The 56,898-nt window shown below is 44.2% G+C and overlaps 4 protein-coding genes across 4 annotated transcripts; 2 read left to right on the top strand and 2 right to left on the bottom strand.

Moving 5' to 3' along the window:
* The first annotated feature begins 10,627 nt into the window (after positions 1–10,627).
* On the top strand, positions 10,628–19,058 carry TMEM221 (transmembrane protein 221). Its single transcript, XM_063290811.1, has 3 exons — positions 10,628–10,994; positions 16,088–16,173; positions 17,696–19,058. Exons 1-3 carry the CDS (start codon positions 10,705–10,707, stop codon positions 18,217–18,219), a joined length of 900 nt encoding a protein of 299 aa, XP_063146881.1. The 5' UTR covers positions 10,628–10,704; the 3' UTR covers positions 18,220–19,058.
* An 85-nt stretch (positions 19,059–19,143) lies between these two features.
* Positions 19,144–25,250, bottom strand: BORCS8 (BLOC-1 related complex subunit 8). Its single transcript, XM_063290813.1, has 4 exons — positions 25,101–25,250; positions 23,408–23,520; positions 22,180–22,244; positions 19,144–21,195 (listed from the first exon to the last, which is right to left on the bottom strand). Exons 1-4 carry the CDS (start codon positions 25,135–25,137, stop codon positions 21,090–21,092), a joined length of 321 nt encoding a protein of 106 aa, XP_063146883.1. The 5' UTR covers positions 25,138–25,250; the 3' UTR covers positions 19,144–21,089.
* A 1,748-nt stretch (positions 25,251–26,998) lies between these two features.
* Positions 26,999–36,723, top strand: RFXANK (regulatory factor X associated ankyrin containing protein). Its single transcript, XM_063290810.1, has 8 exons — positions 26,999–27,399; positions 29,334–29,417; positions 30,809–30,874; positions 32,130–32,230; positions 32,319–32,444; positions 33,875–33,941; positions 34,384–34,464; positions 36,128–36,723. The coding sequence occupies exons 1-8, from the start codon at positions 27,270–27,272 to the stop codon at positions 36,205–36,207; spliced, it is 735 nt and encodes a 244-aa protein (XP_063146880.1). The 5' UTR covers positions 26,999–27,269; the 3' UTR covers positions 36,208–36,723.
* A 3,053-nt stretch (positions 36,724–39,776) lies between these two features.
* Positions 39,777–47,964, bottom strand: NR2C2AP (nuclear receptor 2C2 associated protein). Its single transcript, XM_063290809.1, has 6 exons — positions 47,858–47,964; positions 45,234–45,383; positions 44,270–44,360; positions 43,675–43,780; positions 41,493–41,560; positions 39,777–40,058 (listed from the first exon to the last, which is right to left on the bottom strand). The coding sequence occupies exons 2-6, from the start codon at positions 45,272–45,274 to the stop codon at positions 39,942–39,944; spliced, it is 423 nt and encodes a 140-aa protein (XP_063146879.1). The 5' UTR covers positions 45,275–45,383; positions 47,858–47,964; the 3' UTR covers positions 39,777–39,941.
* Between the last annotated feature and the right edge of the window lie 8,934 nt (positions 47,965–56,898).

Raw genomic sequence — 56,898 nt, 5'->3', positions numbered from 1 at the left:
CACTGTCCCTAGCAGGTTGCGTGAAACAGGTCATTGTGAACTGTCCTAAGCGGAGGAGAATTGGAACCCAGCCTTCTCCTGCGGTCTTCTGAATCTCTGCCCCAGAGATGACCTGTGGCCCTTCAGAACAACAACTCCACATCAAGATATTCCAACAACTTCTGATGAGCCAATTTTTTTCAAACAATTTACTAGGATTTCTGTTAGACTGCAGTGTTTCTCACCCTTGGCAACTTTAAGCTGTGTGGACTTCAACTCCCAGAATTCCCCAGCCAGCCATGCATGGCTGGCTGGGGAATTCTGGGAGCTCAAGTCCACACAGCTTAAAGTTGCCAAGGGTGAGAAACACTGTTAGAATATAGGCATTTATTTGTTAGATTTATATCCCATTCAGGAGCTCAAAGTGGCAAACATAGTGATTCCTTCTCCTATTTTTCCCCACAACAGCCCTGTGAGGTAGGTTGGGTTAAGAAAGTGATTGGCCCAAAGCCACACAGGGTGCTTCGTGAGACCACAGGGAAACAATACACTTGAGTGGGGCTACATTTGCACAACATGGTAAGCTTGTGTATTTTTAAGTTATTTTTTGTGGCTGATTACATTGCCTGAATCTGGGCCACTAGATTGGTTCCTGCTTCGGCACACCGTACAAATGCAGGAAATGGATCAATTCACTAATCTGTATGTTGCCAGAATGACATCCTGAATGCATAGGAGGGTGGAAGTGTTAACAAGCATTGGAAAATATAGAAATGCTGAGGATACTTAGATCTTGGAAAAAATGTTTAAAAGGAAGAGAAACTTTTGAAACACAGCTATAATAATAATACTAATAATAATAGTGAACGTGCAGAGAGATCATAGAATGCTGGGTATTTGTACAGTGTGGGAATGGAATACCCTTGAAAAGGGCATTTCTTGTTGGCCGGCACACTGGAAAAAAATACAACTCTAACATCACCAATTTTTAAAAAGTACCTTTAGAGCATAATCCTCTGGGTGTGGCAACCCAATTGTGCTTTATTTTATCCCATTTTTTTAATGTAAACTTGCTAAAGTCTTTTACACTATTTTAAATAATCTTGGGCCATTCAGTTTGCCATCTGTTGTTTGAGTTATTTATCTTTTAATTCTTTGTTGTAAAGTATATTGGGAATAACTGATTAAAGCATGATAAATAACTAAAATAAAATTCAAGGACTGCGCTATCTATATAGGTCTTTAAATAGCCATAAAGACAAAGTAAGGTTTAGCATGCATGAAATTTACAATCTAGGACATACAACTACAGCATATTATACATGCTTGTTGAAAAGTTTATTCTAATGTTTACCATCCCCAGTTACTGAAGCACTCTGCATGTTCTCAGGGGCATCAACTTGAGTCACCGGAAATGAATGTCCTAGACCCGTACTCTCTGTCTTCACTTAGTGCCCCAAAAATGAATTATTTCCCTGTCACAAATTTTGCATATTAAAGATTTCACAATCCAGCCCAATTTAAAAACTTTTGAAAAATCTAGATGACTTCTTTAAAAGTTTCAGCATGCATTTAAATATTTCAGGGTAAAATCAATGGGGGTGTAAATTGCTTGACCATAACAAGATGGTATCTCAGAGTGCTAAGTTTTATCTTGGTATACTACTCTGTTATTGATCGCTAGACTTTTTTTTAATGACCCCTCTGATTAAAAACAAAACAAAACACTCTAATGCAGTATTTCTCAAACTTGGCAACTTTAAGACATGTGGATTTCTGGGGGTTGAAGTCCACATGTCTTAAAGTTGCCAAATTTGAAAAATACTAGCCTAATCCAAATCAACAATAGTACTTGCTCCATTTGCAATCATTTCAATAGCTTGTTCTATTTAAATTTAAATTAATAACTTTTAAAATCAGTGCATTTCTCCCCTCTGGTGCAACAATAACGCTTATTAATAAAGCAAAATAGATTTTGCTTCTTTCCCACAAAACTAGGAAAAAAAGATAACAGACACCTAGGCTTTTGTTCAAAGGTAGACTGCTCCTATTGAGAGAACATCCATTTAGCTACAGTAGCTAATAATTTATTAGCTTTAATAAGGAACATAAGAAAGAGGTTTTATGCAATGTGCAAATGTACAAACCCACACCCAGTCTGCATTCTTATAGAAATGGAGCAGCATAGAAATAGTAATAAACAAATACATACACAACATTTAGGCAATATACTCATTTTGGTCAATTGTCCCATTTTCTGAGTTTGTAAAATACGCTAACCCATGAACTAACAAAATAGTCAGGGCTCAACAACACTATATACCATAAAAAAATTAACCAAGGTAAATATTAACTTTACATGTTGTGGGAATGTATCTGCTCAGTCTTTTCCTGACCTGCCTAATTGTGTTGTGTGAACATAGCCAGTTTGGTCTAGCGGTTAAGGCAACGGGTTAGAAACCAGGACACTGTGAGTTCAAGTTCCGCCTTAGGCATGAAAGCCGGCTGGGTGACCTTGGGCCAGTCCTTCCCTCTCAGCCCAACCCACCTCACAGGGTTGTTGTTGTGGGGAAAGGAGGAGGAGGAAGGAGTATTAGGTATGTTTGCCGCCCTGAGTTATTTATAAAAATAATAAAGGTGGGATAGAAAACAAATAAATAGCCCCGCATATTCATATCAGTGTGGGTGGAACCAATTTTTTTCCACATATTCTTTGAACCTCTACTTCTCCATATTTGTGGTACATAATGGGCTGAATTTGTACAGTCCAGACTAAAATGAGGTTGGGCTGTTTGCAGTTCAAGGTGTGCTCAGGAACCAGGAGGTTGTGTGAACCAGGCCACTGCATTAAGTCATATGGATTTGGGTTTTGTTACAATAGAGGAATTGCATTTTGTGAACCTGCATTTAGCATGTTGCGAAGGCTGAGCCACTGGGGTCACATATCATGCGAACCCATAAATCATGGTTTGTAAAATCACAGTAGTGGGGTTCATATAACATACTAAGTCAAACTCAAAACAGATACTCCTGGCTTCAAGTGATGTTTGAAAGCAGCTGTTTTGCGAGGCAGCTGTATTCATGATGGCTGGGATAACCTTATAAGAAACTGTTTGGCAAGGCCCTTTCATTGCCCAGAATTGCTCTCTAAACATATCAGAGCTTTTTAATGTATGTGTTTTCATTTTTTAATATTTAGGCATGCTCTTTAATTTTTCAAAATGCACTGTGCACACACTAGTAATGGTGCAGCACTTAAGTTCCAGAGCTGCCAAGAAGTATGGTATAGTTTGCTTGTTTTGACTTTTAGCCAGCCACATAGCCAAGTCCTTTTGAATGATGTGCTGTTTTAAATACTCCCTCCCCATATATCTTGACAAGTAACCTGTGGAATATAGAGAGAGAAAAGGAGGGCCTTAGACAGCTGTCCAAATCATCTTACTGTTGCTGATTTAAGATTTATAAACCACCTCACTCCAGAGGCTCTAGCTCAGGTGTCGGCAACCTACGGCCCATGGGCTGGATGTGGCCCACCACATGAAATCATCTGGCCCGTGGCCCCAAAAAGAAATATATTTACCTGGCACACAAGAGAGAGGGAGAGAGCACTCACTGCTTCACCAGCCAGCTCTGGTACCAAGAAATGGTGGTGGCACAGCCTCTGGCCCCTGCGCAGAAAGTTGCCGACCCTGCTCTAGGCAGTACACAAGAAATAGTATAATACAGTGTTTCTCAACCTTAGCAACGTTAAGATATGTGGACTTCAACTCCCAGAATTCCCCAGCCTGGATGGGGAATTCTGGGAGTTGAAGTCCACATATCTTAACGTTGCTAAGGTTGAGAAACACTGGTATAATACAAAGCACTAAAATTGTAAATAATAGCTTTTTTTTTTACGTCTGCAAACCTTGTATCTGGTATCTATTGATTCCTCCCTCTCGAGCATGGATGTGAAATGTGGGAGCACATAAAGCATGATGCGTGGCTCTATGTTTGGATATGTGCACATTCCCAATTGACATCCAGACTTCCTTAAGCTTTTCTCTTACGTGCTTTAAGTTTTGCAATTTGCAGTAATGAACAACGTCAAGGAGGTGTTTTCTCTCTCCTCTCCTCTCTGCTTTCGGTCACACGTACGCACGGCCGCCTGCTCTCCCTGATAGATTCCTGAGTGGCTGACGGATCCACTATCCTTGGAGAGCCAGAAAGCCAGATTCCCTGGAGAAAAGCCTGTGTTTACAAGAGCTGGAAAGGAAACTGATGCAACCAACAGCCTCTGGTTACATGTGAGCTGATGGCAAAGCACCAGAATGGCTAGCAGAGGCCAGCACACTCTCCTATCTTGGCCCAGGAAGGGTAAGAGGTCCCAGTCTGCTTCTCCTGTTCCTATATCCAGCAAGACTTCCTTGCGTAGGAATAAAAGCCTGGTTAACGCCAAGACTTTGTTCTGATTATGGAACTCGGTTGTTTTTATAGGTGGTCCCGAACATAAAAATACAAGCCTCATTTTTCCAGCCTCTTGCTGGGGAAAACCAGGGGTGTCCAAATTATCTAAGCTTTAGCTTCCTGATTACCAATTCCAGCAAGCAATCTGAATTTCCTTCATCTAGTGGTGAATGGCATGTGACCTAGCATATTGTACGAAGCCTGCCAATTACTCCACTGAGTGGTCCTGTAGGATGTACAAATCCCAGGAGGCTGATTGGCATGAAGAGCCCAGACAGAATAATGTGCCAAAGACAACTATATTTTCAGAATTAGCTTCTCAGTCATGATTTCCCTGGGGTGGAAGAAACCAAACTTATACCACTGACACAAGAGACAGACTGGGCATCTCCTGGCCCTTTTGTGTTGGCTGAAGGGTCTGGTTTCTCCCCTGTGCTGGGGTCGAAGGGGGCGCTGGAAAGGGCAAGCATGATGGGAGGTCAACTGAATGGTGAAGTATTCAGACCTCAGGTTATCCACATTCAAAAAGAGGATGCAAACTGGGGCATCTTGGCCAGGCTGGACTGCTGCAAATTTAGGAATAATATAATTGAAGTAGAAAAGCAGTACAGGAATCTCACTCTAGTGGGAAAAAGTGTTTTCTGCATCAGCTTTGTGCCTGCTTTTTCGTTGCCTTCCCAGGGACAGAACGTAGGGATTCCCGGTGCTTGATTTTTAAGCAGAAGATTTCCCATTTCATCACCACCTTAGTAATGATCAATGAACTCCAACTATAAATACGGGATTAACTGTCTGTTTCTAAATTGAGTTGATGTCTTCTAGCCAATTATCCCTAGCAAGTTTTGTTGTTTATTCATCCAGTCGCTTCCGAATCTTCGTGACTTCATGGACCAGCCCACGCCAGAGCTTCCTGTCAGTCGTCAACACCCCCAGCTCCCCCAGTACTGGAGAGGAATATATAAGTTGTTGATTACAAAATTTCCCTGTGCAAATTGAAGCCGTCCTCTTCCACTGCAGACCTATCCAGTTGTTAAGATCTGTGGCAGGGTGTCCTTTAAAAGTTGTGCCAGATGTTAGATCCCCTGGTCTTCCTGGCATACAAGAGAGATGAGGTGAGAAAATCCAGGAGTTGCATTTGATCCCAGCAGTCGAAGCATCTAGGAAACCATTAAGGATGCATCACTTTCACTAGATTTTTGCCTCTTTTGATTATGTGCCATCAAGTCGTTTTTGACTCCTAACAACCACATAGATTTTCTCCATGACAATTTATTCCTAACCTGGCCTTTCAGGACTCCCAACGGTGCCCCCATCACCTCCTGTAACGGAGTCCCTCCCCCTGGCTGCTGGTCCTCCTCTTCTTCTCTTTCCCTCCACCTTCCCCAGCATCAGAGCCTCCTCCAGAGAGCCGGGTCTTTGCATAATGGGTCAAAAGTAGGATGATTTGAGCCTGGTCCTTTGTGCCTGGAGTGAGAACTCTGGGCTGACTGGTTCGATGATCCATCGGTTTGTTTTTTTGGCTGTCCACAGTATTCCCAGGAGTCTTCTCCAACACCAAAGTGCAAAAGCATCAATACTCTTAGTATTCATTTTAATCTATGCTTTTAACTTTCTAGGTGTTGGTTTTGTTTTTAAGATTTTGCTGGCTGCCTTAAGCACTTGCCAGAGGATAAAAGCAAGATATAAATCAAATGAATAAATAACACATCTGTGCAATTCAGGGAATTTCCCTTTGAGTTGAGCTCAATTCTGGCAATGGCACAGACCCAGATGTGCAGTTTTATTGGCAACAGCATGGAAGTAGCATGCAGTTGCCTCTTTTCAGGGTATTTTTGGACTTGCTACGGTACAGTACTGGGATCTCCTGGAGGTGTCCCATCTCCAGTTCTGCTCAGTTCTCCAGCCCAGTCGAGGTTGCCTCGGTGCTGCTATTTGCAATTTGTCTCTACAAATTCCCTGAATTTGCAAAGACATTTTCCAGAAAACTCACACTACTGGGGGTGACTAACAGTTACAGGCAGTCCTTGCTTAACAACCATTCATTTAGGGACAAGGACAGTTCAGACTTACGACTGTATTGGAAAAAACACACAACTGGCCCTCAAACCTACAACTGTTGCAGTGTCCCCTTGGTCATCACGGTTTGGGTGCTTGGCAATCAGTTCGCATTTATGACCATCGCAGTGTCCTGTAGTCATGTGATCGCCATTTTTGACCTCCTTGGCTGGCTTCGGGCAAGCAAAATAAGTGGGGAGCCATGTGATTTGCTTAACAACCACATGACTTGCTTAACACCCATGGTGATTTGCTTAACGACCGCTGCAAAAAAAGTCATGAAATCAGGTTGGATTTGCTTACTGACCACTTTACTTGGCAACCAAAATTCCAGTCCCAATTATGGTCATTAAGTGAGGACTACCTGTAACATTCAAGGCTCCTGCTGTTTCCTTTTGAGGGGCTGGACTCTTACATTAGAATCTGGCAGCCCTTCTAATCTTGCTCCAAACAGGGCTGCTCAGAGCACCTGCTTCCAAAGTCCTCTTCATTTACAAAAATGTTCCCTGAATAGGCCCACCGGGCATTTGCAGATAATGAAAATGCTGGAAGGTGGTGGTTTTTGCATACAGAACAGGTGCTCTGTCGCTAAGCTACTCCTTATGCCCGTGGTCTCCAAAGTGGGGGGTGCACAATACAATCCATTGGGATGCAGGAGAAAAAAAACATTAGAATGTCTCTATTTCTTTAGCTCATCTTTTACTTCCTCCTCATTTACTATTTTATACAGTATATTTTAGAATAGTATACTAGCGCACACACATCCTTTATAAATGAATGAATGAATGAATGAATGTATGTATGTATTGGCAGGGCATGCTTTTTTTTCTTTTTAACTGATTAGGATGGTTTGTTGGAAGGTACTCCTCAAAACCAGAAGCAAACAGTAGTGTTCGAGATAAGGAACACACTTGGACTCCCGGGAGACTCCGGCCCCCCACTGGAACAGCCAAACCGATGCGGCCCCAAAGAGAAACCAGATATTTGGTTTTGCACATGCTTCACTGGAATGTGAAAACAGTACCTCTCCTTCCTTCCTGGGGAAAGTTGCCCATTAAAACATTCTGTGGCTGAGAAAACAATGCACTGACTTCTTTGACACATACTCCCTGGACACCCCTGCTTCATTGCCTTTGCCTTCCTCTTCCCACTGGATGTTCCACGCCAACAGCATCCAGGCTAACCCTCACTCTGAGCCTTTTACGTCTTGTCTTTCCAACGTTCTGCTAGGTTGGAAAAAATAAAAAGCAGAGAGTTTGATTGCCACTCAAAATATCCGCTTCCTCCCTCTCCTTTGGGTGAGAGACAAAGAAAGGTAGGTTGGGGGTCACAAAAAATGCAACACTACAAGAATAGGATGGTGGTGGTTCGTTGTCTTAAGGGATGTTTCAGATGGTGATGTAGTCACTTCATCTAAGGCTGTGTTTTTTAAACTCGGCCACTTTAAGATGTGTGGACTTCAACTCCCAGAATTCCCCAGCCAGCCATGAGAGTTGAAGTCCACACATCTCAAAGTGGCTGAGTTTGAAAAACACTAATCTCATTAAACTAGGCTTACTCCTAAGTAAACCTGTCTAGCAAATGGCACAGCATGGCTGTCATAGTACATTCAGTTACAGAGAATATACCCTACTGAACTCATAGCGCTGCAGAATAGATATGAATAGGATTGTGGTCTTAAGCTGCTGCTTCGGTGCTGAAAGCACGGGGTTTCCTGTTCTCTAGATCAGTAGCATCTATATTTATCCAAAGTAGCAATGCCCATTTTTCTTTCTGTTCTTCTGCTCAGAAGTTTGCCAAAGGTAGCAAAAATGGGTGGATATGCACTTCTCTGCTTTGTTGCACAGAAACAAAAACTGGCCATATCAAGAGAAACATAAAAGTAAGTTGACTGAAGTGTGTGTGATAAGGCAAGAATGGAAAGAGAGCCAGTTTAGTCTAGTGGTTAAGGCACCAGGCTAGAAACCAGGAGTCTGTGAGTTCTAGTCCCGCCTGAGGCATGAAAGCTGGCTGTGTGACCTTGGGCCAGTCCCTCCCTCTCAGCCCAAGAGCCAATCAGGTGTGGTAGGAGAGTTCTAGTCTTGCCTTAGGCATGAAAGCCGGCTGGGTGACTCTGGGCCAGTCCCTCTCTCTGAGCCCATAGGGTGGTTGTGGGGAAAATAGGGGGAGGAAGGAGTATTGGGTATGTTCCCTGCCTTGAGTTATTTATAAAAATAATACAGGTGGGATAGAAAATTTAAAAGAAAATAAGTAGCAAGAATGAAGGGTGCTGCATGAATGTGGATTATATGCAAAGAGGGACCGGTACAAATAAAGTCCATTAAGGGGTTTGGGTCATAAAGAGGGCATGAATAACTGCAGAACTGCAGAAGTCAAAAGGAAGAATGCATCGGTCGAGACCAAGGAAGTTGTGGTTAGACAAAGTTGACGAAGTTGTGGTTAGGCGAAGTTGAGATCCTCCAAAGAAGAGAGGTGAGAAGAACAACAGGAAACGCATGGAAGCATGGAGAGAGAGAGCTGCAGCAAATGAATTGTGTTGGTGCACACTTGATTAGCTACGTTTCCTTTCCTAATGCCATGTTTTATCATTTGTCCAGCTTGCCATTGCTGTGCTTTGCACAACGGTTTAAAGCGTTCTGAAAAAGAAATGAATACAACTCTAGGCAAGAAAAGAGGACCGTGTTTGCAGGTGTGTGTGCCGTATATGGACGTGCCCTTTGAAGTAGTTCATGGCAGTGCTTTTCACCCTCAGCCACTTTAAGATCTGTGGACTTCAACTCCCAGAATTCCCCAGCCAGCCATGGGAGTCGAAGTCCACACATCATAAAATGGCTGAGGGTGAGAAACACTGGTTTATGATATAAACCCCAGTTAAAAGCTTCATTACCATATAGTATTAAAGGCCTGGAAGAACAAATTCAAACAAATTTCCTGGCATAAAAAAAATAAGTGCTAGGTGAGCTTCATTGGAAAGAGCAGCTCCAGTACAGGATCAGGCCAAGGATTCATTCAGTGCCTTTGTGCCAACTCCATGCATTTGGGAAGCTGAAGGAATGCAAAGGAGGGCAAGTTTCCTCCTCTATTATTGCCCCTCAGGGGCTGGTATTCGAAATGTACCCCTGTGGTTCCAGAGATTGTTAAAAGCCTAAGAGCCATTTAGAGTTTGAGCCATTTTTAAAGTTATTAGATTTCATCCCATCTTTAATTCAGTCAGACCAAGGTGGTGTACATAGCTAATGCCCTCACCTCTTATTTTCCCCACAACCACCACCCTGTGAGACGGTTTGAACTGAGAAAGGCTGGCCTAAAGTCACTTAGCCAGATTTCATGTCTAGGAGAGGATTAGAACTCACAACCTCTGGGTTTCTGGTCCAGCACCTTAACCACTGGTGGTCATATCTGGTGGCAGGGATTTCCACCTGCTAATTCTGTGCTGTGTCAAGAATTTTCCTTTGACTGGTCCTGGATCTTCCTGTGTTTAATTTTTGTGGGTAGTCTGGACTTTTGACATTGTGAAGAGGGAGAACAAGTTCTCTGTCCAGATGATTGACCCCAGACTCTGGAGCCAGAGTCCACACTCCTTCCTCCCCCCAATCGCAGGATAGCTTAAACATCAGTAAGGGTGAAATCCAAATTTCCATCTACATGGAGGTCACTGACCGCGATCAAAAAGGCTTAGGTTACTCCTGACCTAGTTAAGTTTATGGAACACCTATTCTGCTAAACTGGATCCCCAGATTCGGCTAAACCACAACCGACCTAATCTAGGTTAATGGTAACCAAACTTCGCTTCCTCAAATGTATCCGTTGGGTTTTCAACTGTCCTGGTTAAACCTGCTTGGTAAACAGCCTAAGATCGTGGGAACCCAGCCACCGTCTCGGCCTGTTGCCCGAAGCGGCCCCCGCGCCACGCCGCGATCCGATTGGTTTCCGCGCGGCAGGTGAGCACCGCGGCTGAGTTTTGTCAAGCCGGGTTTAGCGCGGAGAACCACTTGGTCAAGAGTTACGAGACGAACCAGCCCAAATCGGAATGGCGGCCTCGGGAGCAGGCGGTCAGCGGCGAGAAGGGCACCCGCGCCCCTCGCCCCCCCGCGCCGCCCCCCCCTCGGCCTCGCCCCCTTCCCTCTCCAAAGCGCCGCCTCGACGCAACTTCGGGGAAAAGGCTCGGCCGACTTTCCGCCGCGGCTCCGCCGTTCCCTCTCGGCTGGGACCGTCCGCGCCTCCATGCTCTCCCAGTACGGGCACCGCGCCCTGGGCGCGCTGATGCTGTTGGGCACCGCGGCGGGCTTGACGGCCGTGCTGGCGTCGATGCTCCTCTTCCAGATCCAGGAGGGCAACGCCCAAGGCCACTCTGCCCTGTTCGAGCGAGAACGCGCGGTGCTGCGGCCGCTCTCCGCCGCCCTGGCCTCGCTCTGCCTGGTGCTCAGCCTCAGCTGCCTGCTCTTGAGCCTCCTGCACGGCTACTGCGGCGCGGAGCTTTGCGCGACCTCGCGGGGCGCGCTGGGGAGCGAGAGGTGCGTTTGCGGGGAGGCCTCGAACGGCCCTTGCCGGACCCTGCGCTTATCTCCGAGGGACCCGAAGCGGCAGAAGGTCCTCTCGAAACGAGGGGGGGGGGGGTCTTTTCTTGAAAGGCATTTTCAGAGTTGGTTTTTAAGGGGAGGGGAGGCACTTAGGTGGCGGAGAGTATGTACATGGGTTAATTTATTGTGCTAAGCTATGATGTGTTGACCTCTGCTTTGCTGAAGAGGTCCCCATTGGCTGTGCTTACTTACCACACCAAACCATAAACCGTGGTTTACATACTAGAGTAGCCTGGTTCAGCACCATGCTAATCCACCCAACCTGCCAATCTGATGGAATGTCACCTATATATGTATTCATCCAATGGGGACTTACTTGACAGATTCTAGTTATGGAAACCAGTACGAAAACCAGTTCACACAACATGCTAAACCCAAGTCAAGCAAGCTACATTAAGGCATAGAGCTGCATTTGAACAGGCTCAAATGCATCGACCTGTTGGACTCTCCCTTCTGTCAGCCCCAGCCAGCCTGGCCAAAGATGAGCAATGCTGGGAGCTGTAGTTTAGCCACATCTGGAGAGCCATCAGTCCCCTGAACTGCAATAGAAATTTGTAAAATGATGTGCATAGAATGGGAGGAGAGAAACAAATGATGTTTATTCCTGTTCTGAATGAGGAGGTATTCAGAATAATTAAAGGAAGGACTTCTCCCCGCATCATATACTGAATGCAATTAGTTTATTGGCACAAGATTTTTTTTGCTTGTGTGCTTTCGAGTCACTGTAACTCCTGGTAACTTCCTGAACAAGTGGCTGCAGTCTTCTTGGCAATGTTTTTGGAATTGGTTTGCCCTTCCTTGCTTCCTAGGGCTGAGAGAGGGTGACTGGCCCAAAGTTGCCCAGCTGGCTTCATGCCTAAGGCAGGACTAGAACACACAATCTCCTGATTTCTAGCCTGGTGCCTTAACCACTACCACAAAATCTAGCAAGTGTTTCTCAACCTTGGGAACTTTAAGATGTGTGGACTTCAACTCCCAGAATTCCCCATGCTGGTTGGGGGATTCTGGGAATCCCCATGTTCTGGGAGTTGAAGAACACATCTTAAAGTTCCCAAGGTTGAGAAACACTGATCTAGCACCTAGAAATATAATAGGTTTGGGGTCCCTTATATACCGCTTGCCTGTTTTCTCCATTGGGCCTCTTCAGATTGGCAGCATCTCTCTGTGCCTTGGACCGAAAAGAAACTTCCTCATCACGTGATTCTTTTAATAGGACATGCTGGGGGTTGAACCCAGGGACTTCTGGGTGCAAAGGGGCCAGAGACTCCCCCAACCACCCAAAAGAGATTCTTTTCCCATTGCCTGCTTCCCATCTTTTTATCTATCTTTATCCTATCTTTCCTCTAGAAAAGTTACCACGTCCTGTGTAAGTTGGCTTATATAGAATGCCTGCCTCCAACTTTTCCCTGTGACAATAACCCTTTGAGGTAGGCTAGGCAGAGAAACAGTGATTGGCACAGAGCCGATCAGGGAGATTCCATGGTTGAGGAAGGATCTGCATCTGGGACTCCCTGCTTTTAGTTCTTAACTATCATTCCAGGAATTGTTCACCTGATCACCCTCTGAATGCAGAGGAGAGACCTGGTGCCCAGGCCAAAAAAATGTTTCAGGGCAGCTCTGCTGGATTAGACTGAATTCCATCTGGTGCAGGATCCGGTTTTCCTCTGGGCCAATCCGAGGAATTCCAGAAATCTTCCCAGAATATATTTTAAGTGAGTGCAAGACTGGACTCCCACAGCACAATGTATCACCCTGTGGCTTGCAGATTTGAAGCTTAGCAAGTGGTGTGTGATCTCAATCCTTACAGCTTGTCAGCCATAGTTTACAGCTTAATATATTTGGTGAATCCAGCCACTTGTGGGTGATTCAGTGTTACAGTAATGCCTGTAAGCAAACCATAACTTAGTGTAGTGGATAAACACAGCCTAAATAATGAATGAAGACAGATTCACAGAGCAAAGCTGAATGAATGACTAGTTTGCCAGGGTAGCAAATTGATAGCAAACCCCATATCAGTGCAAAGCTAATTTGGGAGGAGATGGGTGGGGGCAAATTTACTAAATAAATAAAAATAAATAAAATAAAATAATTCTGGAAATTCTCCTAGTTAAAACAGAAATAAGGGGAATTTTGAGATTGCTGGAACACAAGAAGGAAGGGAATGAAGGGTAGTGGAAAATCTGCTGAGCAATATCCCTAAGCAAATCGTTTTGTCGTTTTTCCTTTCGGATAACCTAGCATTCACTTCTCCACACAGCTTTACAAATGTGACTGTGAGTTAATTTTTGCAGGCTGCCACTTTAAGAGTTCACTATTAGTCCTTGCAGATGTTCATGGACTTCACTGTTTGGAGAAACCAGTACTCCAAATGATTAACAAAAGGCCACACTATATTCAATTCATCCCAAACAAGAACACCTCTGTTTTTTTCATGCATTAGCACAACTTAGAAATACCAGATTCCCACATGACAAAGGTCAAGATTGACTTGCTTAGAGGAGATTGGTAGCTATGGGTCTCATAATCTTGGGTTAAGATAATTTCATCTCCAGTCTCTGAGTCAGCTGTTCCCAACTCTGTGCCTGCTGTAAAAGTGAGAGTTACAACTTACCTTAAAAATACGGGGACATCTGTGGAAGGTATAAGGCTGTGATTACAAGACTTGAAACAATTACATAATGACATAGATACTTTTTTAAAAAATCAAGGTCTCTCAATGACCTCATGCCCGTGAATGTCAACCAACATTTACTATTTATTATAACTTTGAGTATTCCCTGAGCTTCATATGCATCAGGACCATGGACAACAACTCTTATAGGTAGCACTGTTAAGATAATAGATGGAACCTTCAAAGTCTGAGAAAGTTGGCTGTTGGGTTGACTTGCTTGTGACATTCTCAGAGACTGCCTTTCTTTTGGGAACAATATACTACATTAAATCAGGGTTTCTCAACCAGGGTTCCATGGAACTCTAGGGTTCCTCGAGAGGTCACTAGGGGTTTCCTGGGAGATCATGATTTATTTAACAATTTATTTCAAATTCAGGCAACGTCACATTTAAGAGGTAAGTTTCATTCTTTATTTTTAGTTTAAGAACACTGTGAATGCATATATACAGGCCTACACATGAAACAAATATAAGTTTGTAACTTGTGGCCTATATTTGAGCCTGAATGTGCAGGGGTTCCCCAAGACCTGAAAAATATTTCAAGGGCTCCTCCAGGGTCAATAGGTTGAGAAAGGCTGGATTAGATGGACTCTTGATCTAGTCCAGCAGAGAGAATAGGTAAACTTGAATTTCCATGTTCAAAGGCAGCTTTTCTCTGAAAAACTGATCCAGAGCTGCTAGGGAATTCTGGGAGTTGAAGTCCATACATCTTAAAGTTGCTGAGGTTGGGAAACTCTGCTATAGGGAATCAATCCAAAGGTGACAGAATTAAGTAGAAATCTTATTCTGTTACCATTTGGGCTTTATAAAATTTCAGGTCTTTCTTCTGGTCTTGATCTTGATAAAACTTAATTGAGCTAAGCCACACAATGGCTGGGTTCACATCATGTCCTAACAGTCAGGAACCACGCTGAGACGAGGAATAGGTCTCTAGTGTTTTATTACTGCTACATTAGACAGAAAATCCTAACAAACTGAAGGAGCGTGGGAAAACCCAGACAGATAGACCCCAAAAGTCAAGGCGGGTCTGTTCTGTGTCTCTTTGAATGGCTGCTCAACTCCTCCCTACTACGCATGCGTTTTCCCCCCTGGATAAGGGCCCCCTCCTGCTCACCATCAGTGCTCATGACACATCATACCCTAAACCACGGTTAAGAAAACAGAGTCGCTGTGTTCACATTACATGCTATACCCAAACAAAGGAAACTGGGTATGATTTACTCTAATGGCCTGATTCACAAAACATACTGAACCACAATCCCAGTTTGGCGAGTCTAACGTGTGCAAACCCAGCCAGTCTCTAGGATGCTTGTAGCTAATATTCACATACTTCCAGGGTCTAAAAAATTCATTAGAAGGGCAACAGAATCAGAGGGAGATAAATTTTGTACCAGGTCTTGTGCTGTGGAGTTTTGCTCCAGGATCACATCAGCCTTGCGGCATTGCTCACATTATTGTGCAAAGTGCAATACGCACCAACCACATGTGTGTGTTGGTCTTAGTCTTTATAATGTGAAATTCCATTTTAATGAGCAGTTTTGGAATCCAGCCTACTGGCATTCACTCTGCTCATTATGCTTTCATTTGATCCGCCATCTTTCCCAAGCTGCTGTGGTCATTCTGAATCAACACTTCACATTTTCTTTCTGGATTCCATCTCATCTCCTCCTTCCCCTCCCCTCCCTTTTTTCCCCTGTCCCATCATCTGCATTAACTCCCCTCCCTCCCTCCCAGCCAAGGGGGTGGGGGGAATTCCTTCTGCAATTGGCAAAATAAGCGCTGATTCCATTCCCGCCCCCGTTCCTTGGACTAAGGCTTCCTGCGAAGATGGAGTTTCAGAAACTGGTCACCAGCTGCTCCTTTCCCACCAAAAGCTCCACATTCTTGCTCCCCAGTGACTGCTTGAATTCCTGCACATTGAAGAGAGCTGTAGAGACTCCCAACAAAACAGCAGCTCTGGCCCAAGTAACATTTTAGAAGAGATGTTTGGAGCCGTTTTATTAAAAGAAGTGGGTCAGTTGTTAATAAAAAGAGGGGCCTGCCTTTGTGTTTGAGCTGACCTCCCCCTTCCCGGCATGGAGGGGCTACTTCTCCCAGGGATAGAGTTAATGGCTCAGCTCTTCAAATCTGTGGCAGCTTCAGCACATTGCTTTTCCCCCCATTTGTGTTTTGCTGCTGCTGATCAAATCTACAGCATTTTAGGGTGAAATGCTCTCAAGGCAGCTGAAAAGAAAGGTTTTTTTAACAAAAATCTAAGTTCATCAACATGAAAGTAGGTTTGTATGTAAACAGCAGAGATTTGTCTACTTTGCTTAGCAAACAAAATGTAATCAAAATACACTGTTCTTATGTCACAGAGGTAACTGGTTCCTGCTGGAGAGCCGAAAAGTGAGACATGTGGCTGTTGGTGTGTTTTGCTGCACTGTTTCACTCTACTTAGCAGGTGAGCGGCTTCTCCCTTTCCTTTCTGGCTTCCCTGGCCTGTACTTTCCTAGAAGAAATGTCCAGAAAGTGGTTTGAACGTTAAGTTTGGGTTTAGGGAACAAAATTTCCCATCTGCGTAACTTCTGGAGGGCTGAACAGTATTGAGAACCAGCCTTAAAAAACAAATTGGAAACAGAGGAAAGAGATGAAGAGAAGTTACAAAAGCATCCGATCTATTTTTTTAAATTGATAATGTATTTTCAACCCAACTGATTATTTTTGGCAAACTGTTCTCTTTAAGTGATCACCTTCTTGACTTTTTTGATCCCTCCGTGGACCTTGTTTTGAATAGTGTAGTGCAAAATAAACATTCTGAAAACAACCAGTAGCACCTATAATCTGCAGGACATGCTTTCTAGCCACCCTAAGTCTACCTCTTTGGGCCTTAATTGAATTTGGATATATTCTTGAGTAAGCACGCTAAGAAAATCTGTAAATGTAGTGGCTTTTCTCATAGTTTCTTCAGGTTTCTCCATTTTATGTATTTTTGTTGTTGCTGTTGTTAAACCTTTGGCATTTGAAATCACTCCCTGAGAAATGAAAAGGCACTTTGTAAGCTTAGCCTGTTTTCCTCTGACAGCATCTTTCTCTCCCTCTTATACCGAAGAAAGTCAAGCTGTGACAATCTTGAGTTTCTTTCTCATGCTTTCTTGTTTTCCCTGACTAAGTTCATGTTTTCTAATGGCTGCTGCATATTTTCTTCAAGGCTATCTCCAGGGCACCCATGGCAGCCAGATACACACAGAAAAGGCAGGATTTCAACTGTGTAGTTACAGCCACAATCTTGACTTTTTTGACCCCTGTGGATATATTCCTGCCCATATCAAGCTGCTCACACCCAGTGATCTTCCCAGCCCATTAGATGTTCATTTGAAAACTACGGCACTGTTTTCAAACCACTGATAATTTCTTTAAATGTTTCACAGCCTTGCCTCCACGTTTGAGTACTACTATTTTAGATCCTTCTTTTGTGGCACCCCGTTTATGGAGTGCCCTCCCCAGGGAGGCTTGACTGGCACCCCCATTAGCATCATTTTAGCGCCTGCTTGAGACCTTTCTATTCTTCTAGGCTTTTAAATCATATCTTTAATTGTATTTTAATCATATTTTAATTTGTATCATCTTAGATTTTCACAACCATCTTTGAGCTGTCTAGTTTGTATGGCGGCTTACGTTTTCATTCAAATTGTATTTTTTGGAGTGTTTTACTGTAAACTGCATAGAGAGCTCTGGCTATTGGGTGGTTTAATTTCAGATAAATAAATTGCAGAAAAGTGTGTAGGCCAAACCTCCTTCAGCATGCTAACTAGGAATAAAACCTGGTGGGGCAAGTGTGTTGAGGGAATCCAGCTCTTGTCTTAGCATCTTGCATGAACACACCACTTACAAACCTAGTTTATAGTTCTGGGGGAACCTTTGTAGGCTGTTTTAAGCTTTGGTCATGGCTAGAAATGTCATTTTTCCTCTCTGCCACCCTCCAGCCCTCTCGATGTATGCGCTGCTGCTGTTAGAGAGACAAACAGGAATCACCTGTGCCTGCATCTTCTCCTCTGGGGTCATCGTCCTGATCATCACGGTGATCCATGTGCTCGTCCGGGCTTCCAAAGCCAGCCAGCGCAGCCCAGGAGAGCTGTCGCACACTCTTTATGAGAACGACTCGGCCCACAGTGGCGAACCCCCCGCCGTTCATCTCAGCGATGCCCCAAATATGGCCTCTCCTCGGCCACGTCTGGAAATCCAGCAAGAGGTTTCATACCTGCCCTGTGTGGAACAGAAGTCCTACCAGACCACCGCAGCGAGCAGCACCAACGTCACATCCTCGGACAGCGTTGCGCTGACCCTGGAGAAGGAGGGCTGTAGCGTCCCCAGGATGCACCGGATGCTTTCGGCAGAGTCTGGCCTTCTGCTGAGCCGTGGAAAGCCCTGGCACGGGGTGAGGCAGGAAGTGAGGAAAGCCCTGTCTCGCAAACCAGCGGGGTCAGGCAAAGATTCGACCTTGGTGTGAAATCTCAGAAAGTGGGGACATCCTTATCCCCCAGAGATCTTCAACATGCAGACAACCCTTGCTTATTTTCGTATGAAGGAACCCTCGTGATCCCTTTATGGCTTCACATGCTGCCTCATTGACTCACCGGAAGTCGGGTGACAGCCACATTGAGATTCCTTTAAAAGGAGATTAAGGTCAGCCCACGAGGTAGACCAGGCCAGAAAATCAACTCCACAGGAAGGCCAGAACGACACTTTATTGAGATAGGCTATAACCACAGAATCTTGCAAGCCTGATTTTGCTGTACCCACCCGCCCTTGGATCAGGGCGGGATTGGCCTGAGCCGCTTTCGAATATTACCTTGATTCCCAGGATTTAAAGAGTGTTTCTGACTTCTTTACCTAGGCAATGGCTCTTGCATAGTTCTGTCAAGGTTACCTCCCTTACTCTCAACAATTAGAAGAATTCACATAATATGGACGGTTTGATTCTCGTAAGGATGTCTACGCAGATCGTCCACCTTCAAAGGAGAACTTTGCCATACAGAAATCTGTAGCGATTAGGACTCAGGAAAGCCAAAGTCTGTAATGCAGACTTCCCCCCCAAGCCATGAATGAATTACGTGCCTTTAGTGATTTAGCGAGAACCATTATCCAGCGCTCCATGCTTTTACTTGAGCAAGAAATGGAATGTAGGCATGGCCAAGGAGAAAAGTGAGCCGGCATATGCAAATGACACTCAGAATTCCAACAGAATTCTCCACTTCAGCCCAACAAGAGAAAAAATCCACATTTCTCCAGCCTCATAATAATGGTGGGAGACCATAATTCGGACCTACCCTGGAGAGCTACTGCAAAGATTCCTAAAGGTAAAGTGTCCGCAGAATGTTTTGAAAAACCTCCCTGACCCAAACAGTAAAAAAAAAACAGGGAGTGCACAGTATAAATGAAGAGGACTACATGGAGTCCTCGCTTAACAACCATTCGTTTAGTGATGGTTCAGACTTAATGACAGTACTGAAAAAACGACTTACAACTGGTCCTCGCACTTACAACCGTCACAGCATCCCTGCAGTTACAAGATCACGATTTGGGCACTTGGCAACCAGTTCGCATTTATGACCATTGCAGTATCATGTAGTCACATGATCGCCATTTTCAACCTTCCCAGCTGGTGTCTGGCAAGCAAAATCAATGGGGAACGTGATTCGCTTAACGACCGCCGCAAAAGTGATAAAATCAGGTTGGATTTGCTTACGACTGCTTTGCTTAGCAAACGAAACTCTGGTCCCAATTGTGGTCATTAAGCAAGGACTACCTATATATACCATGCTTAACTTGAATTCCTTGTGCAGTTACTGAAACAGGAACATCACCTCTATCCCATGATTCCAAATTCTGGGAGCTCAGCTGACCTGGAGGGACACTAACTCCTTGACCAGGGCTTGCATTTGTTCTTTTTGTGGGGAGGAAGGCAAGAACTGGAGTGAGCAGGGAGCTGCCTGCATATGGATGTTTTTTCCCCTTAGATTTGGGGTGGGAAAAGTTAGCAGTTTTTTTCTTACATTCATCCAACTTCAGGGATTCCTACAGTTTCCATACGTTGCATTCCCCACTTCAAAATGGTAAGAAAGGTACCTCTGATTTTCATTCCTTGGGGTGAGAGGATGCTCTAGAGACCATGAACATTTGATGGGCAGGGGGGCAGGGTTGATGCAGCCCTTGGATAGCTGGGCTTTGACCAGAAACGCAAGTGAGGTCTGGCAAACTCTCTCCCTTTATAAAGTACCAGAAGCCCACCAGATCCGAGTGGGCGAGAGCAGAGTTGTGGGTAAAATGGAATGTCTCTGAGCGTGCTAAGGATCGAGCAGAAGGCAACTACGAGGCTGTTGGTCTCTGCAGCGGAAATGATTGGCTGCGTTCCCAGTTAACATTTTTACCATTCCAAAATCTATGATACGTATTTATCTGAGAGAAGAACTAGGCCTTCTTCCAAATAACTCAGCTTTAACTGGGAGGGCTGTATGAGATGGCTAAGAATAAAGCAGTGGAAGCCTTTGCGGTTTTCTCTCTCTCACCTTCCTTGTGTAGGGAAGGGTGGGGGTCATCTTAAATCTAAGATTGCCTTCCTTTTTGACAAATGCAGGAGATGGCAAAATCGAGCTTGACTGTGAGGGCAGAAGGAAAGGCACAGCCATATCCTGAAAAGGGAGGTGGAGAGAATAAGGTGGAGCAGGTGGAACTGGGAGAAGAATGGGCACCTGGTAGGTAGGGATGCCGCTTGTTTTGGCAAGCAGCAGAGGTCCTGGGTTCAAAATCCACGATTTTCAAATGCAGTTGGCACACACGAGGCTCTGGAGTAGTGTTTCTCACCCTTGGCAACTTTAAGATATGTGGACTTCAACTCCCAGAATTCATGGCTGGCTGGCTGGGGAATTCTGGGAGTTGAAGTCCACATATCTTAAAGTTGTTAAGGTTGACAAACACTGCTCTGGAGAGTTGTGACCAGCCTGCTATCAATCATGAGCTACACAGGTCAACAGTTTGGCTTGATATAATGCGCTTCCATGTATTCTTTCCCCACTGACTTCCTCTACCAAGTAAATCCTGCCCCCCATGTACAGGCACACTGCACAGCAGAAAAGGTCTTGCCTGCAGGGTTTCTTCCTTGGAAACTAAGTATTGCTAACATATGTTCTTTGCTTGCAGTATTTTTTTTAAATTAACAATAATTACTAACGTTAGAAAATGATTAAACCTGGAGACTGGTTAATATAAACTTGTCTTGGTTGTGCTGGTGTGCAGAGTGGCTTCCCCTCAGCATCCGAAGCTCCTCTCCATGAACGGGGAGGGTGGCTCTGAAGTTTTCCTGCATCCGGATCTCCAGAGCTACCTCCGTGCAGAATTCAGCCGATTCTTTACAGTAATGGTGTGTTGAAGGAGCCCTTCAATGTTCTTGAAATACATGCTACTGTCCTTCATATTCTTGATGGCACTGGAGCAAGAGAGAGAGCACCTGGTTAGAATTACAAGGGTTGGGGAAAGAGGGCCTCAAGAGGGTTCAGCCTCAGAAATCCAGGGATGGGAGTTGGACAGAGAGAAGGGACTTTATTTGGATCCCTGCCTGCAGGCACAAAGGCAAATACTTTCCTTTCAGCAAATTAAAACGCTTTCAAGCCCAGACTTCTGGTCATGAGGGCTAGAAACTTAGAAACTTCTAATCACCCTTCCCAGCACTTTTTTCTATTTGCTGGGCTAAATGATGCACATCTGCCTGTGTTATGCTGAACTGGCACATTAATTAAAAGCAGAGAGAGAGAGATTCCTAGGAAACAGAACATGAACTGAGGGATCAGGACTATATATGAGTCTCTGGATGCCCTCCAAATCTTATCATGAAACCGTGATGTTTGTAATGTGGTAGAAAGGGGATGTTATTAAATATAGGCAGAGTAATCATACTGACTGCACAGTGTTACTTTCATTCAATTTTATCTTAGTTATCTTTATACCCAGTTGAAATGCATCTCCCAGCACATACTCGATATCCAAGGATGGTTCTTGGCGTGAAGAGGATTACACACCTTTGCTTTAGAATCAAACACTAATTTAACTTTATAAATAGTTCCTTCGCAAGTGCTCTTCTACTGAACAATCACTATATTTCAATAAACGGGAACCACACAGGTTGGGCTGCACAGAGTCTACAGGAAAAGCCCTGGAATGTGGAATCAGGCTTCCATTTTGAAAAGCAGCCAACAAATAACCGCACAGAGTCCCTCCTTTGTGGGGGGAGATGGGCGGTAATAAAATTCAACAAATAAATAAATAAATATGCTCTTAGTTGTCTTTGATGGAAAAACAGGTTTGAACATATTAATGTCAAGTCCTTTAAAAAGAAATACACTCATACTGAAAAAGAAATACGCTTAGACTCTTTGTTGTTTTCTATACCCAATGAGTTTCTAAGGACAGTCACCTGCAGGCATACTCTACAGTGTAAATGGCCCCTTGACTCTGTTCTTCCCAGCTCTGCATGTCAGCCTGCAAAGAGAAAGGACAGCTAATCTTTGCTAGATACAGAGAAGCAGAAAACTTTCCTGCAGTTTCTATTGCCCTTTGTGCCTTGTACAGAAATGCAAAGCAAAAAACAAAAATGGGAGTCACCTTTGATCACTTTTCCCCAAGCTTTTGACTCCATAATGTGTACAGGCCTATAACCTTTCAAGGTAAACAACATTATGCAAAGCACAGAAGAGGAGATACAATGGCTTTGGTCAATCAAGGAATTCACTTTTCTTTTTTTTAAGTATTACTTAGCCACTTTTTCTTAGTTCACACAATGCTTTTCCCATTTCTTTGAAGGATGTGAGAACAAGTTCTCCCATCCCTGTTCAGCTAATGCTGAATGATAAGAGAATTAATAATGCAGTTAAGTAACAAGGGCGTACTCAAAAGAGAGCAAAGGAAAACCCAGAGGCCGAGAGGAAGAAGTGAGGATAGAGGCAGCTTTCTCTAACATGAGAACATGGGATGATTATTCCCTTCTTCCCATTATGCAGCTTCTTAAGGTCTGATATTTTTGGGTTTCTCCCAAAGAAGGCCCTGAAACTAGAAGGAGCGGATAAAGAAAATCAGTTGCATCCCAAAGAATCCTGAATTGATCAACAACCACTTAACCAAGTAAGGTGTGAAAGGGGGATCTGTTGCTTCTCAATCTGGCTTGATTTTTTTTTTCAGGAGTAGCCTGATTATTGACTCTTTCAAAGAGGCTGGTACTGCCCCCTCTCTGAGAGAGGCATTTAACCACCCTCTTCTTAGTAAATGTAACAAGGACTAATTGGTGAAGGTCAGACCTATATCCTCAGGCCTTAAGAACCAGTGCTTTCCATGACAGAAAATGCTCTGGAGAATTCCATTATCAGATGTGCATAAACATACCCACTTCTCACAGCTGCCTCCACATTGGTCTGATTCTCTGCACACAGAAAACTAACACACCATGGAGAAATTTCCAATTTCTCTTTCCCCAATATGTTACTTTTCTGCCTGCAAGGAATTGAAGTATGGAGGATTAGTTAAACATCTGAGCCCCTATGTCCTGTCTGAAACCAAATAGGTTTATTAGATTATATATTGTTATATAATCTTATATACTAAGAATGACACTACATCCATTCTCATTTACAGTTAAGACCACAGCTTACTTTATGTTCAGCCAGTTCTGGGAGAGACCGCCTGACATGCTCTTGAAGTCGATACAACGCAACAGAAGGTTCGTTGGCCAGGACATACATGCTCTCTGTAAACTTGTCTGTCACTATCAAAAGAAAAGGAAGCATCATTTTTCTCACAGCTTCACTTCTACACCAGGAGAAAAAAAATGCCTTCACATTTTTCTTTCTCATTATTTCCAGTGTTCAGATAGTACATGTCATGACTTCATGCCACCAATGCAAGAAAAAGATGTACAGGTTTGGAGAAAATTCCAAAATATGAAAACTAACCAGTAGGAGGGGAAAAGTCAGGGTAGGTGGGCAGTCTAAAATAGGCACAAAGGGCAGAAGGAGAGGAGTAAAATTGGAAAACAGGATAAGAATCCAGGAGAATGGCGGGGAACGTGAATCACACTTCAGTTGTTGTTATATTTTTATCCCACCTTTTATATATGTAACTCAAGACAGCAAACAAACTTAATGCTATTATATTTTTATCTTGCTTTTTTATAAGTAACTCAAGGCAGCAAACATACCTAATGCTCCTGCCGCCTCCTATTTTCCCCACAACAACCACCCTGTGAGGTGAGTTGGGCTGAGAAAGAGTGACTGGCCCTAAGGCACCCAGCTGGCTTCTGATTTAGCTGGAATTCTCAATACTACTGTGATTAAAATGTCTCTTCCCCTCTTCTAAAAGCTTAGGTCAACTTAATCTGGCCCAATCACTTTATTTTTATTTATTTAATTTTTATCCCGCCTTTATTATTTTTATAAATAACTCAAGGCGGCGAACATACCTAATACTCCTTCTTCCTCCTATTTTCCCCACAACAACAACCCTGTGAGGTGGGTTGGGCTGAGAGAGAGGGACTGGCCCAAGGTCTCCAGGCCAGCTTTCATGCTTAAGGCGGGACTAGAACTCACAGACTCCTGGTTTCTAGCCCAGCACCTTAACCACTAGACAATGAGCCTCTGAGGTAAGTTAGGTGCAGAGACTGCAACTGAGCAATTGGGAGCTAAGTCTCCAACATGCTCCTTTCTAAGGTTAAAAAACTCACCTGGGAGTAAATCCCACTAATTCTAGTGGGTTTTACTTTTGAAGAGACATGCAGACTTTCAAGCTGCATCCTCAGCATTAAAACAAAAAGTCTTTGAGTCAAGCTCAACTTCTGGGAACTTATGGGCAACAATACAAAAGTGGCTTGCCATTGCCATTCTCCACTCTCAGCTTAGCCTACTCTCCTGGAATTACTTAGTGGTCTCCCATCCAGGCATTAACCGGCTGCAACTATGGTTAGCTTGTTTGAGATCAGCCCAGGTCGGCTACAGACAGGTGCACAGGGCCAGACCAGAACAATAAAAAAGAAAGATCTCTTTCCATGCAACAGAACTGCCCTCTCCTATTTCTAGCTTGGGGGAAGATGCCCGGGACTGTTCAGTCCATGCTGAAACAGAGACAACTTCTCAGTATTAAAGCGAAAAGGGCTGGGATTCCAACCGATCGGCAGAAACTGTCCAGGCATGGATCCCACAGGCCAATTCTACAGCCGCGACCAGTTTTACTTTTGCTCCAGAACACCCCAATCTCAGCCAGAGACGCAGGGAGAGTATAGGCGCCCCTTTCCCCATTCTTCCCCGGACTTCTTTTAGTGTAACACAACCCGGAAGTAGCCGTCACTGTTACCTTTTTTCACTTTTAGCTGCACCTCAGGCTCCTCCATGATCCCGAACAGAGCCCGACCCGGCGTGAGAGAAAGTGGACTGCGGAGCCGGGGCGGAACTCCAGCCTATCAGCAACTTCCGGAAGGCTGGGTGCATCGTCAGAAACGTACCTGCGTGGAAACACCGTCTGAGGAGAAAGGTTCTTACTGGGGTTTTTTCCATCGGTGATGTCAAAACCGTGCAGAAAATGTACCGCTTCTTCCACTTTGTTTCCGCGTTCCGTCAGGATTTATTGATTTATTTGAATGCCGGATTTCCCATGCAGGGATTCAGGCCTGAAAAGATGCTGAGGCTTATGAGAGAGCGTTTCCCTTTCCAAATGAATGGATCTCACCAGTCCCCAACTTAAGATACTCTTTTTTTCTGTTGCGTTCGGTAAGGCTTCCTCCCTAAGATGGTCCATGGAAATAAATCCCGCTGCGCTCAGTGGGATTGTGTGTTGTGTTTTAATTAACAAAACCAAACACAAAAGCCAGAGCAATTTTTTATCTTAACTAAGGAAACAACAGAAAAACACACAATCTCTTGAACGCAGAGGGACCTTCCAGGAAACATGGAGTATTCTTTTGAAGTTTTTAATTTTTCTGTTATTTTTTCCCTGTGTTCTCAGTTTTTGTATTTACAGTATTGTTTTTTGCCATATTGGTTTTATTGCTGTGGTTTTATTTAAGATACTTTCCCCTTTCTCATATGCTGGCTGGGGAATTCTGGGAGTTGAAGTCCACCCATCTTAAAGTTACAAGGTTGAGAAACATTGTTTACCATATAGGACTGGTTGTTATGTAAAGTTTTGTCCGGCCTAGAAATGGGAACATTTAGGCTGTGTTTGCACATGTTAAGCACGGAGAATTGAAGCCTTGTTTAGGCTTCGTTCTGGTTTAGCATGTCGTGGAAATTTAGCCCGTTTGGTTACCTTAGCGTTGGATCATCCACACCCAGAAAATGGATTAAAACCGGTAGCCAAGTTAAACGTGTTGTGTGAACGCAACCTTATAGAGACAGTAATTGAAATGTTTTGAGAGGCCAGTAATAGGCTTTGAAGGAAGAACATGGGCCAGTGCGATCACTTTTGTTTAAAATGTTGTTAACTGTTTAAACAATTAAAAAAATGATTAAAATGTGTTCCACGGTTTCAGGGGGTTATTATTAGATGAGCTTGCAAAATCAAGGAAGACGAGTTGAAGAAAGAAAGAAATGGAAAACGGAAGGAAGGGTTGCTATATATTTACATAAAGTAAAAAATGCAACAATATCTTAATCTTTCCATCATTGTTCTGGGATCATTTTTAGTCTCCTCGGCTGTCCTTAGCCCTGGAAATCAAGCCAGCGTGGGGTTTCCTACATTTATTTTTAACAGCTGCATCGTAGCCTGAAATCTTACAAGCGATCACCGGGAACTCCCGAAACTGCAGGAAGAATTAATATCTGCTCGGTGAGTGAGAGTCCAGAGCGCGTTCCTTTGATCTGGGTTTAGAAATCAACAGAAGAGCGGGCCCTTTAAGACTAAACATTCAGGGGAAAGCAGCTCTGCCCCCTCCTGGCACATAATAGGCGGAGCGGTCGGATGGGTGGGGCAAATTCCGTCGGCTCATTCATAAAGTAAGACTTCTTCCGTAAATTCACAGGAACCTTTAAAGGGCCAACCCGCCAGGTGCTTTTAAAAATAACCAGAGCTTCAGATGCATTTTGGGAAGAGAAAGTTATTTTCACTTTACATCGAAGTGCAGCAGAGGCGCGAACGCAATTAGGGACTATTTGCTATCATTTCTTCCCATCGAGGCTGGGGTTGCGGACGATCATGTTTTGATCGTTCGCCATCCATCCTAAAACCGGTTTCAGGAAGTATCGAGAAGAGAGGGGTGAGTTAAGAATGGCGTCTTCAAACCGAGTTCTCCTGTTCAGGTAGCTTACTCCTGTTTGGAACGCTTCACTGCGTTCTCTTTGGCCATTGCTAATTAGTAGCTCGTCTCTATTTTATGCCTTCCTTCATCCATTAGCTAACTGGGTTTCTACCCTGCCTGGTATGCTGCCCCCACCAAGCCTCTGAGCAAGCCAATCTCATTCACCGTATCGCTGCACTTTCAGCGTGTCGACAACCCAGCAGACACAAGAACAACGTTGCAGTACAAAAATGATCCAAGCCACCTCCCAGAGGGATCCTGAAGTTTCTGCTAGCAGCAGGAAAGATGACGACGACGACGACGATGACACAATAATAAACCTGCAATTATATCCCTATTCAGAAGTTGATGATGTAAATGGTAAGTTTGGAAAGCTCAGCTCTTGAATGGGGGGAGTTGGGAAGAGAGATTGGATATGATAGGATATCATCAGTAGAATTCAGCTTCTAAAATCTCTGCTTTTATTTCACACTAAAAATGGAAGTTTCTCGTTCTTATGAATCCAAGTTAAGATAGGAATTATGTAGGTGATGGGTAGTGGAATACTGTACTGTGTCTTTAATTTAAACTGCAGTGCTCTACACATTTAAAAATAGACCTCATTTAACTCAATAGGAAACATTTTACAATTCTTGGGTGTGCTAAATGTGAGCCCTGTCCCTGGGACTTGCAAAACTAGCAGAAATAAATTGAAATAATTTGTAACAATTGTGGCAGATTGGGATGGCCTCGAGTTTCATCAATCAATCAAATGCAGACCAGTTTTGTGCAAGAAAATCCATGCAATGTCTAAATTCGATTCTTTAGGGTGATGATGCTGAACTTGTTATATTTTAGGTTATTATATTTTAGGTTATTCTTCCATTTTAAATGATAGGGTAATTTAAAATGAGGAAATCATAAAATAATACCCTATTGAACTATTCTATCAAAGAATTGTGGAATGAGCCTGTGCAGAATGTAAGAGCTTTGAACGAGATCTGTTGGTTGGCCTCCATTTCTTCTGTTATTATTATTTCCATAACCCCGGTAACCTGCTATTCTTTATGTTCTGAAGGTATATAATTTTGCATTGTACTTTATTTTCTTTTCATGTTTTTTTAATTATATGTCACCCAGAGTTGCTCTTATGAATTGGGTGGCCATATAAATCTAATAAATAAACTAACTCAGAATCCAGTCTCCCATGATAGAAAATAAAAGCCTACTTTTCCTAGGTAGGACATAGATACGTTTATACACGTTCTGTTTTTATAATTAACTTCTACGATAGGGACTTCATTAAAGTTTGACTGACTGACTGGGGTCCCACCTAGATTACTTCTGGGTCCCAACCAAGGCAGATGTACCACTGAACAAAGAACATCGATGTTTGTCTGTATTAGAGCAGAGCCAAATCATCCATGCTGACATTAAATACGATCTCTTTGCATTATCCCTGCTTCCATTACTGTCTTCTCTTGTCACCCTTCTGTCAACGGACTGTGGAGCAATGTTTTTCAAACTTGGCAACTTTAAGATGTGTGGACTTCAACTCCCAGAATTCTTGCTGGCTGGAGAATTCTGGGAGTTGAAGTCCCCACAACTTAAAGTTGCCAAGTTAGAAAAATACTGCTGTAGAGCCTCTTCGAGCAGGAATGTGACCACTAGCTCTCAATTAAGTTTGATATAATTATGACTCCAGCCTTCCTTTCTTTTCTCAGCTTTTTCCCTTCTTCAGTTGCAGACACCTGTCCTTTCAGGCTGAGTAAAGCACTAGGGATGTGGAAGGTGGGAAAGAAATGAGGAAAGCAGATTCTACCCTGCTGGAAAGTTTCTGTGCTTGCCTTCTATCAAAGGGCCCAAGAACAGTTCTTTTGCTGAATCTTCTCCAACCTCTGGAGTAAATATGTCCAGTATGAATTGTACAAAAGATTGGAGGACATGTCTGGAAGAAAAAGCTAGTTCTTAACAAAAATTGTATTAATGCAACCCCTTCTCTTTCTCCTTTTTCTTTCTCTACAGTAGATTTGCCTTAAGGCAGGGGTGTTCACAGGGGGTAGTCAAAAAAGTTAAGATGGCTGCCACAATTGTGTAACCTGCAAATGGGCAAAGCTACAATTGCACTGTGGTGGCCATTTTGACTTTTTTGACCACATCCTGTGGACACTCCTGCCATAGGGTGTATCTTGCTTGAACTCAGCTGGGCTTCTAAAGCAAGGCTACAGCTTAGCAAGCCATGTGAATCTAGCTAATTGTGGTTAATTCAATAAACGGTGAAGATTCTCTCCCTCTCTTTATTTCTCAAAATGCAGATGGGGGAATCCTGAAGCATTCCACCACCCTGACAAACCGTCAACGTGGCAATGAGGTGTCTGCCTTGCCAGCTACTTTGGATAGTGAGTTTTTACTGTGACACAAAAGAACTCTCTTTTAGGGAGTGTTTCCAGCAGCTGGACCATATTCGGCTGTCAAAATTCAGCATAGAGGGGAAAGACCCATTGATGGGGAAGCCTGATGGGCAAAAAGGCGTTTAAATATTTTATCTCAGAAACAATGGGAAAAGTTTTATTTATTACAAACTCTGTATCAGTGTTTCTCAAGCTTGGCAACTTTAAGATGTGTGAGCTTCAACTGGCTGGGGAATTGTGGGAGTTGAAGTCCACACATCTTAAAGTTGCCAAGGCTGAGAAACAGTGCTCTATATCTTCATACTTGTTCATAAAACTCAGGGTAGGTCACAGTCCATGCAAGTACATACATATAAAGCAAGGCAGCTCATCACGATGAAGCTCCAAAATCACAGAATGTAAGGGCTGGAAGGGGTCTTGGAGATCACCTAGCCCAACCCCTTGTCAGGGCAGGATTCCACTGCTGTAAATCCAACTGAATAAAATTCAAAAATTAAAGATTGAATTAAAAACTTGTTTTGTAACTTTAAGTTGCAGCTTTCATCCTCCTCCACTTACACACTACTGTATTTGTTTCTATTCAAGAAAACGAGTTCCTTGAAAAAAAGAACATGTTCTTCCTTGTTCTGAAAATCCTTTAGGCCTGTGTCAATATCTGATGCATTGAACTGATTCATCAGTTCAAACATGAGTGATTCACAAATTCAGTTGTGTTTTGCATTTGAATGATTCAAATCAGGTCTGATTTAAAGATTAGGTCCAAATCAATTTATATGGATGGATTTGAACCTTCCAAGAGAAACAGACCCAGTCTGCACTCCCTTCATAACAAAATACCTGCTGTAAAATATACTGGATGGAAAATTCAGATTCCTTATAATCTAGCTTTTGTGGTCATTGTTCTTTAAGTTTCTGCCCCTTGTGTCTGTCAAGATAATGTATGTTTTGCTAAAGGGATGAATAAGATTTCTACAGGTTTAAAAACATAGAACTCAAGCACTTAGCTCCTTCCCCACCCACTGAAATCAGAATAAAATGACACGATATAAAACTTATTTGAATTAGCGACTCTATACCTCAGTAAATCTGAAATGTGCTAGATCAAAGTTTCTCAACCTTGGCAACTTTAAGATGTCTGGACTTCAACTCCCAGAATTCCCCAGCCAGCATGGTAATTCTGGGAATTACCATGGGGAATTCTGGGAGTTGAAGTCCAGACATCTTAAAGTTGCCAAGGTTGAGAAATGCTGTGGTAGATTGTTAAAAGATATTCAAAGTTGCGTTATATGGAACATTTCAATCTTATTAATTTATTAAAAATTTTAAACCGCCCTTAAGCCAAAGCTGTCTTGATCATTGTCTTTTCTTTTTACTTCCAGCTCTGTCCATTCACCAGCTTGCAGCTCAGGGTGAACTGATCTTGTTAAAAGAAAGCCTCCGAAGAGGTGAGCCATGATGTTTCTCAGCTTCTCGCTCTTCTGCTGGAGTAGTATTTTTCAATCTGAGCAACTTTAAGATCTGTGGACTTCAACTCCCAGAATCCTCCAGTCTCCTGGCTAGGGAATTCTGGGAGTTGAAATCCACACATCTTAAAGTTGCTCAGGTTGAGAAACATTGTGCAGTATTTCTTAAATTTTTTTCTCTCAGGACCCTTCTCACTTTTAAAAATTATGGAGGACCCCAAAAGACCTTTTGTTTGTATGGGTTACATTTACCATATTAAAAATTAAAATTGACGCATTTGCTGCTTCTACAGCTTCTCATGATTGTTTGATGGGATTTTAATACTGCATTATTTTTCAACATAGGCTGGCAAATAATTTAGATTCTGAGGACCCCTGAGAGGGTCTTGGTGACCCCCAGGAGTTCTAGGACCACACTTTAAGAAACACTGTGTTAGAGGAATACAACCTGGGGAGCTTTCACCCAGTAATGCTTTAACTTTCACAAGATTTCTGCAATGATCAGAAAGACAGATGTCTTCAAAGCGTCCTTTCATCTTTGACTCCTGTACACTGGGTCATCTAATATAATCTCCCTCACAGGGTTGTTGTTAGAGGCAGAAGGGATGGGCCCGTTGGCCTGATTTTTTTGGAGGAAGGATGGCAATGAGATCAGATTGGGGTGTTGCAGTCTTTTGGAGCTACAGGTGTGTTTGGAATTTTGAGAGTGTATGTGGGGAGCACATTCACAAAATGGCGACTATGGGGGCTTCTCCCTTTATAAAATGGCTGTCATGGTGGGCACAATCTGTCACAAAGCATCTGTTGAGCAGGATGTCCCCTTTTCAGGAGAGATGGGTGGTTATAGAAATTTGAAAAATAAATAAATAAAATGTGAAAGTAGCCCCATAGGATGTTTGTTACCCCTTCAGTGGGATCTTTGTGGGCCACGGATTCCCACAAATAGATATGATGCTACTGCTGCTCCTTTGCTCTCTTCTTTGCCAGCCCCTTCTATTTTTTAATTAAAAGAATATTTAAAATCAGACAAGAAGGAAATCCAATGGGCACCAAGGGAGGATTGGAAAGCAGGCTGCCTCCCTCTGTTAATGATCGGGCAGAACCGTTTTGCACAAAGAGTTGGATCCTAGCTCAGCGAAGGGTTGCCTTTAAACCCAACGAGCTGCTCCTTCACAACCTGCAGGGAGGTCCTCTTGATTTCAGTCAAGCCCCCCTGCCCACTTCATCCCTATTACAGGTGAGAACCTGCTGAACAAGCCAGATGAGCGAGGATTCACCCCTCTGATGTGGGCCTCGGCTTTCGGAGAGATCGAAACTGTCCGCAGCATGCTGGAATGGGTACGAAAAGTTGCATGGGGGCAGTGGCCTTGGAGAGCCATCATTTCAGGCCATGGTTGTGAAAGTGCTCTAATCTTACTCTCTGCAGGGTGCAGACCCCCACGCCCTTGCAAAGGAGCGGGAGAGTGCCTTGTCCCTCGCCAGCACAGGAGGGTACACGGGGATTGTCACCTTGCTGCTGGAGAAGGATGTGGACATCAACACCTATGACTGGGTAACTGTTCGTGGCGTTGAAGAAAGAGAGCTGAAGTGGTCCAGTAAGATAGCATGACTGATGGTGTCAAAAGCCACTGGGAGGTCCAGCAGGACCAGCTCTACCCCATCCCACCACAGGTCATCCACAAAAGCCATCAAGTGGTTTTGGTGTCTTGTCCAGGTTTGAACCTGGATGGAAGAACATTCAGATAGTCTGCTTCTTCCTGGGATCCTTGTAATTGCAGGTCCATCCCCTTTTCAACAACCTCCTCTAAAATGGGGAGATTGGGGGCAGGATGGTGATTGTCTGAATTTCTGCCTCTTTGTCTCTTTTTCTTGAAGGATTAAGTAGGCAACAGTGTGGACCCTGCACCAGAGTTGAATGTGTTTTGGGTTAGCACAGTGTTTCTCAACCTTGGCGACTTTAAGATATGTGGACTTCAACTCCCAGATTTCCCCAGCCAGCCATGCTGGCTGGGGAATTCTGGGAGTTGAAGTCCACATATCTTAAAGTCGCCACGGTTGAGAAACAGTGGGTTAGCATAATGTAACTGATTGGGAATAGTAATTTAACTCAGAATTGTTGTGCTGTTATTTTGGATTAAAACTGCTCTTCTCTTGCCCCAGTAGTGACTGGGGCCTTAAATTGACCTGATTAGATGTGTCATATGAATCCCACCTCTGTGTTCCAGCCCCTAAATTCCAAAAGGGCCGAGCATTTCAGTCCCTCCTATATTACTGTTTTGTAAATTATTTTGATTGTACTTCACCTTTCTCCCCAAGAGCGTAACATAGCTGCCCATAATCATCCTCACCGCATTCCTGCAAGATATGACTAAGAGGCTACAACTGAGTTCAACTGGGTGGCCAAAGGGGGATTTGGATACAGTCTGACACTTAGATTTGAATCTTGCCTTGCTGAGCCCTATTTTCTTCTGGAGAGGCCAGACTCCAGTACCCATCATTCCATTGAGCCATGCTGGCTGGGGATTATGGGAGCTGTTCCAACACCTCTGGAGCAGACCAGGCTAGGGAATCATTCTGTAACTGCAGGTGCACTCTACCCCTGCGGTCAAAAGGCATTTAGAAAGGAGAGGGACCTATGCTGGTGGCTTTACCACCTTGGAGCTTTGGAGACAAAATGATGGGTTGGGGCTGGGGGAGCTATTGAGCAAACTAGCTTGGCTGAAAGAGGGGAGGTCTCTTATCCCTAATAGCTCACTTCAGATCGCTTCCCCCTGTCCCTAACCAAAATGATTTAAGTCCCATTGGATACTTTGAATGTTGACCTCCTCAGTCCCATTGCCACCTGGCCAACAGTGAGGATTGGTGAGATTTTTAGCCTGAAATTTCCCTAGGCAAAAGTTGCACCGATCTTCTCACAACGCCCCCCCCCCGCCCACCAAAATTGGGACAACTGTGGGTTAACCTTCTCAATCATCTTTACAGAATGGTGGAACTCCACTCCTTTATGCTGTACGGGGCAATCACGTGAAGTGCGTTGAAGCCTTGCTAGGTAAGTGATACATACATGCTATGCTTGATCTTCTGATCCTCCATCCCAGAATATATAATTTTTTTTCAGTAGAGAGAAAAAAGGCAACCTTTTGGTGGCGGAAATTATTTTTGGGTTTAAGTGCTCTGTTTTGTTTTTTTCATGTATGCTAGGGGTTATAAAACATTGACTGAATTCCATCTAAAAGGGCAGGACACTGGAGTGTCAGTTCGGGGCAATCGCGCCCTCAAAATCCTGCATGACTAGCCGATTCCAGCCCATGTAGGCCTCAGCTGCAATATTTTTCCTAGTCTTTTACGTTGCCCCCAAATTCTTCCCATTTTGGCTGCAGCTGAATCCACAATCTGTGATGTAGTAGTGCATTGCAATTATTTGTGAGTTCTATCTTGTTACGGTAGCCCGGGGACTCGCAACCCACCCATGTTTTGCTCTACGGTTTCAGCCCGTGGCGCCGATCTTACCACTGAAGCGGATTCTGGCTATACTCCGATGGACCTTGCGGTGGCTTTGGGGCACAAAAAAGGCAAGTTGGGGGTGCGTGTGGAATTCTTTCATGGCAGCGCCATGAAACCTAACAGTTTGAAAGCATGCAAATGCAAGTAGATAAATAGGTACCGCTTCAGTGGGAAAATAACAGGGACATGAAAGGAGTCCCCTCGGGCATCCCCCAGGCCATGGTGACATCACCAACAAATCCTCTCAATACAGAAGCACCTTAGTAGGTGCTTCTGACACGGAAAAAAAAAAAAATGGCAGCGCCACTTTCCCAGGCAGAGTCAAAGCAAGCCAGAGTGTTTGTGAGCAGAGCGAGTCAGCTACTACGCATTTCTGGTGCTTAAGCTCTGGATAAGTGTGAATGCAAGTTCTCCCCCATGTAAGAGCCTGGTTGCTTGGTCCTAGCTTGTTGGGGGAACCTAGAAGGGGGTATTTTTTATCCAGTTTCCCCAATTCTGGAATGTTCTTTCTCTGTTCAGTTATAGATGGTGCCAACCTGCAAGCATTGGCATCAACTGAAGCCATATTAATGTTATTTGAGTAAGAACCTGTACAAAGTTTTGTCTGGTTTTGGACAAACCAGTGTAATATAGTATGTTACAGGTAGTCCTCAACTTACGACCACAATTGGTACCGGAACTTCCATTGCTAAGCAAGGCGGTTGTTAAGTGAGTCATGTCTGATTGTAAGACTTTTTTGCCACAACCGTTAAGTGAACCACCACAGCCGTTAAGTGAACCACCACAGCCGTTAAGTGCATCATGTGGTCGTTAAGCAAATCTGGCTCCCCCCTTTGACTTTGCTTGTTGGAAGCTGGGTGGGAAGGTCACAAATGGCGATCACATGACCCCGGGACACTGCAACCGTTATAAATACATACCGGTTGCCAAGCACCTGGATTTTGATCATGTGACTGCAGGGATGCTGCAATGATTGTACACATGAGGACTGGTTGTAAGTTGCTTTTTCCAGCACTGTCGTAACTTTGAGCGGTCGCTAAATGAATGGTCATAAGTCAAGGACTACCCGTATGTGAATCTGCTTTCTGTCCCTCTCCTTCTAAGCTAGTTCTCAAGTTTTACAGGGGTCATGTTCTGTAGCAGCCTGTCAGACCACCCTTTAAAAAAGGACATCGCCACCTCCCCAAACCTGGATCCCAAGATGTAGCATAGAGGCATTATCTGTGGCTACAATTCCACTTCATCATACTCTCCAAGGCAGGAGTTGTACAATTTTAGAAGCAGTATTTCACAAAATTGATCAGTTTTTAAAAATTAATTTATCCAGAGAAAGGATTTAATTACTATATTATTACTTGAGAGCTGGTTTGGTCCAGTGGTTAAGGTGCAGGACTAGAAACCAGGAGACCGTGAATTCTAGTCCCGCCTTAGGCATAAAAGCCGGCTGGGTGACCTTGGGCCAGTCCCTCTCTCTCAGTCCAACTCACCTCACAGGGTTGTTGTTGCGGAGAAAATAGGAAGAGGAAGGAGTATGAGGCATGTTCGCCACCTTGAGTTATTTATAAAAATAATACAGGCGGGATAACAATTAATTAATTAATTAAATAGTCAAGTTTCAGAAAAGGCAGGCACACCCATATACACAAAACTCTTACTACCTGTCCTCCACTGCAGTAGATAGCTGGCTATAGATACTTTTCCAAACAACAACAACTCTTCTTTGCTTTCTAGTTCAACAAGTGATTGAAAAACACATTCTCAAGTTATTCCGGAACAAGGAGAGAGATGAAAAGCACCTTGGGTCCAAGTGATGAGCATCTCAGTTCTCTCTCCTGAATCAAGGAAGTGGATGGAAGGGTCGTTCAGACAGGCACCTTCTGTGGGAATCTGCAGAGATGGTACAGAACTGGGCATTTTAAGACAACAGGGTACAGAGAGAAGCACCCGAGTTTTCCCAAGAGAAACTCACCCGTCTTGCATGGTGGGTTACCGGGACATCCCGATGCCACACATAATTCTTTTTCTCAAGGAATTGCTGATTTACCTCTCCTGGAGCTTCATGGAAACTTCTCCTGGATGCCAAGCCACAAATGGAAGGAAAAAGGAAACTCTTATCTAGCAGAGCTTCCTTCAAGTTGTACAAAAAACCTACTTGGAGGTACATGTGTGCAGAAGAGAGGAAAAACTGGGATTCTAGCATGATACGCTTCAGCTACTTAGGAATTGCTGTTTCCTCAGTTGCTGGGTGTGAATCAGGGTTGGGTCAAACGAAGTTGGCCGAAAAGCTTTTACAAGATTCAAGAGAATTTGTTTTTTACAGACAGAAATAAATAAAATAAAATAAAATAAAATAAAATAAAATTAAAATAAAATTAAAATAAAATTAAAATAAAATTAAAATAAAATAAAATTAAAATAAAATAAAATAAAATAAAATAAAATAAATAGAAAGAAAGAAAGAAAGAAAGAAAGAAAGAAAAAGAAAGCAGGCTTGTTCAGTGATCTTCCTTTTCAAGTCAGCTGCTGTATTCTGGCCATCTTACAGGTCCGGTTTTTACCTTTTATTCCGTTTTATTCCTCTTCATGAATGCATCTGATTTAGGCTTGCATGAACAGGTAGTCCTTGCTTAACGACCTCAATTGGGACCAGAATTTTGGTTGCTAAGCAAAGCAATCATTAAGCGAATCCAACCCGATTCTACGACCTTTTTGTGGCAGTCGTTAAGCGAATCACCTTGGCTGTTAAGCAGACCATGTGGTTGTTAAGTGAATCACATGGTTCCCCACTGATTTTGCTTGCCAAAAGCCAGCCAGGAAGGTCGAAAATGGTGAGCGCGGACCATGAGACGCTACAATGGACATAAATGCGAACCGGTTGCCAAGCGCCCAAATTCTGATCATGTGACTGCAGAGACACTGCAACGGACATAAGAGGACTGGTCGCAAGTTGGTTTTCCCAGCACCGTCGTAAGTCTGAACTGCCACTAAACGAATGGTTGTTAAGCAAGGACTACCTGTACAGTCAACATGCCTGCAAAGCTCACCATTTCACTGCTAGATCAGTATCTCTTCGTCCTGTTCCAGACCAAACACACACAAACACCCGAGAGAAGCAGTTTTAGACGCTCTGCTCTCTTCTCTGCGTGGGGAGCCCTTGCATTTGGTAGAGGCGGCAGCTCAGGACTCCGCACCTTCAGAGACCGACAGCAGCTGCCTGCAGGTCCTCAGGCAGCGGTTCATCTGGCAACCCGGGAGCAGGCTAGTCAGATGCTGAGCTCGCCATGACACTGTTCCCCAGACGTTGGGCACGGCCTTTTGGGTGGTCCTGGTTGGGAAGGGGGCACAGCTCAGAGACAAATCATGGGCTTTGCAAGCTGAAGAGCGCAAGTTTAATTCCTGGCCTGTGTGTGTGTTTGATAAGGGATCGCTTAGCAGGATTGGTTAGAAAGAACTGCGATAAAGCTGCGAAGAGCTTCCAGCAAGGGGGAAAGGGTGGGGTCAGCTAGTGGGAAAAGAGTTTGGGGACTCTGAGGGAAGTGGCCGGGGAAGAGAGACCCAGCCAGGCAAATGGGAGCGAGACTAGCTTTTTCCAGTAAGCCACGATTCCCTGTATTCCGGGCTCCTCACCCACCTGCCTTTGTAAAACCTGGACCTTCCAAACGATTGGCTAGCCTTTACATCCTTTATATAAGAGTATGTAAAGTGGCTTTAAAGTTATAGTTGTAATTGAAACGAGGAGGAGAAAATCTCAACTCATCAATTACAAAAAGATTGCATTGCTGGGAACAGTGCGTATATTCCAATTATATCTTTCTCTCTCCTAGATCCTTGGGAAGGATCCGATGGTCAGAAGTACCAAATCCAGTGAGAACTACCCAGTAGACTCTGTAAATAGCAGTAACAGTGTCAGAAAGTGAGGCCTTTTTGCCTTTTGCAGTACTACCAGTGAATGAACACTGAACTGCTACACCATACGATTAAAAATAAAAACCAGTGCAGATGCTGGTGGCACTCTGACCAATTTATGGTTGCATCAGCTTTTGTGGATCACAGTCTGCTATTCAGGCCTAGAATGTTTCCTGTTTGTAATGGATGCTCTGCTTTGGATTACTAGAGGGAGTTTTCAGTGTTTCATACTTCTCTTTAACTACAGGCAGTCCTTGCTTAATGAACATTTGTTTAGTGATGGTTTGAACTTACCACGTTGCTGAAAAAACTGACTTACGTCCAGTCCTCACACTTATGACCATCGCAGTGTACCCGTGATTGCATGATTGTGATTCGGGCACTTGGCAACAGGTTTACATTTATGACTGTTGCAGCATCCCATGGTCACTATTTTTGACCTTCCCAACTGGCTTCCGGCAAGCAAAATCAATGGGGAACCGTGTGATTTGCTTAATGACCACGTGGTTCGCTTAACAACTGCCACAAAAATGGTCATAAAACCAGGTCAATTTGTTTAACAACTGCATTGCTTAGCGACCAAAATTCCAGTAGTTGTTAAGCTAGGACTACCTGTATTCTTAACTAATACTTCAAATATAAAATAATATTAAAAAAAAAAAAAAAATAGAACTTATATTGAAAACCCTGAAGCAATTAATAGGGTAAGGGAGGCACCAGATGATTTCTTCAAGCCATGGCTATTGTTAAAAATTTAGCAACCTTACTGGAAATAACTGTTTGATCCCCTAGGAGAAAAATGATAAACTCCTGCTCAGAGGGGCAGTTAAGATTTCTAACAATTGGTGTTACAAGTTCTGTCCTCCATTTATGGTATAGAGCAGTTTTTCTCAATCTTGGCAACTTTAAGATGTGTGGACTTCAACTCCCAGAATTCCCCAGCCAGTGTTAGATCCACATATCAAAGATGCCAAGTTCAGAGGTTTGGGCTGCCTCAGCCCTGCAAATCTTTAGATTTTTTTAAAAACTTGGATTTTCCCCAAAGCTCTGGGATAGGCTGGGAATATCCTATCTGATGCATATTGTTGGCTCTGGTTGTGATATGTTTATCCCTATTATGTAATGCTTTGTCTATTTGGGGGTTTATTTTTGGTATTGTACGGTTTTAAACTGCATTCCACCCAGGGTTGGCTTGGAGTCGGGGCAGCCTTAGAATCTGAAATATTATAAACGAAATTTGATGAGATGGACTGCGATCCCTAAGAGCTTATGGTAATACCAAGTTGCTTAGGATTTAAGACTCTTCCTTATATATCTATAAGCAATACCAGCCTCTATGTTCAAATCAGAACCAGAGAGCCTTTCAACAAGGAAAATGTAGTGGTTTTTTTTTAATGGAACACGTAGTTTGCGCATCAAAGAGGGAAAACGTCTGTTTTCTTTCCTGCTCTTCAAAGTGCTCGTGACCATAGCGGGGAGATGGGAAGGAAGTTCCTTTGCTATCAAACCGCCCAACAGAAAGCAGCTTGGCTTTCAAAATCAGCCAATTCCAATTCACACCATCGCGGAAGTCCCAGGCTGGTATTCAGTCTGCCATCCCCATCCCTGACAAATCCTTCAGCTCTTGCTTTCTCCTCTGTCAAAGCTTCTGCCCAAGGATGTCGAGATGGTAGACGATAATCCTCCCAAAGAAATCTGAGCTGTTTTGGAAAGTAATTTTCAGTCTATCCAGTGGTTCTGCTTTGAACGGGAAGCTGTAGAGGAAGGAGCAGTTAAGGAACAGGTGGGGATGTGGGTGGAAATCCAATCCCCAACTCAGCCAAAATTAAATGCAACTGTGGGTGAAGATCCTTTATGGAGGGGTTACATGACATCCCTAAAATTATTTCTTATTAAAGCAATGCGTCTGTGATGTGCGCACCGTAGCAAGGGCTCACTTTACCGAGTAACTAATCTGCAAGGCAGTAAGGAACGTCCACAACCATTTCAAGTGGCAGGGGGTGGGTGGAGAGGAAAATACAGGTAGTCCTCACTTAACAACCGCAATTGGGACCAGAATTTCAACTGCTAAACGAAGCAGTCGTTAAGCAAATCTGACATGATTTTATGCCCTTTTTGCAGCAGTTGATAAGTGAATCACGTGACCACGGGATGCTGCGATGGTCATACATGTGGACCGGTTGCCAAGTGTCCAAATCGCAATCACATGACTGGGGACACTGCGACGTTCGTAAGTCTGAACCATCACTAAACAAATGGTTGTTAAGTGAGGACTACCTGTATGCTGAGGACCTGGAAAGTGGAACTGGAGACTGGAAAGAAGAAAGTGCCAAGCAGAAGAAAAGAAACATCACCAGTGCTTGGGAGACTGAATTTGCTGACTATCGATATCACTTGCCACTAAGTAGGACAGACCGATTGTCAGACTGTGCCCATAAACGTCAATTGGCAGTCAGAAGAAATGATGAAAATTCCCTAATCTCTCAACACACAGATAAATTCAACCATCATTTCAACTGGGAAGCGGTTGACATTTTACATCAAGCCAAATCCCAAAACACTAGGGAATTCCTGGAAGCTTGGAATCAACAGCCATGACAGATGCATAAACAGCACTTATATGCTACTTTATAGACATAATCAAAAGCCAAGGAAGGAAATCTTCGCCAGCAGCCAACACCCAGAGAAGCAGGAGGCAGCACCAGATGCATAATCAGGGAAGAGACAATACCCAAATCAAGAAATAACAAGGAAGAAGCCAGACCCCCAGCAAGGCCAGCAGGACAAGCTACTCTATATGAACAGGCACAAACCCCCCTCTCCCTCGCACCGATGAGGCTGCCCAGGCAGGCGATGAAACGTCTGCAGGAAAACAATCCGCTCAGAGAACGTCACAAACCCAACCGTTCAATCCTGGGCTCTATCTGTTCTCTACTATTGGAGAAGGAGAGAAAGGCCGAGTTTGGGTCGGTGAAAAAGCAGAAACGCCAGATGGATGAGATGCAGTGGCAGTGAGGGATGGAGAACTAGCACGTGGGTGGAAAAGGTTGTGGGGGTGCAGGGAGAGATGCAGGAGGAAGAAGACAGGTAACCCAGTGGCAACCGCACCAGAAAACCCTGCAGCGCTGCAGATGGCCCAGAGTTTTGTATTTCAGCTCTTGGGAGTTCTGAATTAGTTGGTAAAGGATATTTGGAGAGAGTTGTTATCTTCAGGGTAGAATTCAGCAACGGTGGAAAGATTGCCTCCTTTCTGGCCACCTTTGGAAGTTTGAACACAGAAAACAAGGTGTGCAATTGGGAAAAGATTTGGGACACATTTCTCACTGGTGTTGTCCTAACAGCCAGGAAACACGCTGAGACAAGGAACTGGTCTCTAATGTTTATTGCTAGTACATAACAGGAATCCTAACAAACTGAAGAAGCGTGGGGAAACCCAGACATATAAACCCCAAGGGTTAAGGCGGTCCCGATCTGTGTCTCTTGGAATGGCTGACCAATTCCTCAGTGCTACGCATGCGCTTGACAGTCTGGATGGGAGCCCCCTGCTCGCCATCCTTACTCATGACAGGTGTTATCAGGCACCCCACTGCTGGCTGGGGAATTCTAGCATTTGAAGTCCGTACATCTTAAAGTTGCCAAGTTTGAAAAACGCTGCTCTAGGCCCACCCCACAAGCCACAATCTTACCTTTTAGGAAGAGTGCAGCCACACCTAGAACAGGTTAACCTCTACTCCTGGATGCGGATGTGCCATCTAATGACACGAACTCCATCACACCTGCATTGAGCTTCAGTACTTTTGTCTCTTATCCAGCCCATTACCACAGCCAGGCACCAATTCAACAGTCTGACTGCCTCACCTGGATCCCATGGAAAGGAGAAGTACAGCCGGGTGTCTTTAAGAAGCAGGTGGCATTTTATGCTAAATTGCTAAATGGTCTCACTTGGGGGTTTCTTGGAGATGTTAAACGATAAGGGAACTTCATGGTGGAAACACCAGGGGCTCAAGCAGAAACTGCCTGGTCCACCCTCAGGAGATGGCCATCCAGGAATGAGCAGAGCTATCCACCACTAGCTGAGACCCCCTCTCCAGAAGACAGCGTGGCTGGTAGTATCCAATACTGCTGAGAGATCAAGGAAAATCAATGTTGCATTCATCCAAGAGGACAGCCAAGGTGGTTTCGGTGCCAGATCCTAGCTAAATCGGATTTAGAAAACCCATTTCATCCAAGAGTGTCTAGATCTGATCAGGCCCTACATGCTCAAGCACTTTGTTCAGGAAGAGAAAATTGGCCGTTGACCTCTAGTCAGGTAGATCTTCTGGGTCCAACGATGATTTTCAGAAGAGGTCTCACTGCCACTTCCTTCCATGAGGATGGGATCACTCCTTGTTCTGGGGAGGAGTTTACACTGCCTGGTTCCAGCTAAGCACCCTGTTCCTGCTAGATGTCATAAGCTGTGATGGGTTGGCTGAACTCCCCAAAATAGTTTGTCCGTGTCATTGGGGTTTAAAAAATCAAACTCGCCCAAAGAAATCTGATCAGTCTTGGATGCTCCTACAGACTGAACTAGTAAAACTGCAGAGTTTAAGCCATTACCAGTTGAATGGTAATCTGGGTCGAAGCCAACACAGCGCAGCAAGCTATCAAGGGATCCCTATAGTCTGTAACCCAGGCAAATTCGTAAGGCCCTGAACCATTCCAAAAAGCTTCATGGGTAAATGTGAGAAGACAGAACAGTGGAGGGGGGGGGACTTTTTCCCTTCATCACACCACAAAGTAAACCCAACGGAGTTCTTATCAGAGTCAAAATTATGTTTTTTCCCCCTTGTGTTCTTCTTATCTTCCAACTTGCTTCATTGTCTTCATCTTAACAAGGGGCCAAACAGGCTTTGCACCGTGGGAGAAGACGCTCAGGAGTTAGAGAGATGTGCAGGAGGAGGCATCATTTAGGTTTTTTAAGGACTGATTTGCTAGTTTCCCACACTGTCCAGGTTTCTGCCAGAAAGCTCACAATAAAAGCCGTATTTTGCTGTCCTCCCAGCAGCTAATAATCAAAATATTACTTCTGCACATGAAGCATTTACACCTAGCTTGTTAGTAGAAAGTCTATTTTATACAGATTTCCACAGCAAGAGGGATAGTTCAAAACTGCATGCATCCTATTAAATAAAATACTAAATAAAATACTGTTTTACTAAAATATTAAAATAAAATATAGAAATACTAAATAAAACACAAAATTAAAAATTTTATAGCAGTTAAATACACTTAAATATTTAAAACAAACAACCACAAACACACGCCCTTCTGTCTCTCATATAGAAAAAAACTGAGCAAAGAGATGAGCTGTTAATGGCGAGCTGGTTTCTTACCTTGCAGAATGCATTTTCGGCTCGCAAACCCACCCTGGAACTGAATCTGAATTTGAGACGCCTGGACCATCTGAGGAAATCCCACTGTCAGCCACTGGGTGGCCCCCTAATACAGCAAAAACAGGACATCAACCTCATCACCACCATCAGCTTAAGAGAAATTCAGACAAAAAGAGGAGAAACGTAAAATGTAGAAGGGCAGAAGAGGAACATTCTGTCCAAGTTCACAAAATACGTTGGCCGCTTTAACGGCCTAATGGAAGGATGAAGCCAGCCACAAGTAAGGTGTTTAATCTGGATTTCTGGTGTGAAATGCATCCTTTCTCTGTGAAGACATCTGCTAAATATTTCTTGAGGACACCACACACAGTATTGTCCTCAACCTCTCAGCCCACTGCAAAGGCAGCTAATGCCCATCTTTCCTCCTCTGCTTCAGGAGTGTTGTCGCTCCACTGGTTTTCAGAATTAGCAACCATAGGAGAAATACTGAATTACAGGGATGATATTGGCTCAGCTTGCAAATTACCTGTAAGGCTCACAGGAAGTGTGTGTGAATGCTCCAGGCAATAGTATGATGCAAATTATAACACTTCACCTGGTCCGAGTTCCAACTGGTTTCCTCGTTTCCATCAAACATGTGTTTCTTCCCAAATTGCTTCACCTCTCGGTTGAGGACTGAGCTGACCCTATGAATGAAGAAAATAGAAGGCAAGAGGACAACGTGGAAGGGCTGAGTTGAAACTGTTACAGTCAGAGGGTGGGGACACACAGACAAACCCAAGGTTTATTGAATAAACCACAACTGACTGGGTTCAGACACCATGTAACCATAAGCTATGTTTACAGACACAACGGCTGGGTCCATATAGCACGGTGAGGCAAAACTAAGTAAACGCCATGATAGATTGGACAGAAGTCAGCGATCTGGTGCCTGCAAAGCTTTGAAAAGATACTAGTGGAACCACAAAATTAAACTTTAATGGATAGTCAAAAAATTGGCAGAAATCTTTGAAGATTTGACAATCTCATTTCAGGCATCCCAAGAGGTCCTCTGTGGGAATTCCAAAATCTAATGAGATACAGCAATCTTGTGAGGTTTTAGTCCTTTTAGTTTTTATTTTTTGGAGCCTGCACATAGTACTTATTGCCCACAGCAACTGTTGAAGCTTGGCTTAACTTAATGTGTGAATCAGGATTACGTTTAACACGAAGCCTGAACTCAACCATGCAGCTGGAATAGAACATAGTGGTCATCTAATTCAGTGTTTCTCAACCTTGGCAACTTTAAGATGGGTGGACTTCAACTCCCAGAATTCCCATCTTAAAGTTGCCAAGGTTGAAAACACTGATCTAATCCAACCAACAGTCCAATGTAGGATTTGCAATGCAGAATATGGGAACTTAATTCCTGATCGCTCGCTTTTCATTCTCCATGGCGGACCTCCAGGGAAGGAGAGCTCCTTTTCCAGATTTCAGTGCAAAGCTAACCGGTAGCACAGAACATAATGTTGCACTTTTAATTAGTTCTTCGAAGGATGAAGTTCCAAAGATGCACTCACCTGCTTATAGTTTCAGAGCAAATCAGGGAAGACACTGCCATTTCCTCTTCTTCCAGTCAGTTCAAAAACAACAGCAGTGACCTGACGCCAAAGGGAACAGAGTGTATGCATGTGCGCGTGTCCTCCAGTGACCGCAGTCTATTCCTTTCACTAAAGAAGAACCAGAACAGAATGAATTTGGAACCAGTTTTACCACCTCATTCTTAGAACTAACACACATTGAGTTATTGAACCCCTTAGATTACTTTTGGCTCCTCTCTATTCCGGCCTTCCAAAATAAATCCAGGCCCTGCCGCCTAGATTTGATTGGCTGTACCACGAATTCAGAAACACCCCCTCCCATATTTTTCAGCTCTCCCAGGTAAACCAGACAGGAAACACGACCAGATGAGCTACTTCTACATTACTGTTAGGCTACATTAACAGAATCCTGCAAGTCTGAAACTACCAATCTCCCGCTGTCCCTTTTTACTGCCTAGCCAGTTAGGGGACATCCTTTCTAAGTTTCTTCCTCTGCTCGTTATTTAGTTGTGGACTCCTCCCTCTTTGATCAAATCATTCCCTAGGCCAGGGTTTCTCATCCCGGGTCCGGTGGCACCCTAGGGTTCCGCGAGAGGTCACTAGGGGTTCCCTGGGAGATCACGATTTATTTAAAAATTATTTCAAATTCAGGCAACAGAGGTAAATTTCCTTCTTTATTTTAAGTTCAAGAACACTGCTAATGCATATATACAGGCCAACCTATGAAATGAATCTAATAATTTTGTAACTTCTGGCCTATACTGGAACCTGAATGTGCACGGGTTCCCCAAGGCCTGAAAAATATTTCAAGGGTTCCTCCAGGGTTAAAGGGTTGAGAAAGGCTGACCTAGATAGTGTCTCTTTCCCCCATCTTCCAAGGTCATTCTCAGAATCTATTACATATTCAAACTGACTATGTTTTATCATTTATGGACTTTTAACTTTGTTAGCTGCCCAGAGTTGCTGTTGAGAGACAGCCATTCACCTAAATGGATCGAAACAAACAACAAAACTGCACTTAAGTGGGGAACCACAATTAAGAGAACAATAGTTTTAAGGCAGAAGCTGGACTCGGACTCCAGTGGCGTAATTATTAGAACCATAATTTAAGCCCGTTGACGTCTTTAAGCTTTAACAGTAAACCCCCAGTGAGTTTAAACCTAAAACTGGACGTGGCCTTTTCAAGGAATGGAGGATCATTCAGGCCCCTGTGCATTAAGCAGATTTTAGTGTTGCATCCGATTTGAACAGTTGTCATTTTATAGGCAAAAGTATTGACTGTAATACTGATTTTCATTAAAGCCATTGCAGAGCAATATGAAGGAGGAACCATTTTCTGCCCTCTCTTGGCAGGACTATCCAAATCCAAAATATAGCGCAAACAGATCTACCAACAATAACAATAAAAATGATAGGAATTTATCTGTCGAATTATATGAGGTTTTTATTTTAACTGCTGGTCTCCCCAGTTTACCTTAATGTTTTAAAATCCTCCTATTTAAAGGTTATTTTGCAGCACAAAGTGTCCTAGAGTGTCATTAAAGTAATTCAAGGAGTATTTTAATTAAAGTAATTAAAAAAAGAGTCAGGCTCCAGAGACATAACACAGAGACTCACATTTGGTTATGGTTTATTGAGTTAAACCACAAGTAACTGGGTTTATACAGCCTGGTAAACTCTAAACCATGGTTTACAAAGCTGCAACAGCTTTCATACAACACTCTAAAGCCAAAATCAAATTAACACACCATGGTCTAGTATGATGTCTGAGCCTAGCCAATAATGCAGGCTGTTTGTTTTAAGTATAGTTCTTGTCCTCCATATGTGTGGACTTCAGCTCCCAGAATTCCCCAGCCAGCACAACTAACTCTCAGCTAAGGATTCTGGGAATTGAAGTCCACGCATCTGCCTAGGATGTGTAGGCAGAGAAAGGCTTATTTTAAATCTCTTTGTGTGATTTATGCATCCACCCACCTATTATGGTTTAGCCTTACCATTAAACCATGGTTAAAAACTTCAGTTTTTCAATTAAGTTTTAAACCTAATAAATTGTTTAATTAAAACATTAAAATTTTAATGGTTAAATGTCTAAACATTAGGTTTTAACATTAGTATGAATATAGTCACAATCTACCAGAATTTTACTCCCGGGGAAATATTTTTTTCCCCCTGCAGAGCTCTGTCTTCCTGAAGCCTTGATTTACTTAAATTGTCTCTAAGCTACCTTTGAAGATAAAAATTGTCCCAGTACTCACAGGAGGAATGCCAGCTTCTCACAACACAACAGGCAGACCTTTCCTCAGTTTTTATGCATGAGCTCTGACCAGAAGTTTAATCTCTAGAGCAGTGTTTTTCAACGTTGGCCACTTTAAGCGGTGTGGACTTCAACTCCCAGAATTCCCCAGCCAGCTGGCTGGGGAATTCTGGGAGTTGAAGTCCACACTGCTTGAAGTGGCCAACGTTGAAAAACACTGCTGTAGAGTCAAGCTTTTCCTCCTCTTTCCAGCATGGAAATTTAAACAACAATTCTTTCGACTAAGCAACTACATGCGAAAAAAGGCAAGGGCCAGGGAAAATGTTGGCAACCGGCTTTGCTTACTGACCTGCAAAGTTTGCAGAGAGGAGCAGACGCCAAAAATGATATCGATACACCGCATTGCTATATATATTTCTTATTCTCTCGCAACCAGGCAGAGCAAGCCACGGAAACAAAAGCAGAGGACAGGAGAAACTCGCCTCGTTGCATGCCTGCTTCCGGTTTCCTGCAGCGGCGGAAAGTCTTAAAGAGACACGACCGAAAATATTTGCAAAAAGGGGGGGGGAGAATCCAAAATTACAGGTTGCTTCACCCCTCTTCCTCCACTAGGTGGCGTTAGCAGAGCGGCGGCTGGGGAAATCAGGACAGGAAACTTAAAGCGGAATTAGGCGGCAACAACCACCACCCAAAATTGCAGAACAAATTTCCAGGAGGCTTAGGGGCAGCCTAGCCCTTGATAGCCGGTGGGATTCCCTTTGCAAACGAGAAAAATTACACGGGCTTTGGCTTTGTGATGGCTGGTTATGGTGAAACAGAGCCTCCATAGACAGAGGCAGTTTACCCCTGAGTACAAGTTGCAACAGCTTTCCTCAACCTTGCCTTGGGGCTACCAAAGAGATGGACATTCTAGGAATGGGAGTCCAATATATCAAGAGAGAACTAGGGAAAGGAAAGACGATTTATTTAAATATATACTGGAAGAAAAACAAGTTTTTCGTAAGGCAGATGTAGTTTTGAGCAGATCTAGGAGATTTTTCTTAGAGTTTTGGTGCGCAGTTAGCCAGGGGGCTGAAGGGTGACTCCATGTTCAGAAACAACTTCTGAATTAATCGGTTGATGGATGGCAAACACTCTTTGGTGGATTCCCTGTGGCACCAGGCCAGGGTTTCTCACACTTGGCTACTTTAAGACATGTGGACTTCAACTCCCAGGATTCCCCAGCCAGCATAGCTGGCTGGGGAATTCTGGGAGTTGAAGTCCACATGTCTTAAAGCAGCCAAGTGTAAGAAACACTGCACTAGGCCACAGTTGGAAAAAGGATGCTGGAGTAGGAGGAGGTTCGGTTCGAACAACCAGCGTTGTCTTTAGAAAAGTGAAATGGAACCTCCAAGCCCAGTGGCAGTGTACTGCTAAATCTGAGTGGCTGAGAATAAGATATACAGAAGAGTCATTGGATGGATTCACACAAGAGATTAGTATTTCTATATGTAACAACTGTTGTTCTGCTTTTGTTTAGGACTGGTATTTTTGGATCAGGGTTATTATTTCCTGTGGATGTTTCATTGTATTTTATTTGTTCTAAGCTGCTCAAAGTAAAGGGTTTGGCAGCATGCAAATTTAATGATTGATATGGAGCATCAAACCAGTGTCAGTTCTTAGCAACCACACAGATAGATTTTCCCCATGGTGACCTGTCCCTAACCTGGCCTTTCAGGACCCCCAACGGTGCCCCCATCACCTCCTGTAACGGAGTCCCTCCCCCTGGCTGCTGGTCCTCCTCTTCCTCTTTCCCTCCACCTTCCCCAGCATCAGAGCCTCCTCCAGAGAGCCGGGTCTTCAAATAATGTGTCCAGGGTAGGATGATTTGAGCCTGGTCCTTTGTGCCTCGAGTGAGAACTCTGGGCTGACTGGTTCGATGATCCATCGGTTTGTTTCCTTGGCTGTCCATGACATTCCCGGGAGTCTTCTCCAACACCAAAGTTCCAAAGTGTCACTACTCTTCCCATCCTGCTTCTTCAAACTCCGAAATTTAATAAAGAGTAAATAGACAAGGCTTACAATGTGGGTAGAGAGTTCAACCATTTGTTATGGGAACAAGAAATCTGTACCTTAGGTTCGGATACTGGAATTGCTACAGTCTGCTCTGTGTCTCGCCATTTCATGTCACAGATAACTTAATCAGTCACTCAATGGTTCTTTTGAGAACCAGTTTGGTGTAGTGCTGAAGATGCTAAACTAGAAACCAGGAGACTCTGAGTTCCCTTAGGCATAAAAGCCAGGTGAGTGATCTTGGGCCAGTCACTCAGCCCAACCTTGCAGGGTTGTTGTTCTGGGGAAAATAGGTGGGAGCCGCCTTGACTTGGACAAAATAAAAGTAGGATATAAATATGATAAATCATAACTATCATTTACATCCTACTTGAATAACTTCATACAGCCTGAAACGATATTTGGCCTCTTTTAGCAGCCCCCTCGTACGTACTTCTGACTCATATTTGGTTTGCATACAACTCCTGTTCCAGAATTGCTTATCACAAGAATGGTTGCCAGATCAGGGATCCTCCGCCCTGTACCTGCGTATTGAATTTCTGCTTCCTTAGTGGAGAAATTGCATTTGCCAACTGCACATGGTGATTTTTCAGCCCATTTTGTCTAATGTGCGAGGGCTGTTTTGAATTTTATTCCTGCCTGCAGATTTGATCAGCATTCCCTCCGCCTCTCCATCGGAGCAATTAAGGAAGAGGATGACAAGAACGGAGTACAGGACTGAACTGTGGGGCACCCCACTCCCGCCCCCCCCCGGTTTGATGAGAGCGTCTGCATGTAACAGGCGTGGCCAAACGGTGGCTGACAGGAGACATGGCTCCCAACCCCTTCCTTTGCAGCCCCCCGAGATCTTACTACCAACTTTAGGTAGCCCTCATATCAGAGTGTCAAATGTCTCAGCAGGTCTTTTCTGAAAAACAAGAAGTAAAAGAGATGTTAAGCCTCAAATAGGGCAAATGTGATTTTATTCTGATTTTATTCTATTTTCCTGAAATGACATGGAAAAAGGGACTCAGCATTCTGGCCCTGTTCTTTCAATTATGTCATTCTGTCACCGTCACTGCCCCTGCATTCTTTGCCTGCTGAAAACATGGGAAAAGTTTGCCCTTGGCATAGAGTCTTCTCAATCTGCACGAAATGTTTTCTGCATCGTTCATTTGCATTCTCCTTTTGTACTCACTATTGATATGCAGCATAATCAATTTGCAAAACCCTAAAAAGAATAAAGAGAGTTCAGGAAAAATGCTCCATTTACACATTTCCATCTCTTCTGGGCTGGGGAGGAGGCTATTAAGGGTGATGCTTACTAAATTCTAATTCCCTCGATTCTAGAATTAGGAACACAAGCTCAGCCTTGGGACTCATGCAGGGCTGAGGTTATGAAAGTTGTAACCTTACACTCCTGCAAAGCAGCACTAGAAGACTGAATAAGTCCACTGGAGTTGGGAGGATAATAAATTCAAATAAATAGAATAAAAATAAGGTGGAACAAGGGAGTACAGATAGTCCTCGACTTATGACCATTCGTTTAACGACGTCCAAAGCTACAATGGCCTCAAAATAGGTGCTTTATGGCCTCTAAAGCACTTCCAAACGTTGCAAAATGTCGCACCCCCCATGGTCACATGATCGCATTTCAGGCATTTGGCAACCAGCTCGCATTTATGACCGGTTGCAGCGCCCCCTGGTCACATGGTTGTGCTTTGCAATGTTTTTTGCTGTTTTTTGGAAAAAAACACCCATTGGGGAAGCTGTGATTTCCTTAATGATCATGTAAAAATGGTCGTAAAATTGGATCTGGTCATGTGGTGTAATGGTTGCCTAATCCCAAATACTCAGTCTCACAAGCCAGGGCTTAAAGATAACTGATTTATTAAAGGAATAGTATGCAAATACAGAGAAAGCTGAGAATGAGCAAAAGCGCGCCAAATACAAACTTAAAAGCCTTGCTTCCAACCCAGTCCCGCCCCGAGCGCCCGTTAGCAACCACCCCCTCCCAGGTGCTAGCAACCGTTACATCTGCCTGGGAAAGTAACCTTGAACAGAGTTGCAAACCCAAACATACATTCCAAAGTAGCAAAATAAGGAGCAGAGCAATAATGAAAAATACCAGCAAACGTTCAAGCATGTAAGACACGGAATAACGGTTTGACATGTGAAACGTTACGATGTTAACAGAACATTGAAACCATGAACATGACATATCGCCCCCCTAAAAACATTCTAAGGAGCCGGCTTGTCCGGATAAGCAGAGTGGAAACGAGCAACGAGGTCGGGTGAGCGAACATCGGGAGCAGAAACCCACTCAGGATGAGGGAAATGTTGCCAATGGATGAGATACTGCAAAGTGGAGCGCTGGCGGCGTGAGTCAAGGATGTCCTTGACTTCAAAGTGTTGTTGGCTATCGATCATAATGGGAGGTGGTGGGGTCGGTTGGGGATGCCAGCGGTCCGACGGCAGGTACGGCTTGAGTAGGCTGCAATGAAAAACAGGATGCAAACGTTTAAGATTGTGGGGCAGATCAAGTTTGAAAGTTACAGGGTTGATTTGTGCAACAATGGGGAAAGGACCGACAAATTTAGGACCAAGTTTTTTCGAGGGTTGTGGCGATTTGATGAATTTTGTGGATAAGTAGACTTTATCCCCCACAGCAAAAGTAGGTTCGCGGGAGCGTTTGGCATCAGCATGTCTTTTGTAGGTGGTTTGTGCATGGTCTAGAGCTTGTTGAATATTGTGCCATGAGTCTTTGAGAGTTTCAGCCCAGTCAGTGAGGGAGGCTGGTAGTGGCTGCGGGTGCGGGAGTTCGGGTATCGGGACGAACTCACGCCCGAAGACAGCTTTAAAGGGAACTTGACCAGTGCTTTGATGAACGGCGTTGTTATAGGCAACTTCAGCAAATGGGAGTAAGTCCACCCAGTTGTCCTGTTGATAATTGACAAAGGCTCGTAAGTATTGTTCAAGTGTAGAATTAACTGCCTCAGTAGATCCATCCGTTTCCGGATGCCATGAGGTGGAGAGGTCTTGTTTGGTGCCAAGCAGTTTTAAAAATGCGCGCCAAAACTGTGACGTAAATTGTGTGCCTCTGTCACTCACCAAACGGGCGGGGATTCTGTGAAGGCGGTACACGTGCACGAGGAATAGGCGTGCCAGCTGTTGTGCGGTGGGGATAGAGGCGCATGGGATGAAATGAGCTTGTTTAGAAAAAAAATCTTTTACCACCCAAATGACTGTTTTTCGTTGACTGGGTGGGAGGTCGACAATAAAGTCCATGGATATGTCCTGCCATGGGAAGGACGGGGTTGCCACAGGTTGGAGGAGACCTTGAGGCTTGCCAGTCTTGCGCTTTGTAGTTGCGCACACAGGGCATGCAGTGACATATGCCTTAAGGTCCTTTAGTAAAGTTGGCCACCAGAATTGACGCCTAACTAGGTGAAGGGTTTTAAGATATCCAAAATGTCCAGCCAACTTGTCATCGTGGCAGCGCTGGAGGATCGTCTTTCGTAAAGCCTCAGGGACATAGAGACGATCGTTTCGCCAGGCAAAATTGTCAGTGAAAGTTACAGTGTGTAGGTTTGCCTGCAACCAAGTATCGGTTTTGAGGTGGAAGAGCAACTGTTGTTTCAAGTCTGATGGAATTGGCAAGCGCGGTGGATGGGAGGGAGGCGGAGCGGCTTGGGGCTGAGTTTGTTGTGCTCGCGCCTGGCTGCGTGTCTCAGCTGCCAAACTTAATTGCTTTTCTGTCCATACAGTACCCTGTACCGTTGGCCCTGGGCCAGCGTCCTGGGGTCTGCGTGATAAAGCATCAGCTAAGAAGTTTTTCTTGCCTGGGATAAATTTGAGGGTGAAATCAAAGCGACTGAAAAATTCAGCCCAGCGAAGTTGTTTGGGGCTGAGTTTTCGACTGGTGCTTAGTGCCTCCAAGTTTTTATGGTCAGTCCACACTTCAAAGGGGTTTGAAGCTCCCTCTAATAAGTGGCGCCAAGTTTCCAAAGCGGTTTTTACAGCAAAAGCCTCTTTTTCCCAAACATGCCACCATCTCTCTGTTTCCGTGAACTTGCGAGAGAGGTAAGCACAGGGTTTTAAAGTGTCAGACTGGTCTGACTGGAGCAGCAGTGCTCCGACGGAGAAATCAGAGGCATCCACCTGTACCACGAAAGGCTTAGTCGGGTCAGGATGCTGCAAAATGGATTCGGTGGTGAAGATTTGTTTGAGCGCATCGAATGCCTGTTGGCAAGTTGGGGTCCATTTAAGGAGCGCTCCTGGGTTCTTTGACCATCACGTATCCCCCTGAGCGTTAGTTTTTAACAGTTCAGTAAGGGGGAGGGCGATTTCTGCAAAATTTTGGGCAAATGCCCTGTAGAAATTGGCAAATCCAAGGAAACTTTGCAATTGCCTCCTGGTACGGGGAGGCTCCCATGCCACAATAGCTTCAACTTTGGTAGGGTCCATTTCAATACCCTTTGCTGAAATTCTATATCCCAGATAATCAATTTGTGATTGATGGAAGGCACACTTGGACAGTTTAGCATACAACTCAGCTTTTCTCAACTTAGTAAGCACTTGACACACGAAGTGAATATGTTCTGACATGGTTTCAGTATAAATCAATACATCATCCAAATACACCAGTACCCCTTTAAACAGGTGGTCGTGCAAGACCTCATTGATAAGTTGCATAAAACCCCAGGTGCCCCAGATAGACCAAAAGGCAAGACTTTGTATTGGAAAGCCCCAAGAGGACAATTAAACGCTGTTTTCCACTCATCCCCTTCTCTTATGCGAATGCGAAAATAGGCTTCTCTTAAATCCAATTTTGAGAAGATTTTGCCTCTGGCCAGATGTGATAACATATCTTTGATAAGGGGCAAAGGATATTTATTTAATATTGAGACTGCATTGAGCCCGCGGAAATCGGTACATAGCCTCAAAGAGCCATCCTTTTTTGGTCTAAAAAGAACAGGTGCCCCCACCGGGGAGTTTGCAGGCTCAATGAAACCCCTAGCCAGGTTTTTGTCAATGAATTCCCTCAGCGTAGCTAGCTCTTTAGGAGACATGGGATAGATTTTTGGGTGAGGTAATTTTACATTGGGGAGAAATTCAATGGCACAGTCTGTTTTTCGGTGAGGTGGCAAGCGATCTGCTTCCTTTTCCCCAAACACATCAGCCAGATCCTGGTATTGGTTAGGCAGTCCTTCTAGAGGCTGAAGTGTTTGTACAGTAGTGTTAGCCACCCGTCCTCCCTCCATGTCCTCTAACAAGTCCTTTTCTGGTACTTTATAAAATCCATCAGCAAACGTTACAGTTCTATGCAGCCAGTTGATAAAAGGGTTTTGTTGAACGAACCAAGGCATTCCCAAAATAACCAAAGGTCCCCCCACTGGAGCTATGACAAAAGGCAATTTCTCCCAATGGGTGCCCATCTGTAAAGCAACCAGTCCTGTGGAGTGGGTGACTGCTTTCCCCCCAGCCATAGTTCCATCCAATTGCGTGAAGATCATGGGTCGTGCCAAAGGGAACGTGGGCAATTCTAGGGCAGCTACAACATCAGGATGCATCAGCGAACGGGAACAACCCGAGTCTAGCATGGCCCAGACTTCCACAGTTTTTGTTCTAGAGCCCAATTTTACTTTGACAGTCATTGTAGGAAAGTTCCCACTCACCGAATCGTGGTTGCGCCCGGTTTCTTCCACCTGCCCAACAGCGCCCTTCAGGGCAGGTGGAAGCCTTTTCCCGCCGGCTGGTCGAACTGTAATTCCTCTTCCTGTTCCCCAAATGGAAGGTCTGGAGGGTCGAGTTCAGTGCAAGCAGCCTTCATCTTGCGCGGCAGGGATGGCGATTTTCCTGACGTTTTCCCTGGCCGTTCCTCTGGTCGGCGTCTTGGGCACGAAGTGGCACGATGCCCGTCCTTCCCGCATCTCAAGCACTGACCTTTTGCATATCGTCGTTCTCTTTCTTCCTCCCAACTTTTTGGTTTAGGGCGGCTCGAATATCCAGTGGCACGAGCTCCCTTAGCGACTCAGGTTTGTCTCAGTTCCTTGCTATGGGCATACATTTGTAGAGCGTTTTCCGCGCTGCCTGCCAACTGAATCCACCCATATAACGTTTTAGGATCGTCCCTACACAAAGCCCAACGGAGGATTTCCGTCTCCAGCCCTTGCTTGAACATTTCCACTAAAGTCGACTGGGACCAATCCTCCACCTTTCCCGCCAGGGCTTTAAATTCTAAAGCGTAGTCTGCGACAGAGAGGGTTCCTTGATAAAGTTTTCTCAGGGAGCTTTTCGCTCTCTCTTGGGCCAAGGGGTCTTCGAAGTGCTGTTTTAGTAACCACAGAAACTCATCAAAGTCCTCTAACTCCGTGGCCTCTGCTTGGCACAGCTGTACGTACCAATCAGCTGCCCTCCCCTTCAGCTTGTTGGCAATAAAATTAATTTTGCCCTGCTCCGAACGAAAACTTCGGCCCCAATCTTCCATATAATGTCTAGCATTTGTAATGAAAAAGGAGAGCGTGGTAGGGTCCCCATCAAACTTCACCCCAAACGGTGGGAAGGTTCTTACCGGCTCTGCCGGCTGTGGTGGCTCTGCAAACGTCAACGTATGTCAAGCCCCCAGTGGTGGCCGATCTCTGGTTGCCCTCGACTCCCTTCCTCCCAATTGTCGGGAAGCCCGAGTCTTACTTCTTCCCCTGAGTGACAGGGACTTCTCTCTTGGGTAAGGCAGCTGGGAGGGGTCTTCTTCCCAGTCTTCCTGTAGTGACCCCGGACCCCTGGGGATATCCTTTAAGAGGGTCACTATCATATCCATTTTCTCCTCTATTGCTCTCATGCGGGCAGGAGTGACAGGGTCTCCTAAGGGTCTATTGGTCACCACCACCCTTGGTGATATGGGGATTTCAGGTTCCCAGGATGGCTGTGGAGATCCCCTCCCCGTTCCTGCTTCCACTTCGGGTTGGGGTTCACCCCCTGTGGCGCCCTGCACCAACAATAGATCATCCAGTTGAACATCCCGCCTCTCCCGACGTGCTGCCCTTTGCGCTCTCGAAGTTGGAGCTACCAGAGTCTTCGTCAAGTCCGGCTCTTCTTCGCTCCCTTCGCTCTCGTGAAGCTGAGTTTCGATCATCGCTAGCGCTCCCCTTTACCCAAACTTTGGATGGGGCTAGCGGAATATGATATAAATGATTCTCAGCTTTATGTAACGGTTGCCTAATCCCAAATACTCAGTCTCACAAGCCAGGGCTTAAAGATAACTGATTTATTAAAGGAATAGTATGCAAATACAGAGAAAGCTGAGAATGAGCAAAAGCGAACCAAGTACAAACTTAAAAGCCTTGCCTCCACCCCAGT

This window comes from Candoia aspera, chromosome 1, assembly GCF_035149785.1.
Source record: "Candoia aspera isolate rCanAsp1 chromosome 1, rCanAsp1.hap2, whole genome shotgun sequence".
Taxonomy (NCBI): domain Eukaryota; kingdom Metazoa; phylum Chordata; class Lepidosauria; order Squamata; family Boidae; genus Candoia; species Candoia aspera.
Note: the sequence above shows the minus strand (reverse complement) of the source record. Positions and strands in the feature narration are given on the sequence as shown.

Bases quoted from the DNA above. Each gene is read 5' to 3' on its own strand.
- BORCS8 (XM_063290813.1), bottom strand. From the start codon at position 25,137: ATGGAGGAGCCTGAGGTGCAGCTAAAAGTGAAAAAAG. The intron at 22,245-23,407 runs GTAAGCTGTGGT...TTCTCTTTGCAG, and splicing joins CAGAACTGGCTGAACATAAA to GCTGACATGCAGAGCTGGGA. The intron at 21,196-22,179 runs GTGACTGTCCTT...CTCTTGCTCCAG, and splicing joins ACTGTAGAGTATGCCTGCAG to TGCCATCAAGAATATGAAGG.
- RFXANK (XM_063290810.1), top strand. From the start codon at position 27,270: ATGATCCAAGCCACCTCCCAGAGGGATCCTGAAGTTTCTGCTAGCAGC. The intron at 29,418-30,808 runs GTGAGTTTTTAC...TTTTACTTCCAG, and splicing joins CTTGCCAGCTACTTTGGATA to CTCTGTCCATTCACCAGCTT. The intron at 32,445-33,874 runs GTAACTGTTCGT...TCATCTTTACAG, and splicing joins ACATCAACACCTATGACTGG to AATGGTGGAACTCCACTCCT.
- TMEM221 (XM_063290811.1), top strand. From the start codon at position 10,705: ATGCTCTCCCAGTACGGGCACCGCGCCCTGGGCGCGCTGATGCTGTTG. The intron at 10,995-16,087 runs GTGCGTTTGCGG...CTTATGTCACAG, and splicing joins GGCGCGCTGGGGAGCGAGAG to AGGTAACTGGTTCCTGCTGG. The intron at 16,174-17,695 runs GTGAGCGGCTTC...GCCACCCTCCAG, and splicing joins TGTTTCACTCTACTTAGCAG to CCCTCTCGATGTATGCGCTG.
- NR2C2AP (XM_063290809.1), bottom strand. From the start codon at position 45,274: ATGGCAGTGTCTTCCCTGATTTGCTCTGAAACTATAAGCAG. The intron at 44,361-45,233 runs GTGAGTGCATCT...CTTCATTCATAG, and splicing joins TGCTCTGAAACTATAAGCAG to GGTCAGCTCAGTCCTCAACC. The intron at 43,781-44,269 runs GTGAAGTGTTAT...TTGCTGTATTAG, and splicing joins CCAGTTGGAACTCGGACCAG to GGGGCCACCCAGTGGCTGAC.